The following is a 70,012-nucleotide window of genomic DNA, read 5'->3' as shown; positions in this document are numbered from 1 at the left end:
CGTGGGGAGCCCCTACAAGTCCCACCCCAGCTCCCTTATGAACGCAGCCTGAACCTGCCACCCCACTTCCGCTGCATCCCATTTTTCCGGACTTAATGTGACAAAGGCAGTGGCAGCCAAATCAGCATCATTGCTGCTGCAAGGACCGGGCTATAAAGAGGTACGAAGCCATGGTGGGAGTTCCGGCATCCTTCCTGGTATCCGAACAGAAGAATTCCACGACCCGAAACTCCACCCGCGGGGACGTGCACACAGACACAGAAACACTCAGGAGCTGCCCTCACAGCCACAGCCTTTCAGAAGCACCTCGAGGTGGCCCTGGCTGTCCCTTCTTTAGGCAGTTCTCACTCTGAAACAGGGCAGGGGGCAGGCAGAGAGACCACCAGGCAGAGAAGTAGCCGTTCCATCCTGCTTTTCCTCCTGGGCTTTGGCCTCTTACATCTCCTCTGACATGTTCTTGGTTGCTTTCCTGCTTTCTGTCTCTGTCTCTATTTCTGTATATTCCTGGATCTTAATGAGTCTTTCAGCTAGGTCTTCCTTGGTCGCTCTGGGTCTCTTGTCTGTCTTGGTCTATATGTGTCTATGTCTCCATTTCACTGTCTTTTTCTATCTCTTCCTCTGTTTCGATGACTTTTTTCTGCAGCACCATCACAGACTAGCAGGGTAGAAAGAGCCCATAGATTTCATCAGGCCCAAAATGTACTTACGGAAATGAGGAAACCAGAGCCCGGCAAGGGGAGGGGAGGTGGCCCTGGGCAGACACCTGGGCTTGTACTATTATGGCCAAAGCCTCTCTTGTTGTAACAAAGCTAGAGTCTCCCTCCCCAGTTCACGTTGATGCCAAGCAGGAGGAGGACACACAGGAGAGAGAGGACGATGATGATTCTACAGCAGCAGGAAGTGGGGGCAGGAAGAGCTTTGAGCCAGTGTCCAGAACCCAGCTCTAGTAATAGCTTGTCCGTGAGCACGCCGTTGAACCTTGGGCATGTCACTTACCGTCACTGAGCCTCAGTTTCCTCTGCTGTGAAATGGAGATAATCAGAGCAACCCTGTCTGCTTCACCAGGCTCTGATTAATTTTTTATTAGAGGAAGGATATGGAAGTGCTTCGAAATAAACTGTAAAGCATCAGGCAGGAATGGAGGGCAGGACGAGGACAATGACCGATGACTGATGATAATGATGGCCCTTGATGGGGATGGTGACAGTGGCGATGATGGTGATGGTGGTGATGACGGTAATGCTGGTGAGAGTGGTGATGATGATGGTAATGAGAGTGATGATGGTGAGGGTGCTGATTATTGTGATGACGGTGACCGTAGTGATGGTGTTGATGAGAGTTGATAATGATGATGTTGATAATGGTGATGGTGAGAGTGGTGGTGATAACGGTCAGGAAAGTGATGATGGGGATGGGGATGATGGTGATGGTAGTAATGACGGTGACAATGGCGATGGTGGTGACGAGAGCTGTGATGAGAGTGACTCTGGTGGTCATGGTGGTGATGATGGGGATCATGTTGACAGCAACCAAACGTAATGTCTTGGATTCAGCCTTCTGAGGCTGAGGTGAAAAACAGCGGGTATTCTTTGCAGAGAGCAACCCCCTCCAATCCCACCTTCTCCTTTAAGTCACCCCAAACTGTAGATCCAGGCTCCAGCCTTCTCATCTCCTCCAGTCCCTCCCCCGCCGTTGCCACTCTAGCCCAAGCCTGTGTGTCACCTCTCTCTCTGCAGCCTTGGCTCCCCTTCCCCAGCCACCTCCCCAGCCTGTTCTTTCCCTCGACTCACTCCTACGCCCAGGCAAGGAGAGGGACCACACTCGCCGTAGCTCTTTATACCCGGGAACACCTCACATCTCTCCTGCCTTGGCCTCCTTCCATTCCCCACTGGCCTGCGGTCAGCTTTCTAAGACGGGAGGTAAGATGGACAGGGCCCAGCCTGCTGCCCACCCCCAGCTCTTCCTCAACCCCTGGGACAGGACCATGTGGGGTAGAAGAGGGATGATCATGAGATGGCACCAAGCCCAGCTCCCTGCCTCAGTTTCCCCACAAGGAAGTGACCTCAGTCTCTGGAAGCGATGAGAAGAGTTTCCTGCCCAGCACAGGTGAGGGGCAATGGTTTCTGAACTCAGTTGCCACCCTGCCAGTCCTCAGCAGGCCGGAGCCAGCGGGGTGATGGGAGGCTATAGGATGGGCTGTGTCCTATCTGTGTCCTGGGACGACCATGCCCTCTCCCACGGCCCTCCTCTCAGCACAGGGAGGGGACCAGAAGGGATGGAGAGCAGGAGGGAAACAGAGCTGTCAGCCAGAAATGAAGGCTGAGGTTTGAAGCTCTGGCATCCTCATCCCCATAATGCCTCCCACCGTGTCACCCTCTCTCACCTGGTGCCTCAGTTTCCCCTTTGCAGTAGGCAGAAGCCCACTGGGTGTCCTCCCTGAAGATATAGACAGGGGCTGGCAGCCTCCCACCACCCTGGCCTCCCCAGGGTCACTGGCAGACTCCCCCGCACCTCCTTCCGCGCCTTGGCTGCTCCTTTGACGAGCACCACCGGGAAATCAATCATCCCAGCAGAGCCAGGCCCCAGCCCCTGACATTCCAATTAAGCACTTCACTCTGACCTTGGTTGCATCATCTCGGCTTGGAATAACGTCATCTGTCTTCCCTAGATGGACGGAGCCCACAGGCCAGGCCGGGGGGACAGAAGTGCCCCACCGCCTGGAGAAAGCCTCATCACGACAGGGACACATTTCAATCACGAGGAACTGCGGCACTTTAGGAAGAAAAGCTGTCAGCCTTCCCAGGGACAAGCATTCATCTCCCCAGGAGGAGAAAAACAGCTTGGCCCCTGCCAAGGGGAGCCCCATGTTTATGCCTCTGCCCTTCCCATTTGTCGGGCTGTCACCAGCCAGCCGGCCAGCCGGGAACTCTGGAATCCAGGGAAGTGGCAAGTGGGGGGATGGGAGACCAAGGACAGCGTCTGATGGGACTTAATTTGAGGAGGGTGGGGCCCCTGGGAGGGGTGCACTTGCCTGATGGGGCCGCTTCAGCCCTTCCATAAAGCAGCCCCCAATTTGAGAGGGGAAAGAGGGGTCCTGCCCCGGGGCCTCTCCCGGACTGAGGACAGTCTTGTTGGGGCAAGTCCCAGACTAAGCAGGGAGGCCTGCCCTCGGGAACATCCTTTCTGATGGGAGCGGGGGGACATAGCCCTGCCTCGTGGAAAGCCCAGTCTGAGAGATAAAGTCCCTGCCCAGGGGACCTGCCCTCCACCCCCCGACCCCTGCTCCCAGACTTAAAGGGCAGACACAGCACCTGCCTCGGGAAACTCATTCTAAAGGGCAAATGCAGTTTCTGCCACATGAACATCCCCCCGGGACCTCCACCTTGTGGGCCCTGGGGATGGAGAGCCCCTCAATTCAGGGCTGCCCAAAGGATCTTTGGCCTCAGGCAGACTTGACCTGAGTTCAAATTCTAACTCTATGCTTTCCTTCCTGTGCGTCCTTGAACCAGTGACTCAGCCTCTCTGAGCCTCCTTTCTTTACCTGGAAAACAGGACCTGCCTTGCGGAGAAGTTGGTGAGGCTGTGTATGTAAAGCATCTAGCAGAGTGTCTGGCACACGGGGACCCTCAGTGGAGGGCAGCAGCCTCCAGGGCAGGCTAACTCACAGGACCGGGCAGAGAAGCAGCCCAGCCAGCTCAGGAAGCCTGGCCCTCGAGAGGGGAAAGGAGCCCAGGTCCCACAAGGTAGTAACCGAGCCAGCGGTGGGACCAGGAAGGGGGCCCCAACCTACCGCAGCCCTCCTTGGGCACCAGCAGATTGCGCAAGGCCGGATGCCCAGGAAGTTTACTGAATATGACCTAGAGGCTTAGACTGCGGGGTCGGGGGCCAGGACCCACCACCCAAAGCAACTCCAGATTTAAAATTAGAATCTATTACCCCAGAAGCAACAGAAGAGTTTCCTTGGACGCACCCATCTCCAAGGAACTGCTTCTGTGCTGGCACTGCTTCCTTCGGGGTTATTTTTAGCTTGTTTTCTCAGTAATGATTCTTTTGGGTGGATTTCAGGGTTGTAGCTGTGTGCTCTCTGGGAGACGGGAGCGGTATTCATACAAAAAAAAAAAAAAAGAGGGTTTTTAGTCATAGTAATTCAACTGGATTTGTAAAGTTATTATTAAGCATTTGTCACCACAAAAGTCACTTTGATTTGGCTTTCCTTGGAGCTGTTCTCCCTGCCCAGTTTTGCTTGCTTATCTTACATAGGACGCCTAGGAAGTTTAGGGGGCCCATCAAGAACACACAGAAAAAACCAGAGACCACTCTTCACAGACAGAGAAAGGAGAAGGCAAACCCTTTGGGGTTTGCCTCCCAGGGAGGAACTTGATACTGATAATAATGATACAAAACACGCACGGACTACTCTCCAGTTACTGCTCCCAGGTACTTTGCAACACTGCCAGGTAGGTACTATCACTATCCTCATTTTACAGCTGAGGAACTGGACAGGAGACGTTAAGTAAGTTGCCCAAGGTCACATAGGTAGTAGACAACAGAGCTGGGATTTGAACCCAGGCAGTTTGGCTCCAGGAATTAGACTCCGAACCACCTATAGACAGCCCCTGGTAACTGTCCGTGAGATTCTGAGAGACAGGTGGGGAGGTGGAAACAAAGATGCTTTCACTTAGCCTGAGGATGGGGTGGGGGGCGGAATCTCCAAGCGAGGAAAACACTGCGGTGGCCCCAGACTCTCTTTGAGTGTCCCCTGCTGCTGGATTCCAAGGTGGACTTAAGGAGTCCTGGGGAGATTATCTTGAGAGGGCATTTTTAATTCCATGTGCTCTGAGCAGGTGAAAGGAACACGGGCTTTACGGGCAGACAGAATCAAATCCCAGCTCTCTCACTTTCAAGCTGTGTGACTTTGAGCAAGTTGCTTTGCCTCTCTGAGCCTCAGCTTCCTCATCACTAAATGGAGATAATATTTACATACTGCTCAGGATTATAGTGAAGATTCAAAAAGGTAATGGATAGGGAGACACTGCAGGACACTGCTGTCCAAACTATTGCCTTTTCTGCCCTTCATTCATTCATTCGTTGGTTCGCTCATTTGTTCGTTCATTCAGTAAACATTTATTAAACACTTAAGGCATGTATGGGACTGTGTTCAATGTTGTGGAAGACTGAAAGATGAATAAGACATAATCTTCGTCCTTAAGGATTTTATAAGGAGAAGCTAAGAGAGCGGGTGAATTCCAACTACAAGGCATAGACAGTGATTAATTCCCTCTGGAGTGATGAATAAGGCTTTGCAGAAAAGGCTCCATAAGGAAGTGAGGAAGGAGGAACAGGTATTCCAAGCAGAGACAACCACAGGCAAAAGGCACCAAGGCAGAAAAATGTACAGCCTGTTTGGGGGAGAGTGGCCAAAGGGGGAAAATGTATGTATCAAGCAATAAATGCAAACCTGAAGAATTGGGAATTAATCCTATAGGCAGTGGGGAGCCATAGATGGTTTTATAGCGAGAGTGAGACAGGAAGAAACTGAGAATCAGAGTTGGGAGGTGGGGTGGGAAATTAAAGCAAGGATTCCCATGTTAAGGGAGCAGGAAGGAGAACCTGGGTTTTGATCCCAGCTCTGAAGTGAGTTCCCTCTGTGAAGTCAAGCAAATCACCCACTGCTCTGGTCTCGTTCCCACCTGTAACACTCATGGATTTCCTGGATGGCCTCTGAAGATCATACAAATCTGTGGTGTAAGGGCTTCCTCCCCCTTTCGTGGCTCCCCTCTCATCTTCCCCAGCAGCTTTGGGCAGTCTCCACCCAAAGCAAGAATCCTGGGCACTGCCAACCCCAGGAGCCAAGCGGAGCTGGCTCGAAGACTCTGTGGGCTTGCAGGCGACAGCTGGGGAGGCTCTGGGGAGAAGTCGGGCCCCTGGTTCTTCCTCGTCCACCTGCACCTGGCAGCCAAGTTGGCTAATGAGAGAGAAGTTGAGTAAGTTGTAGGAACGTCACGAGTTGACTGCCATTTAGCTGCTGGGCTGTGGCAAAAAGCGCATGCTTGCTCACTTTGTATTTTTCTCTCTCTCTGGCTCTGGCTCTCTACTTCTCTGCTTCACATTTGATCAGAGCTCTGCCCTGGAATTAAGGGAAGCTCTGTTGGGGGTGGGGAGGAAAGGATGGGAGAGCAGAGCCCAGCCAGCATGGCCTGAGTCCAAATCCTCCCTTGGCTGCGTGCCCAGGGGTGGTCCTAGCTTACTGTCCCTGTGTGCCAGAGGGAGGAGGGATGGGGGACGCCTAGATCAGGGTTTGGCAGAGGGTGAGGGTTGGAGAGAGTGTGCTACCTGCCGAGGAACTCAAGGTGGAGTGCCCTAGGGAAATGAGAGTAGAAAGACCCTAAACAGACAGTTCAGGGGCCAACTCATTTTGCAAAGAGTTTGTGTGTGTGTGTGTGTGTGTGTGTGGGTGTGTGTGTGGGTGTGTGTGTGTCTGTGCACCCGCATAAGCTGATAAGATGCTTTACAAGCATCTCCGAGTCTGTGACCATGTACATGTGAAGTTGTGTGTAACTGAACATAATAACCCTGGGAGTGCGTGTCATCACAGGCATATACCTTTGTGGGCAGAGGCCGTGTGCCCACTTGCCTCTCCAGCATCCCTGCCCAGTGCCCCCCCCTTCCCAGCTCTCCATGCTCCAGCCTGCCGTTTCCTGATCACACTGTATCCCCACCCTGACGCCGGGCCCTTATAAAAGCTGCTCCCCCTTTCTGTAACAGCCTCCTCTCCTCTCTCTTCTCCCCACTCCCCTGGCCCACACCAACTTGTCTTTCCTTCAGCGCAGCTCAAAGCTCACCTCCTCCAGGAAGCCCTCCCTTTTCCTGTCCCTCTTTGCAGCCCCCACAGCCACTGTGCTTCCCTCTATGGCAGCACTCACAGCCACCCAGTGTCATAATCCCGTGCGTCTGCCCAGTGACCTCTTCCACACAATGGTGAGCTCCTTGAGGGCAGAGACCATTTTATTCGGCTAGCATAGCTCCAGACACATAGTAGCTGATTAATAATTCATTTATTCAATAACCATTAACTGAGCACCATTAACTGATGTCCGGTGAGGGGCATACCGTGGGGACAACCTCTCTTGGGTCTCCCCTTTAAAGGAAGAGGTAGACAAATCAACACACTCTGATGTGTGCTTAGATGCAGGAATCAGGGCCTTAGAGGTGCACAGAATAGGGATGGATGGGGTGTGGGCAGTGTCGGGGAAGGCTTCAGTGAAGAAGAAATATCCAAAGTGAGATGGAATGAGTGAATGAGGATGTAAGGGCAATTACTAAAACTGGAGGCCAAGGTCTGGGCTAAACCAGTAGCCACAGTGAATCAGGACTGAACCCCCGAAATAATGACCTGGGGAGCCTCATTCCCTCCATCAAAGGGAAGATTGATTCCCAAGTCCATGGTGGCACTGAGCCGGGTGTTGAGACTTTGGGGATGGGAACACTGTGGGGAGGAAGCTGGGCCCATCCTTACCTGGGGTATACTCCTGTCTGCGTCAGTAACTGGCTGGGTAACCTTGGGCCAGCCACTGGCTCTCTCTGGGCCTCGAGTTTTTTTAATCTATCAGATAGGAAGGGGGTAGATTCTGACCTAATCGAGAACATGACCTCATCTCAGAGGATTTACTGTGTGGTGACGACTGGGTGCTCAAGATGCAGGGAGAAATTGGGCAGAGGGCAATGCGATCTGGACTTGAACCCTTGAACCCTGAATCCATAGCCTCTGTTCGTTCCTTTTTTCCATGAGGTCATATAACCATATCACATCGAGTCTGGGAAGACTCTTGAGCTGAAAAGTTAAGATGGGCAGGATTTTAATTGGTGGAGAAGAGCACTAATGAAACAGGGAGTACAGCACAAGCAAAAGTGTGGAGGGAGGAATGAGCCTGGCATGAAGAGGGACATCCCTGGTGATGCTCTAGCTGGCCTGGCCTGGCTGGGGCAGAGGGTTCAGGCTGGGGAATAGTAGGAGACGCAGATGGCTCTGTCCTCTAGTCTCTTGGGTCCCAACCCCGCCCCCACCAGTTATGGTGAGATTGGCATGGCAGCTGAGGGGACTCCAGCCTCAGCAGGGAATAGGGCACGGTAGGAGTTGGGACGACCAAGAGGCGCATCAGGGGCAAAGGTGGCCTGTGCTGTGGCCTCCCAGGCTCCGGAAGATCAGGGGAGTGAGGTTCCAGGCAGAGCCCTTGAGCGAACTCAGACCCCAAACCTGATTATAAGGACCGGCTAGGATCAACGACCCAGGTACAGAAATAAACGAATATGGATAAATAATCCCAACAGTCTATTTTGTTGAACACATATGCCAGGCACCATTCTGGGCACTGGGGTACACTGGTGAACGGTTCATATAGAAGAATCTTGGCCTCTGGGGAGCTTACATTCTATCAAGGGAGATGGAGTAAATAAACAAATTGTAAAATTAAATGTCATCTGCTATGGATCAAACTATAGCAAAGCATGAGGACAGAGCAACGGGGCAGAGTGAGAGTTGTGTTATTTTAAATCAGGTGGTCAGGGGAGGTATCTCAGAGGAGGTGATAGTCGAGCAGTGACCTGAATGAAGTAAAGGAGCAAAACATGAGGTCTAGGGGAAAGGCGTGCCAGGTGGAGGGAACAGCAAGTACAAAGGCCCTGAGGCCGGGATGGGCTTGACACATTACTGCAGGGAGGCCTTTGTGGCTCCAGTGTAGTAAAATAGAAGGAGAGTGGTAAAAATGAGTTTGGAAAAGCAGCTAGGGGTCATATCATCTAGGGCCTTGTATACCATAGTGAGTAGCGTGGTTTCAATAATAACAACAGTCAACATTACAGAGCACGCATTTTGCCCAGTACTGTTGGGCAATCAGTACGCATTAGCTGTAAGTGGCTGGGGGTTGGTGTGATATCCATGTTTAATCGATGAAGAAACGGAGGCTTGGAGAGGTGAGGCCCTGAGCGCTTGCCCTTAGCTGCTGACATTCTCCTGGCTTGAGGATCAGTATGGGTCCTGAGCTGGGAGGTCAGCCTGCAGGGGGAGGCAAGGTGGTCCAGCTGCAGGGTTGAGGCAGGAGGTTATTGTAATAGCTACACGTATGCAATGCTTGACTGTGTGTTAACTGGGTGTATATCTAACAGCATGTAGGTTTGAGTCTGCGTGTTGAAGAAGGGGAGGCTGCAGGAAGAACACCCTCTCATCACAGGCTCCTGTGACCCCCAAGAACCCCCGTGCTGGCCTCCACAGCATTGTCCCTCCCTGCACGGAACGGCCTGGTTATGCCTGGTGCCCCACTCACCATAAGCGTCTCCAGCCAGGAGCAGTAGCTTTCTCATCTGTGTAATCCTGGGAACTTACACCTCACAGTAAAGTTGTTAAGTGGCTGACATATCTGAGCTGTGGCTCTGCTGCCTTCCACCTGTGAGACCCTAGGCAAGAAACCTACCTTCCTGAAGCTCAGTTTTCTCATCCGGAAAATCGCAATAATAATAATAATAATAATAATAATAATAGTAGTAGTAGTAGTATCTACTTAACAGGGCCCAGATAATGCGTGCAAAATGCCCAGCACAGTGCCTGGCATGTTAAAAAGCACTCAGTAAATATTAGCTATTAATAGGACTAGATGCTCAATATGGGTTTGTGGAACTAAACTCTTGAATTTCCCCATCTGGGTCTTGTCTGCCTATTCAACCTATGTATTCTAGTACCTAGCACAATGCTTCACACACATTTTAGAGCTCAATAAAAAAGTCAAAGTAGGGCTTCCCTGGTGGCGCAGTGGTTGAGAATCTGCCTGCCAATGCAGGGGACGCGGGTTCAAGCCCTGGTCTGGGAAGATCCCACGTGCCACAGAACAACTCGGCCCGTGAGCCACAATTACTGAGCCTGCGCGTCTGGAGCCTGTGCTCGGCCGCGATAGTGAGAGGCCCGCGCGCCGCGATGAGGAGCGGCCCCCACTTGCCGCAACTAGAGAAAGCCCTCGCACAGAAACGAAGACCCAACACAGCCATAAATAAATAAATAAATAAATAAATAAAATTTTAAAAATAATAATAAATAAAAAAATTTTGGTTAAAAAAAAAAAAGTCAAAGTATTTAAGACAATGACTGAATTAACAGGCCTCAGTATTTGCAGCTGTAAAATGAGAGGGCTAGCTTAGGAAATCTCTGAACCCCTCCCCAGCTGAGCCAGACTAGGATTCCGGGGGGATCCCAGGAGCACCCACACACACACACACACACACACACAGTGAGCTCCCCTTAGTGAAGGCCCACATTGACCTGTCCTATCTTCTTCTGTGGGCAGGGGTCCTGAAAAACAGGGGCAGATGTCACGGGTTCCACCGTCGTGGCAGTTCAGGCAGTTTCTGTGTGGGTCCCTGATGGGCCTCCATGCAGGGAACAGGGCCCAACTTCTGCCCGGCCGCCTGGCAGAAGGCTGGGGCTGTTCCAGGGTCCATGAAGGTGGATCCACATTGAAGGTACCGGAAGAATCTGAGGCTGAAATTACATATTCCCTAATGATAGCAGGCTGCCCCCGCCCCCCAACCCTTCCTGACTCTGGGTCTCAGTCTTCTCCATAAGATGAGCAAAAATGCATGCATTTTTATGCCACATACTTATCACAACTTATGACAGCTTGTAATCAATCACAAGTTTAGTGTCTGTCTTCCCCTCTAGAATGGAAGTTCCACGAGGACAGGCTAGGTTGGTTGTGAGCAGTGGCTGTGATATCAGAAATATTCACCATACTGTTGTGAAAGGGAAGGAGGGAGGGAGGAGGGGAAACTGAGTGGGCAAAGGGAGACTGGATTCCTATTACCTAAGGGCTGTGGGTTACGGGGGCAGGGGTAGAGAGAAGAACCGGAACACTGTGCCCAGTCTCCAGAGGAAGCTGGGAGAGTGGACTGAAATCGCTGACCCACATCACTGGAGCAGTGGGTCCTCAGCTCAGAAAAGCAAACTTGTGTCTGTCCTCTGGACTTACTCTTTCCAAGCCCTGTGCCCCTTCCTTGTGGGGAGGTGGGCAGAGGTAGGAGACCTTCCTGCTTCCCTCCTCCTCCTCCTCCTGGACACCACCCCCTCCACCCCGGGCCGGTCTCAGGAGGTGGTTTCTTTCCCCCTTTCTCCCACACAGGGCCTGATGGCTGGCTCGCCTCTCAGTGGGATGGTGAATAAGCCCTTGGGTGACACTAATTGCCATCAGGCATTAGAGGCCTAATGAGAATCATCTTCCTTGACGACTCCAGCACCTTCCATCCCCAGGGCCGCCAAAAGCCCGGCCAGCCCTCCCCACACTGCACCTCCGAGCTCCAGACAGACGTGGTACGGTATGGGGAGGGGCGAGAGCCGCTCTCCGCAGGCCCCCGTGCCAAGCTGAGGCGGCAACAGCCAGCAGCCGGGGAGGAGGGAGGCTTCCGGGAAGGCTCCAAGCCTATTTTCCAAAAAGAAAATGTCACTTTTCTAGATGAAAAGGAAACTCACAGTGTCGAGAGTTCTAGGACCGAGACAGGCAGATGAGGGACACAGACGAAGCGCCCCAGCTGGCCTTGCTCTGACCTACCTCTTCCCACACTCTGTCTGGTTGAGTGAAGAGATATGGGGGGCGGAGGGGTGACCTTCAAGATCCATACACCCACCCCCACCCCCGCCATAAGAGCTACGTCCATAGGATTGAAGACCCTCTTCCTCCAGAGTAGAGTGGGATTGAGAGCCGGTCCTTGGGGGTTGGGGCGTGATACCCAACGATGCTATAAAATCATTTTTATTGATCCAATGCCTGGCTGACAGTTGACGGTTGACTCGTCTGGTCTGATCTGGGTTGCGCTCGAACAGAATGGGCCTGACGGTGGGAAAGAACGCCACCCCACCCCCACACCCCTCCCCCTCGGCAGCAGGTGCCTGGGTGAGTGTGCAAGAGGACAGTTCCCCACCCCCACCCCACGTCCCTTTAAAGGCTGGCAAAACAACTTGTAGGAAGGCATGTCCCCTCCTCTCCGTGTCCCTCCACCCCCAGCAGCGGACAGGTTTTCCAGGAGCTGCGTCCCAGACCCATCCCCAAACGGAGCTGAGCCGGCGAGCCGCGGCCCGAGAGGGGCTGGGAGCGGCAGCTCGGCTGATTCCCACCCAGGGCTCCGAAGAGCCCCACGCAGACTCTGGGGGTGGGGATAGGGTACTCTCTATGCGCGCCTCTATCCGAGAGGCTGTAAAACACCTCTGGCGCCTGGCGATGAGAGAGCATCCTTTGAAAAGGGACAGCAGTGGCTGCGGTGGCGTCTACCCGGGGGGAAATGCGGCCGCCGCAGCCGGCCGGCCCCACTGGGGCCCCAGCGCTAGCCTGCTCTGGGGAGGAAAAATAAAACATGAAACAGGGGTTAGCGGAATCGTGAGGTCGGCCCTTGCCCAAGTCTCGTTAAGGAGACGCGCGCACTCCCAGGCTGGGAATGCGGAATGGACACGTGGACAGAGGAGGGGGAGCTGGGGCGCGAGGCAGGGCCGGGCGGGGGGGGGCGTCTCCGTGGCGCGCGAGTTGTGGGCCGCGCGCTCCGGGGCCACGTGACCACGGGGACTCGGGGAGGGGAGGGGAAGGGAGCGAGCGCGCCAGGCTCGGCGCCCGCTACTGCCGGGGTGGGCGCTGAATCCCGGACGAGGGAGGAGGGCGGGCGAGCGCGAGTGTGTGTGTTTCTCTCGAGTCATTTACGGCGGAGCAGCCGGCGCGATCGCCGAGGAGGCGGCGGCGGCAGCGGCTGCTTCGTGCAACTGTGGCTCCCCCCACCTCCTCTTCCTTTTTGCTCCTTGATTCTTCTTCTCCCCTCACACTGGTCCATGGGGAGCCGGCCCCCCTGCTGGCACCTCCTCTCCACTCGGCTCCGTAGGAACCAGCTGCCGCCTCCCTGGCCGCGGGCTGCGCGGGCGCCCGGTGCCCCGGCCCCTGGCGTGGCGCCCGGGTCTCGCTGCCCGCAGCCCAGGCAGGCGCGGCGCTCCGCTCACCCAGACTGACTCCGAGAGAGAGAGCGAGCGAGCAGATGCCCGGCTGCACCGAGACATCGGGCATCCGGGGGCAGGGCGGGGGCGGCGGGGAGGAGGAGACATCGAAGACTCTGAACCCCGGAAAAGTTCAAGGTTTGTGCAGGTTCCCCCGGGGAAGGCGAGGAGCGAGGCGGAGCAGCGTGGCCCACTGCTGAGACAGCGAGACCTGGGAGGAGAGGGGGGCGACCCGGGGCTGCCGCGGGCTGGCCGAGCCCCTCTCCACCCTACGACGCTCACGGCCAGGAGGCTGGAGTCGGCGCACGGGGCAGGAAGGGCTGGGGTCAGGCGCAATAGCCGGGTTTCCCGCTCACTCGCTTCTCCACACCCCATCTCCATGGGGCAGCCCGTTCCGGCCGCGCCACCCTCGCGCCAGCCGCGGTGCCGCTGCCCAGGCAGGCGGCGCTGAGCCTGCCTTCGTGGAGCCCGGGCCCCGATCGAGACTGGAGATAGCGCGCTGGAGCCAAGCAGGGAGCTCGGCGAGGGGACAAGCCGCGGGCTGCCCATCTCGGGCATTCGGTCCGGGCGTTGCCTCGGGTCGTGGCGACCCGCGTCGCCGGTCTCATCACTGCACGGAAACTTTTCCTTCTCCAGATGGATTAAAGTTGCCTGGATTTTCTCTTTCTCTGCGAAAGAAATCATTCATTTGCACCTAACCTGGGATTTTTATGCTGGAGCTGCTGCTGCAGGGCGCTCAGAGGAAGGAAGCCGCGCTATCCATGTGGGGTTACTACCGAAACCGAAGAAACTGGGGTTTGCATCGGAAATCTGCACCCTCGAACGAGTTCGGATTCGAGCCGGACCGCGGGGCTGTGGAAACCGACACTTGGCCCTAGGCAACCCGCGAGACGCCAGTGGCCACCCGGCCCCAGGACCGCACGTGCGGCTCCCCCCTAGCCGCACAGATCCTGCAGGGGGCACCAGCCGGGAGGTGGAGCTCCTCCCGCCTGGTGCAGGGACCCCACCAGTTCCGAGGGTGTAGCCGGCGGCGCCCGGGACGCCCCCTCCCCTCAAAGTGTCCCCGAATTGCACTCCCTGGCCCCCAGAACCTCAGCAGAGACAGCCGGGCGCCACGGCCACCCTAAGTTGGATGTGACCAAGCCCAGCCTGGGCCCAAGTCGTCGTCGACCGTTGCCCCCTCGGCCCCCTCCCGCTCCCTCCTCGGCCATGGCCCCAGGGATGCCGGGCCGCGGCGGCGCCGCCCTGCTCTGCCTCTCGGCGCTGCTTGCCCACGGTGAGTATCGCGGCGCGGACTCGGGAGTGAAGATGCGGCGGGAGCCGCTGGAGGGGGCAGAGAGGAGCCTGGAGAAGGAGAACCTCCACCCCCAGACTCGCAGCCGCCGCTCGCAGCTTAGCATCTCGGGCGGCAGCTCGAGTTACCTCCAGCCCCCAAACCCTTCGGCGGGAGCGGAGGCTGCGAGGCCCGCCCTGCGGACCGAATCCGGCCCCGGAAAAGAGCGAGAGGGGGTACCGCTCCAACCTCCTTCTGGTTAGAGAGCAGGGTCCAAACCCGGGAGTCTGGGGGCGTGTCCGCCCACGGAAATCTAAAGGGACCCGAGGGATCCGCTGGATCGCGTCCGGGCCGCCCCTCCTGCCACTCCCAGCCCGGCAGCCGGCGGGGCTGAGGGCTGCTGGGGACCGCGGGGATCGTGTCTACCCCCGCCCCTGGCGCGCAGGCCGGTGCGGGGCCGCGCCGCCCGCTGCCTCGCTTCCTGCGGCGGTCCTGGAGAAGGGAAGTGGACAGGGGCCCGGGGATCGCCTGCCCGCCGTCCTGTGAGCTGCATCTAAATGGCCGGCTTAGCCGAGCCAGAGGGCGGGGGTCTGGGCAGCGGGCGCAGGCCCGGGCGGCGGGCCGCGGGCGGAGGGAGCGGGCTCCGCGCTCTTGCGTTCTGCAATCTGTTGCGTCTGCTCCCCAGGCGCGCCCCGGGCTCCGCGGTAAAGGGGGTGGGAGAGGGAGGAGCCGGGGTTGGCGCGCTTTGGCAGTGGGACAGCAGCGATATGGGTGGGGGACCTAGTGTCGCGGAACAGCCCCCCAGAGTGGGAACTCAGATCCGACGGGAGGAGGCTGCAGCGGGCCTTCCGCAAGCTGGAGGCGCTCCAGGAGGCGAGGGGCTCTGACCGAGGAGGGAGGGAGAGAGCTGGGGGGGGAGGGGAGAATGGAGAAAGAGAGGCTCTCTGCCCCCTCCCAACGGGAAACGAACGGAGCGGGCACATAGTTCCCCAACCAGCAAGGGATGGGGGACTTGGCTGCCCCACGCCGAGGGATGAGCCTGGACAGCCTGGAGCGGGGCTAGCCTAGCATGGAGGGGGCAGTGGGCTCTCCGCGTTGGCGGAGGACCTTCCATGTGCCCTGCTCAGCTTTTGCCCACGTCTGCCCGGTCCCTAGGAGCCTGCCTGGCGGGCCGTGAAAGCGCCCAAGGTCTCTAACCAGCGGCCTCTCTCACCCAGACCAAGGCGCCTTCTCAAGGTTGAAAGAATAAGGAGAAGGATGGGTTCAGGGAAGCTAGGGTCCTGAGGCTAGGATGGGGTGGGGAACAGGCTGACCTCCCTCTACGAGTAGACTGGTTCTCCCCGGCTTCAGGGAGGGGGTGGCTCGGGGTTGGGGGGCTGTTTTGCATTCATTTCACCAGGCACAGCCAACCTCAGTTCTTTATCAGAGGACTGGGCAGGGGGAGTGCTGCTGGGAACCAGAAATCTCGGGCTCCGTGTGCAAGACTGAGGGCGGGGAGGAGGTGGGGAGAGGGGACTCTGGATGTCTGTGCACTGGAACTGCAGGGGCTAGGCTTGTGACCCGGACCCAGTGAGCAGGGAGTTTGGGGGCGCAGCAGGAGGAAACCCAGCTCAGGCCTGGGTCTAGGCGTGGCTCTGCCCCCATCCCCTGCGTCTTGCTCCCAGAGCTCCCTTCCAAAAGCCCAGCCATGGCCTCACCTCCAGGCAGCTCAGACACTCTTATTGGGTTCCGACGGCCCACCTTTCTGATCCCTCAGCCTCCAATTAAGGATCCTTTCCCCTCCCTCACCTGCCAGAATCTTGTCGGCATCCTAAAACCCAGCCCCAGTAGGGCCTTGCTGTCCTGACATTGCTTCTCTTGGAATGAATCTGCCTCCTCTTCTCCTTAGATGTCGGTGTCTTCTCTGTACCCAGTTAGTCCTGGAGTGGTGGAGGCAGCTGGTGGGCTTATTCTGCTCTGTCCCCCACACAGCCAGCGCTTAGCACAGTGCTCGGGACACCCAGGGCCCAGGATTGGCTGGTGATTAGAAGGAAGCTATTTGAGGAGGTGGAGCATGGGTCCCCCACTGGGCAGGCATTTCCCCCTCCTGATTATCTGTCTCCCTTTCCAAGTTTCTTCCCTGAATCCCCAGCCCATGCCTCAGACTCCCCTTCCTTAGGGAAGGGTACCAGCAGATGCTCAAAGCCTGGGGACCCCCCTCCCAGATGGATAAGGCCACAGAAGTTCCTCCCGCAAAAATACCATCTCGCCTGGGTTTCCCCTTCAGGAATACCTAACACCCACCCACCCAAACCATGCCTTTATCAGGAAAAGGGTACGTGGATTTAGTCTCATTTCAAGCTAACTCTTGGTAGGGTTTTCTGGGCTCTTCAAAGATGCTGGAGCGGGGGTACAGTTGCACTTTTTCGTGCCTGGCAGGCTACCGAGGCCACAGGGCTCTGACCACACAGCCAGACCGGGAGCCAAATAGCCTGGGTTTCTGACTCTGGCGCCATCGGGCAGGGTGACCTCGGGCTGCCTCCCTCATGTTCCCCATCTTCCCCAAGCAGTGTGGCCCCTGGCCCATCCCTCCCCTTCTCACTCTCTGCCAGGACTGCTGGGCAGATACCATGTGTGAACGGAGCCCCACTACCTTTCAGGGCCCAGCTCAGCCTCTGGGGTGGCAGGCCCTACACTGCTGTCAGTCTCAAGGCTTCTGCCAGAAACCATCTGAGAAGGCCACTTTCCTTCATCTGGTCTCTGGGAGGTGTTCTGCTCCATTTCTAGTTTGGATAGGAGTTTAGCAAGGCATGGTGGTTGTTTAACCTGTTAGAGGGCTGATTATGTCAGCTTCCTACTCAGTAACCTTCACTGGCTCCCCACTGCCTGTAGGATCAAGAATACACTCTTTGCCCCCTCAACATACAAGGCCCTCTGTGATCTTGTCTCAATCTACATCTTCACTTTTGCGGTACTGTCCCCTCTCCATCCTCCGTGCATCTTATGAGATATTGCTCCTTTCACCTTCCTGCCTTTCTGCTTTTGCACCCACCAGCCCCTTCATCTGGAATACCTTGCCTCCAGAAATCCTTACCTTGCCTTCAAAGCCCAACTGAAACATCACCTCCTCCAGGGAGTCTGCCTAGATTACCCCCTTGGCTGCTCAGCAGCAGCTCCTAACCCCCAACAGAAGTAATTGGTCTCTTTCCTGTGCTGCCTTGGCCCTTCATGCTGCCTTCCCAGCACTCCTCAGGAACGGCAGTGTGTGTGTGGGCATATTTATGGGCATATCTATACATGTACCCCTCCTGATCCCCACACACTTGCATTTAGGGCAAGAGCCATGGCTTCTTCGGTTTTGCCCCACTCTCCAGTGCTTGACACATAGTAGGCACTCAAAAGAAATGAATGGGGTGTGAACATAACTCTGTTGGGGGCCCTCGCAGTGTCAGTTGAAAAGGGAGCTCTGGGGTGTGAGGCAGAAGAGGGGAGGGGAAGGAGACAGACAGAGACACCAGGAAGAGAGCAAGGGGATGGGAAAGAGCCGTGCCATACCCCTCGAGTGGCCCGTACAGGATATACGTGTCTGGGGTGACGTGTTGTAACACGGATGTGAATGTAGTGTCCCATCATGCTCCGTATACATGATCTCAAATGCATGTGTCCTCACCTTTGTGGTCACCAGCCTGGCTTCTCTTCCAGGTTGTGTCCGTGCTCTCCCCAGCCCACCGATTACCCAAGTTCTGGGCTCCTTTGGAGATGGAGGGAGGACACAGCAGGAGGACAGGGTCAGTGCTGGCCTTGGGAGGCTCCCTCACCACTGGGAGTGAGGAATGATGCTTCCCCCTTCCCCCTCTACACACACCCATCTTCCTGGCCACATGGAGCCCTATGCCACAACACAGCCTTGTTAATGTTTAAGACCAGTAGGTGGGGATGTGTTATAAACTTGGTGGCAGAAAATGAGCTGTATTGGAATCCATTCTGAGGATAGTGCTTGGCTGAAGGAGGTAAGGCCACTTTGGAACACCAGGACGGGACCCGGGCATCTCCTAAGCCCTCCCTGGGGGCTTGTCTGAAAGTGATAGACCCCAGGCCTGAGGTCGGTAGTGAGTGCTTGTGATGCTGCAGAATCTGAGAACTGGAGAGGCACCAACTCCAACCTGGGGCAGAGGGGATGGGGGGCGCGGTGGTCTCTCTTCGTTGCCCTACCCACAATGATGGCCGTTCACAACACCGAAACTAAAAGAGATCACAGAACCTGCAAATCCTACCTTTGTGCGGATGTGGAAATGGACACTCGGAGAAGGAAAGGGACCGGCCAAGGTCATCCTGTCAGTTCATTCTGGAACCAGGACTAGCACCAGAGCCCAAAGGGGTTTCCTAGATTGGAAGTCTGCTCCAGGCCCCTCGGCAGAGATTCCACCACCTCTGTCGTCCCCTCTGTCTGAGGCTTCGGCTTCATACAAAGATCTCTGGCCTCAAGCTAGCCTCGGGTCCCAAGCAGTCGAGGTAATCAATCACCAGTAGTGTTAATAGACCTTGCCAAGCACTACAGAGGGCACATGGAGGGGCTCAAAACCTGATCTTCGACTCCTTTTCATGAGCTTGAAGTCCAGTTGGGGAGATGAGAAAAAGGCCCCCATTCTGAAATTCAAGGCGTTCTGGATCCCTGGGATCCACCATTTAGAGGTTCAAATCCTGACTTTGTCATCAACTTGCTGCGTAACCGCAGGACAGTCACCTCCCTCTCCAAGTCTTGTTTTCCTCCTCTGCAGAGTGAGAGGAGGCGATGCCCGCCAAGCCCCCTTCCAGCTCACTTGTTCTGCCACAGAGAAGCCTCTTGTCACCTCCCTTGTCTCTCCGCCCCACACCCATGCTCCTTCCACAGAGGCCAGCCACAGACGCTAGCAAATGGATAGGATTCTTCCTCCCCGTTTCCTCCCCAGGGTCTTCCTTACTTCTTCCTTGCCGGTGCTCAGCACAGAATTTTAATACGAGATTAATGAACCGGTTGTGGGGTGACTTTTTTTTTTTTTTTTTGAAAATAAATTAATTTTTCTATTTTCCTGCTCTGTCGTTTTAAATGAAAAGTGGGCCTCCTTATCATCAATTCAGCTGGCGGTGCCATACTCCAGCAGTCCCCAAGGATGGGGCAGTGTATCGGGGAGCACCGACTCTCTGCCAGCTACGGCATCAGTCTCTGGAGGACCAACGGGCTGCCAGGGAGGGGGCGGGGCACGCACTAAGACAGGTGAGGCCGGTGTGGTAACAGAGGGGACAAGCCACTCTTGGGAGATAGGCTGAGGGTCCAGAAGTCATTATCTCCTTTCCTCTGCCAAGTTTGCCCCTCTCCGCTCCTCCTCCACCGCCTCCTCCCCAGGTCCCCCCCTCCACTCCACCACCCCAGGCCCTGCTGGCTGCCAGACAACCAAGCAGGATGAAGTGGAAAATGGAAGCAATTACCTGGATTATTCAATGCTTGTTGCACAAATGAATGAACGCAAGAATGAATAATTCAGTGCAGAAGAAAAAAAGGGTAGAAAAGGTAATTGAAGAAAACCCTTTTAGGTCCAAATTATCTAGATAATTATCTGCCTTTGGAAAGTTCTGCTTTTTATCAGACTTGAATCCTTCCTGCTGCATTCTCACCCACACCTTTTTTGGCCCATGAGAGTGGGCAACTGGTTACTCTCTTCTCTTGAGTGACTTCCTGTTCAATTCAAACTGAAGGGCGGTGGGCAGGAGGAATTTCTCAGCTTCTCTCTGTTTCCTGAGCCCACCTCTCAGGATCCTCAGAGCTGGGAGAGTGATGTGCCCAGGATCACCTGGATAAATGGATGACACTCAAAATGGTCCAGGTTCTCAGAGGCACCCCATCCAAGGATCCAGGTCTGGACAGCATCAGACCTTACAGGGCGAGCCCTTAACCCTGGGAGAGAACAGGCAACCAGGACACCCTCAAGCCCAAACCCCTCCCCAGGAACACAGCCCCAGAGGTGGTCAGCCCTTAAACAGAATCAGCCAGAGTCACATTGAGTGACAATCTCTCTGCTTTTCTGCGGGAGAGAAGGGGTGGAGGGGAAATGGTTCCTGTCCTTGGGGATCGCTATGACAAGGGAGTCATTCCCATCTTCAGAGAGGCCCTAATCTGATGAGGGAGGCGCAGCCCCAGCCCTCCGAGGTGGCCTTTGTCCTCTTGCACACTGAGGGTCCGATGGTGAGAGACAAGATGACCGCCTTTGCCCAGAGGTTGTAGGACCGCACCTTGCAGGCCTCCACCCACCCTCCCTCAGCCCCCAAGACTGGTGGGGAGCCTGGCTCAGGGCCAGGAGCAAATGTATTTTTGGTGGCTTGGTACAGATGATGCAGCAGACTTGTCACGGCAGGAGAAAGGTGTCGGTGGGAGCTGGCAGTGCAGCGCACTCAAATGCACACCCACACGGTCACGGGCACTCACCCGTACACTTGAGGGTCCCAGCAGTTCTTTGGAGTTTAGATCCATGATCTCATTTGGTCACTGGGAGACCAGTGACCGCCAGGTAAAGGCAGCAACTAGGATCCCATTTTACAGAGGGTAAAGCTGAGGCTCAATGGAGACCTGGCCACACAAGCTCTTGAGGTCAGGTTTTCTGACCATGAATACAGAGGTCTCCTTGCCGTACCCCTCTGTCTCATGCACACAGGGAATAAGCACAGATGGGGACTGACAGCCACGCGCCCGCATGCCTGAGCGAGGCCCACCCATCTGGCTGCACTCATCTCTCCAGTCCTTTACATGGGTCACGTGCTTTTCCATGTCAGAGCCTCTGTATGTACTGTTCCCTCTGACCAGAACACTCTTCTGCCCCATCTCCTACTCAGCCTTTAGGCCCAAGTGGATCCACACTTCCTCCTGGAAGCCTTCCCTGATTCTGAGTTAAACAAAGACCCACCAACCCCTGCCACTCATTTCCAATTTGCTCTCTTTGTAAACTGCACTGCCTGGCCCCCTCGCTGGCATTAAACTTGAATGGACCTGGAAGTTGTGTGCCCTCTTCCCGGTGCTGTATCCCCCGGGGTCTATTGGGATCTCTGGAATAAAGTAGGCATTTAACAATTTGTCAGACGAGTCGCTGAATGTACACTTGTGCACATACGCGTACGCATAGACCGCTTCCCTGTCTCTCAGCAAGTATTCAGTTACTGCCTACTGTGGGCCAGGCACTGTTCCAGGCACTTGATCTTAATCCACGAATACAGCAAAAAGCCCTGCACTCATGGAGCCTTTATTCTTGCGGGGGGCAGAGAGGAGGCCACAGTAAATAATAAAAACATACAATAAGTAAATTATATGTCAGAAGGCGACAAGAGCTGAGGAAAATAAAAGAAAAGTAGGGTATGGGAATTGGGAATTCCAGCGTGTGTGTGTGTGTGTGTGTGTGTGTGTGTGTGTGTGTGTTGGGAGGGGTTATGCAGTATTAAAATGAATGTTCACTTGATTAAATGTCATTAAGCAGACTTGAAGGAGGCAAGGGTGCATACTAAGCAAATAACTGAATATCACATTGGGACCAGTCCTAGGGCAGGGGTGAGCTTGACCATTCAAGACAGCAAGGAGGCCAGAGGGGCTGGAACACAGTGCAGGCTGGGAAGGGTGCAGGGAGATTAAGTAGGGAAGGGAGGCCCTAGAAGATTAACTGGTAAACTGAGTGAAATGGGGAGCCATAGCAGGGTTTGGAGTGAGAGTGACCTGAGCTGCTGGCAGCTGCAGGCTTGCAGAGCTCCAGACCTGTGGGGATAGGGACCCCACCCCCTGTGCCACAGAGGAGACCTCTGTCTGCTCTCTTTAGCTCCTTGCCCTGAACAATCTTGGCTGTGGCTGTCTTTCCTGCCACCGCACGGCCACCCCATCGGAGGCAGGACCAGGGTGTGCAGGGGGCAGACTGCTGCAGAGACCATCCAAGGATTTGCAAGGCTGGCTTCCAGACCCGCCCAGCCAAATTAGCTATGTGGCCATCCAGGCCTCTTCCATGGACTCAAGCTTCCTGTATGTAAAATGGGGCTGCAGCAAAATCCAGTCTGCCTGGATCTCTGAGAAGTCCTACAGCGACTCCGGATTACCTGTTGCTTTGACCTCTCTGCCTGTCCCTGTTTTATGTCCGCAAGTGCTCAGCTGGTGGCCCCTTCCTCCCACGACTGGCCCCCTGCCACCACAAGACCACTGCAGCCCATGCCTCTTAGCCAACGAGATGACCTGCCCTGAGCTGACCCACTGCCCTGTCCTGAGTCTCCCCGAGTCACCCCAGTCTCCCCTGCCCTGTCCCTTCTGGGGAGAGACAGGCATGTGGGGCCTTTGTCCAATAGGAAGGAACTCTTGGATTGGAAATAGGAAAAATTGCCATTTTCTCAGCTGCCAACACAGCAGAGAAATGATCTCAGTTTTCCGTGGCTGTTCCCGACAGGAGAAAAACTGCCAACCGCCAGCCCCGTGCATTAGAGGTCTGAGATGCTGAGGAAAGAGAGCTGGAGCTGGGGGAGGTGGCGGGGTGAGAAGCCGGGGTGGGAGTGGGGCTGGCTTGGTGCAGAGGGCTGAGCTCCCCACTTGGCTGCAGCGCTCCTGCCTGGGAAGCCCTTCCCCACCCAGAGCCCGCCGACCACCCACCTGGGTCTGAGCAGCTATTGAACTATCTAGTTATCTTAATAGTCACTTCTACTAACTGAGCACCTTATATGTGCCATGCCCTGTGCTGGGCACCTTTGGAGCCAGCAGACTGTTCGGTCTCTCCTTACATTCATAGTTCTCCTCGACCCTCACCTTTTCCCTGCACTCGGCTCTAACACCAACCTGCCTGGCTTTGTCCATCCCCTTGTGATTTCTGGGCAAGTTACTTAACCACTGTGCATGTTTCCTCATCTGCAAATGATTATAAAAATACCCAACTTAGAGGGTTGTTGTGATGAGTCATTATTCCAAGTCAGATATTGAGAATAGTGCCTGGCACAGAGTGTCTGAAAATGATAGCTCTCAGTATTATTGTTATTAATATTATCAGCACATGCCAGGCACTGTGTTAAGTGTGAAAATGAAGAAAATACAGGGCCTGTCCCACGAGGAGCTTCTAAGGCGTTGTCCTGGGGAGATGAGCTGTTTCTCCACAGATTGTGATAAAATTCTGCCATAGACACATTGGAAGGGATACAGAGTTGTGAAGGGAGAAATCTCGTATCTGCTAGAGAAATCAAGGAAGACTTCATGGAAGAGGTGCCACTGCAGAAGGCCTTAACCCAGGTTCAAGAATTCTGCCTCTTAAGACTAATCAGTCAGCATCCACTCTGTGTCTGAGACCCTCAGGAAGACAGAAACATAGGGCAAAAATGGTCCCTAGCCTACCAGCTCTGAGTCCAGCATGGGAAGAGCCACAGCTGCCTGTGAGGGAATAGCAGGCAAGGGGGCTAAATGCAGGGTTACCTGGATGATCTCTTAAGACCTCTCAGAACTTTGACCCTGTGCTCCCTGGAGCATTGGGGAGCTCTGGAGTATTGTGGAGTGAGGGAGTGGCTTGATCAAAGCAGGGATCTAGCAACAATGACTTGGCTGAGGGCAATTTGCAGATTGGAGCAATATTGAAGGAAGCTGTTCCAGCAGCTGATCTGGGAGTGAGGGCTCTTGGGATGGGGAATGACCATTAGAAGTCATCAGGGGTACCACCACATGGCAGACAACCAGGGAGACGAATCTGAACGCCAGCTCTGCCACTTAGCAGCAGCCGGACCGCTCATTTCTACTCCTCGGTTTCTGCCTCTGTAAGATAGGATGGCGAATGGGGAGCCTGTAGCGTACGGCTCAGTATTTGGAGCTTTTTTATTATTTTAGCAGCTAAAGCCCAGAGAGCAGAAGGGACTTGCCTGTGGCTCACAGCCAGTTCTGACCCCCTTGGGTGGGGACGGGAATGTCTTTATTGTCTGGTCAGGAGTACTGGGGAAGGTGGCCCAGTGAGAGCGCTGAGACAGACAGGATCTCTCTCACAATTTTTAATAGAGGCCCAGCCTCCCTCCTCTTCCCTCACCCTGGCAGCCAGAAACTCAGGGGTCCCATCCATCCAGGGTCACTGTCAGTGACTGAGACTCCAGGAAAGCCTCAGAAGAAGCCAGTCGCGTCAGACTGTGGTTCTCGAGTCGCCCAAAACCAAACATAGGTTGGAATCGTAGCCCTGCTGCTGTGTCACTAGGTTACCCGGGAGCACTTGCCTGCCTTGTCTCCCTGAGCCTCAGCTTCCCCAACTGCAGAATGGGCATAATAGCATCACCTCTCTCTGCTGTGCTGCCACAAGGATAAGAAACCAGTGTGCATGGACGTGCCCAGAACAGAAGCTATGTGCCCGCCCGAGGGGCTCAGGAAACAATCAGCAGGTTTGTTTCCTTCCTTTCTTGCCCGGTGCCAGGCCTCGCTGCCAGGAAGCATGTTTAAGACAGTGCCAAAGAGTTCCCGGAGAGCTGTTTTCTGGTGGTTGGGTTTTTTGGTTTGGTTTTGTTTGGGGTCTTTTTTTTTTTTTTTTTTACCCTTGATGCCTCCTAGCAACATGTTGCTTGTTTTAAAAACAGCAGTGGCCAGCTGCCGGCCCCTCTCCCTCCCCCCCTGCCTCCCTCCTTCCCTTCCCAGGAAAACAGCTTCAAGCATCGCCCCCACTTTCCAGGGTCTCTCCATCCCAGGGTGGAGGAGGCCTTCCTGGGAATGCAGCTGGACCCAGAGCACACAGTGCCAGGGTGGGTACCTGGCCCTTGAGGCCACGGCTTCCCAATATTTGCATCTCCTCTACGGCAGCCCCCAAGGTGGGCATAAAGGCTACCTGTACACCATCAGGGCAGGCAGCCTGTGCCATTGCCAGAAATCAGGTGTAAGGATACAGGGAGATTCTGACAGAGCCCAGGCATCTCTGAAGCACTTCTGCTGCTGCATCCTGCAGCCTGAAAGCTCGTGGACACCCTGGTCCCAGAGCTGACCCCTCCCGCTGCCCATCCTGTAGGGGTGTGGGGGGCTGGGTAAGGAGAACAGGCGGAACTCAGTGCGTGGTCTCTGTAACCATTTATAGTTCATCGTGAGCCCTTAGGGGTCGCTCAAATGTCCCAGTCCACCCAGAGGACCCTCGTCTCCCCAGCCTCCCACCGGGTTCCTCTGTCCCGGGTGTTCTTTCAGCCAACTGCTTGCCTTCAGACAAATCTTTTCCTCCGGCTGCAGTTTAGTTTCCCTGCCCGCGAGAGCAGGGTTGCCGTGCTGCATCAGTGCTGTCCAACAGAAACGTACCACGAGCCACGTGTGTAATTCCAATTTTTCTAGTTACCACGTGAGGAAAGTAAAACGAAACAGGTGAAATGAATTTTAGTAGTATGTTTCAACCAAAATATTCAAAAGATGATCATTTCAACATGTAATCAGTGTAAAAATAGTTAATGAGATTTTTGCATTCTTTTTCCTCCCTTTTGTGTTACATCTTCGAAACACCCCATGCAGTTTACACTGTCAGCAACACATCGCAACTCCGTCACAACTGGATGAATGAATAGAAACGTTGCTCCTTCCCCTCCTCTCACCCTCTGCACCTGGGGCACCACCCAGAAGAAACATCTGGGCGCTAAATGAGTGACAGGGACCAGAGGGGGGGATGTTTATTCCTTCCCGCCTGCCTGCCTTCAGTCACACAATCAGCTGCCATATCCTTGCTTTGCGGTCTTGGAAAAATTACGTCACTGCCCTGTGGCTCAGTTTCCACATCTATAAAATGGGATAATAAGAGTACCCTCCTCACAGGATTGGGGTAGTGAATGAATAATAAATGCATGGTATGTGCTTGGAGCAGAGCCTGGCTTGTAGTAAGTGCTCAGTAAAAAGTAGCTACAGGTTGATTCAGCTCTTGTTTTTGAACACCTGCTCCACGCCAAGCACTGTGACAAACACTGATCATGCAGCAGGAAGACACGGTTACCAGCCAATGTGGGTCGAGGATGCAAACAATTTCAGTGCAGGGGGCAGAGGGGAAGGCAGACAGAGACTGGCTCACCTGGATTTCGGAAAGGGGCAACCACTGCCAAAATCTCTGTGACCTGGTGCATTGAGCTCCACGTGGGGTGACCTTTGTGGAGCAGTCACATGGGGTCACCTTTGTCCACCTGCTACAGCAGTGGAAAGACTACAGCACTCACTGCAGCCAGGGAACCTCTACTCTGTCACCGACCTGGAGGGAGTCACTTCTGTTCCCTAAGCCTCAGGCTTCTTATCTGTAAAGTGGGATAATAACAAACAGCATCTGCATCTCAGATCATGGGGATTCAATGAGCTGATGTGTAAAGTACCCAGCACTGCCCAGAGGCTGGATAGACAGGAGATGCTATCAGTACCCTCCCTGCTAAAGAACTGGCCAAAGGGAAGGGAGAGGGTGTGAACCTCCTTGAGTGGTGCCCTGCGTGCAGCTAGCCCTCCATCAGCGCCTGTTGGTTTGCACTCTGAAATTCTCCCTGGACTTTGGCGCAGAGGGGCCACTCGGTGTGGGGAGATACTTAAAGTTAGGGGAGGTAGATGGGAGCTTCAGGCCCCTCTCATCCTGGAACCATCCTTATCTGAAAGATGGGGAGATTAAAGTCCAGACAGGGGAACGATCTTAGCCCAGCACACAGCAGTCAGGCGTGGCAGAGCCGGACCTGAGACTCAGGTCCCTGCTCCCAGGCCAGTGGGCTTGCTGTTGTGTCTTCAGAGGTTTTGCATGAGGGTGTTGGAGGTTGGGGGCAGCGTGGCCAACTATTGCTGGAGGAAGCTGGTTGGTCACAGATTGGGTCTCCCCCCAACACCTCGTTAGCTTCCCCAGGGGCGTATCCAGGGGAAGAGCCCAGCAGGCATGATGTTTACATGGAGTAACCAGATTCCATCTCCAATAATCGCATCACAAACAGCACGAAATGTGAACTGTGGGGAAGACTTTGCTAAACGTATGACTGGTTTTCTCATTTTCCCTACATTCCCCTCCCTAGGACCCCCGCCTCTCCTCTTCCACATCATGCACACATGTACACACACACACACACACCTGCATTCCCCATGCCATCCCGTTTGGGCCTCTGACACCAGCCCAGTGAAGGCCACTTTTGTCCTTGTCCAGCCCTAGAAACATGACTTCTCTGTCTGGGTGGTAGGCAGGAGATGTGAGTATTTGAAGGTCAGGTTCTCAACCTCGAAGTGTCCCACTGTTCCCCACCATGACCGAGGCATCTGGAGCCATTGGCAGTTGAAAAATGGCTACACTTTATGACTTTATTACAGGTAATCCTCACTGCAAAGTTGATTATCATGATGCCCATCATGTGGATGAGGAAACTGAGGCTTAGAGAGGAGAAGTGATTGGCTCAGGTCACAGAAGAAGAAGAGGCAGAGAGACTGTGTCTTCCACTCCCCTGGGCCCTAATCTCCTGACTCTGGAGCTCTGGGTCCCAAAGCCCCTCCTCCAGGCCCCAATATCATAGAAGAAGTGGCACGCTCATTCAGCTTGATCCCAGTATGGTCAACTCACCCATGCAGGTGCCCCGATCACAGAAGGGGAAACCAAGGCAGGGCGGCTGGCTCACCCACCCGTGCCCCCTTCCCTCTTCCTCATGTGTCTCAGCCGTCTCTGCCCAAGATACACCACCCCGCACAGCCATCCCTTTTCCTCGGTCCCTGGCTGCTGCCTGGGGGGGATCCCAGGCAGATATGTCAGACCAGAACCCTCCCCCAACCCACAACCTTCAGAATCCAGAGTCTCCTTCCTTCTCCATATCCCTGCAAAGCCGATCTGCATAAAACCATCCCCGGGCCCTGCCTTTAAAACTCTTCATCTTTTCTCTTCTCCCTAAATGGCCCCTAAATGATTTCTGTAAATTGCTCTGAGTAGCTCAAAAAAAAAGAAATAATAATAACTCAGCGACTGGCTGCCTGACCGGAATGTCGATGGCTCTCCTCCTGCCTGGCCGCAGCTCCCAGGTCCTTGCTGCTGGGCACCCAGACGCATGCCCCTCTGCAACACACCCAGGAAGGGGTGCATTGCCTCTGAGACCCAGCCTTGCCGCCTCTCTCAAGCAAGAGGCTGCCCAAGTCAAGTGCATCCCCCATGAGACAGGGAGCTCCCCCGGGTAGCAACATCCTTCCCTTCCTTTCCCTAGCCCCAAGACTGCAGACTCTCCCAGAAGCTGGGCCTCCCTCGTCACGCTAGGGCTCCTCCAGAGAAGACTGTGCCTCTCTCATCAGACTATGGGCTTCCCCAGGAGAGACTGTGCCTGCCCCATCAGTCAGGGGACTCTCTCTGGGCAGGGCTGCGGGGGACACTCGGCAGCCCCCTCTGATTCTAACTTCCCTTGCTCCGCAACCAGTTCCCTTACAGGCCCTCATTTCCTTCACCCCGGATTAGAAATCTTGGTCCTGATTCCTAAACTGAGATCTGTTTTATTGATTGATTGATTCATTCATTCATTCTACACAGCTTTCCTCAATACCTACTGTGTTCCAGACGCTGACCGGACATGTGTGTCCTTCTATAGATTTGGCCCCTTTGAGGCACTCACCCCTGTGACCAGAGCCCCCAGACATGGCCTGGTTCTCCATGGGATAGGGCATCCAGCCAAAGGGCCCTGTGGACATGAACCCAGCCTCAGCCCCTGGTCACCATCATGATTTCCTGGGCTCTTTTCAGTGTGGACCAGAGAAGGGTCCCTCTTGGGGAGCAGAGGCCAGAGGTGGGAGGGAGGTGCTTCCTACGAGACCCCAGCCTGGCTCACCCTTCCATCCAGCCCTCTCCTCACTTCCTTCCCATGGAGCTCCACCATCTCCTGGCCACTGGGGGCTGAGATCAGGGCCAGGAGACCTTGATCCAAGCAACCTAGCCCCCAAAATGGTGGTGTGGCCTTGAGCAAGTCCCTTCCCCCTTCTGGGTCTCAGTTTCCCTTTCTGAGATGTGATAAGATTGGACTCAATCATTGATTTTCTGGTTTTTTTTCTTTTTTGGCCAGAGAAATGCATAATATATATGTAATATATAATATATGATAGCATACAAAATATGTTATATAGAATCCAGATGATATATAATGCAGATCAAAGCAGAGCTGCTGGTTGAATGGAGAGCAGCGGTGTCTCACTGAGTTATCTGCCCCACCCTCTCACCCCATGGCAGCCCTGGAGACCCCCAGAGAGCCTAGCTGGCAAGGTCTGGGTTCACTTAGCCCACCCCTGAGGCCCTGCCACTCTGCCATTGGGGGAATCTGGGTGGTGCTGTCGATGGGGGGTGGTCCCTTCACTTCTGCCACCAATTCCCTGGGACCCCACTCTGTCTCCCAGTTGCGGGGGAAGCCCGTGAAAAGAACTGGCTCTTGCCAGCACCCCCTAGGACCTTTGAATGAGTCCAGCCCCCAAGTAGAAAGGCAGGCACGAGAGCCGCTCAGCAGCCGGCATGTGAGGCCCAGCCCAGGACAGAAGGCGGGATTTTTCCAGATCCACACAGCCCTTTGTCATCCTCCCTGCACTCTCTTTGATGTGCAGAAGGAGGAAGGAGGGGAACAAACACAGACACGGCCCTCCACTTCCTCTCCGATTTAATTGGAACCCAGTTAAGTGAATAATTGTTACAAATGTGAAATCACCTTCCACCAACTTGGGGGTGGGAGCCTGCGCTCAGCGTGAGCCTGTGAGACCCAGGGTGGGCCCTGGCCCTAGCCCAGCAGTTTAGGGTTTCCATGGGGTGGGGAAGTGGTGACCTGCAGAGCTCCTAACCCCACAGTGGGAAGAGCTGCAGGGCGGTCCAATCCAGCCCCTTTTGCAGGAGCACAGCCTCGGGCCCCCAGCCTCTGATATTCACGTTCAGCCAAACTGTATTGACCCAAGATGTGGACTCGCCATCCCAGGTCCCACAGACCCTTGCCTGGTCCGAGTCCAGGCAGATGGAAATAGTGTCACCGTGGAGGCACGAGTGTGGGTCCCAAGGAGAAACAGAGAGAGGGAGGGGAGTGGGGAGAGAGGGCAGGTATGAGTTTTGGTCGTCTGTGGGGGCAGGGGCAGGGAAGGAAAAATTTTGTGAGAAATAGAACAACCCAGGCAGTGGTTCTCAATCTTGGCTACGCATTCAGGATTTTTTTTTTTGAATGAATGCTGATGCCTTGGGTCCCAGGCTCAGAGATTCTGGATTCACTAGCCTGGGCTGTGGTCTGGGCTCCCAGGTGATTCTAAATGGAAACCATGATTGAGGCTCACTGCTAGAGCACAACTCCCTAAAAATGGTAGAGGGGGTGGGAAAAGAGTAAGATTCACCTCTCAGGACCCATCCAGAACTTCCGGATTAGTCTGGCTGGGGAGGGGCCTGGGAACCTGCATTCTATAAAGCTTCCTGGAATTAGGATGATCCTAGAGGGGTCGCCTCAATGCTGGGAGTCCCGGTGGGGAGGGGAGACTTGGAAGCCCCAGAGGAGAGGGGCCCTGGGAAGGAGGAGGAGTGTGGAAAAGGTTTTGATGATTGGACTTATCCTATTTTTAAATGATTTGCACAGAGACTTCTTTTCACTTTCTCTCTCATTCCCTTTCTCTCCCTCACTTAGTCCTCTGTCCCAGGACCCAGAACTCAAGGTAACACACTTAGAAACACTATTCAGTCTCACTATACACATAGTAGGTGCTCCATAAATATTTATGGAATTAATTATAGGTAACGTCTCTTTGGTGGGCTGGCCTGGAATGTAACTGCTATTGATATTATTGTCTCTATAGAGAAAGGTGTGGAAATGTGTTTCCCAGTTCTAACAGCCAATTTTCAATGAACTTTTGATAAGTGGCCCACTTATAAGTTGGAGCGAGAGAGAGAGAATGTTCTGCTCTCAATGAACCTAGCACGGACTCCACCCTTGGGGGTCTGTACTGTGTAATATCAGCACCCAGATTGAAGCCAGTGGAGCATTTATGGAGACAAAGAGAGGGACGTGGTCAGAGGGAGGGGGGCCTGAGTGGCGGATGAGAAGAGAAGCAGGAGGGAAGAGCCCAGAGAAGGGCTGATGCACAAGGGCAAGCAGAGCCATGGGTGGGAGGGGCAGGGGCTAGATTGTGGCCCGGGCCAGGACGGATCAATGAAGTACACAGAGCGCGAGGGTACTTTTCGAATGGCCTCAGGTCTTGGTCGGGGATGCAAAGACAGGTCTGGCAGATCAAAGATTCCAAGCAGGAAAAATAGAGATGCAACTGGAGAGGTGTTGAGGTCACAGGAGGCCCTGAGGTCACAGGACCGCTGACCTGGAGCTCCTGGGCCCAGGCCCAGCTGCCAGTGGGTGTTGTGGGAAGGGAAGAGGGTTGGTCCCCACCAAGGAGCAGGCAGACACCAGGAGGGGATTGGGGGGTGGGGGAAAGAGTGTCCTTCCCGCCTTCTCACGGCACAGGATTTTGGCAGTAACAGCCAAGAGTAATCTTGGTAACGGTGTCACCAGAGACCAAGGAAGGCTCTGGCTCTAAACCTTCTAAGGGTTTGCAGGAGACCCCGATTTGATCACCACCCTAGCAACACCCCAGTCATCACGGTGGAAAGCGGAAAGAGAGGAGAGAAGCCGGTCCAGAGCCTGGGGCGCCTTCCCTTCCGTGAGCCTCTGTAAAGCGCAGGGATTGGGCAGCATTTCTGAGAAGGCTTGCTGGTCATTTGGCCCCAGTGGATCCCTCCCTCTCCAAGGGGTGGCCATTGAGCTCAGAATGAGGGGCTTGGGAAGAACCCCCAGCTCCCGGGGCCGCCCCCCTCCCAGATCAGGCTGTCTCTCCTGAAGCCAGGCTGAGCTCCGCAGGGTGCTCTGACCTCTGGCCTAAGGCTGTCTTTGTCCCCAAAGTCCCAGCCTGACTTCCTGCTGATGGAGGACTCCAGAGAGGCGGCATTCACAGGGGAGATGACCCTAGCAGCCTTGGGGGAGGGCGGCTGTCCCTGATCACACAGGGGTGACAGTGATTAAATGTACCAGCAGCTGGGCCACTGGGGCCCTCCCTGCTGCTAATTTGGGTCAATTAAGCCAATTTGTCTTTGTTGACTTGAAGTCCCTTCTCTGTAATAGCTCTGGCCCCTCTGGGACTTCCGAGGAAGGAAGGAAGGAAGGAAGGAAGGAAGGAAGGAAGGAAGGAAGGAAGGAAGGAAGGAAGGAAGGAAGGAAGGAAGGAAGGAAGGAAGGAAGGAAGGAAGGAGGGGGCAGTGCCCTGGCTACACGGCTGCCTCTCTCCCACCCCGTCCCAAAGCCCTGGGTTCAGGGACATTCCTGAACCTGTGGCCCCCGCCGTGGCACTGCCCGAGGGCCTCCACAGCTGTCCTCCCTGCAGCCGCCCTGTAAGGCAGATCTGGCAGGGTTAAGACTCCTTCCGCAGATGAGCGGTTGAGGGTCCTCCAGGGAGGAGGAAGCGCCAGGTTAGCGGAAGAGAAGTGATCTGAGCCCAGCACTTGGTGCCCTGGGCCAGTGCTCCTCTTGCTGCATCTTTTGGACTCTACAATCTCCTCCAGGTGCTCAGTCTGTGCTCTGGCCCCAGGGGAGCCCTGCTGCCACGGCCCCCAAGGGGTTCCAAGGAACACAGTTTGGAAAGCACTCCCTTACCCCATCAGGCTCCACTTTCCACAAGAAAAGGGAGGCAGGACCAAATTGGCGTCTCCAGAAAAAAGCCAGCTGCCTCTGCTGGGCCTCCCAGCCAAGCAGAGGTCAGTCTTCTAGCAGGGGTAGGAGTGCTGCCTGGAAGCTGGGCCCTGTGAGTCAAGGGCCTGTCTGTCTCTGGAGCAGAGGTAGTGAGGCTGGGCCCCGGCCCGGCCTCACCCAGAAAAGGGGCGGAAGCAGCAGCGTTTTAGGTGAGAACTGAATCAGAGGCCCGATCCCCAGACTGACACGCAGCTCTGTTCACCCTGAGTTGTGTGAGCTGGGACAGGCCCCTTCACTCCTGTGGGCCTCAATTTCCCATCTCTCGTATTGCAGGGCCTGAAGAAGTTAGGCTAGGACCCTACATCTCGCCTTTGCCGAGTCCTCCTGGAGGTGATGGGGGAGGAAGGGGAAGGGGCTGGCAAACGGAGTGCTCCCTCTCTATCTCCATTCCCAACGGGTGACACTTGTCACATTGGGAGACTGGCAGGGAAGAGGGAGATCCAGCGCTCCCTAGTGTCCCCTGCAGCTCAGGTTTCATCCCCATGGAGCCAATCTGGGCCTAACACTCAGGGCAGAGGGAGGGCACGGCCCGGGCGGTGGTTTCTGGAGAGGTCTGTGGGGAAAGAGAGTCTGGGAGCCGTGCACCAGCAGGGCCAGCACCCACCATGGAATTAGCAGAGCTTCCCTTTCAGACCCTACCAGTTGGCTCCCTTAACCTGTCTTGTGACTGGAATCATGTACGCCAAGGGCAGAAGATGGGGAAGCAGGTCGAAGTGGGAGGGAAGTAAGTGCACTATCTGCAGAGAAATGAGAGTCACCTCTCAGGAGATCTTTCTGGAAGTGCTGGTGCAAAACAGCGGAAGCAGCTGCAGGGGGCTGGATGGTGGTGCTGTCTCTGCACACCCTCCGCATCTGAGTCAGCTGCCTGCGGATCCGTCCCCCTCAGAGACTACCTGTGACCTCTCTGTGCCCCGCCTGGCACATGGAAAGCCTTTGAAGGACCGAGTAAAGGAATGAATGCATCTTGAGGAAGATAAAGTCCTGAGTCTAATGAGAATGAGTTATTATTAATAGCCCTGCTCACTTGTATCACCAAGCACTTCTCTGCCAGGCACCGCGCACAGGACTTGCATTCATCCTCATGGCAACCCCGTGGAGTGTCTACTACTGTTGTGGGCCCTTTAGAGGAGAGGTGGCAGAGGTTCAGTCAGGGTGAGCAACTTGCTCAAGGTCACACAGCTGGAAAGAAGCAGGCCTGGGATTCAAAGCCAGGTTTATCTGAGTCTGGAAGCTAAGCCGCAGACTTCTAATGCCCACAGCCCAGCTACCCAGAATCCCAGGGCGAGCCTGGAGGGCCAGCAGATGCCGAGGCAGCACTGAGAGGGACGTGCTTATCCCCCACTGCCTAAAGAGCTGCTTGTATTTCCTTATGTAATCAGCCGTGAAGTCCTAAGTGAGCAGACTCAGGTCCCTCGTCCCTGACTCTCACACGGGCAGTTGGAGCCCTCAGAACATGAACCGTAGGATGCGTGAGGCTCAGCACAGCTCCAGAATCGCGTGGCTCTTCAAAGCTCAGCCCAGCAAAGGTGTCTCCTTTTGGAATAAGAAGGCCGGGTGTACTCAGCACCCTGACCTCGGTGGTGGGGTCAGCGGCGCCGATGGAAGCCCTTCCCTCGTTATCTAGAGCAGGCCCCATTGAGCCAGCCTCCCCGAAAGACACCCCCAACCTCAAAGCAGCCAGACTCCATCCTGCTGTCCCCCTTGGGCTGCAGAGAACCGCCCCATGCCTCCAATAAGCTATGGCCTTATCTCCAGGCAGAAGAAGGGCTGAGACAACCCCTCAAAGCACAGGATTCCATGCATCCAGGAAAGATTTATTAGTCAGCTACTACCATGATAATGCCGCATAACATACTGCCCCAAAATTCAGTGGCGTAAAACACGGCGCATTTATTTCTTGCAAGTCTGCGGGTGTCTGGGGTTTGGCTGTTCAGGACTGGGCTTGGCTGGCAAGACTCCAAGCTGCTGGTTGATTCCTTCTGTCCATGTTTCTTGCATCTTCTTTGGACCGGGCACTACTTGAGGCTTATTCTTCTCCTGGCGAAAAGGTCCAATTCTGCAAGTACCTTTCAAGCATCTATGTGTGTTTCATTTGCTAATATCTCATTGGCTCAACAAATTCCCCATGACCAAGCCCCGAATCAGGAAGTGGGGAAGTAGACCCCACCCACCACAGGCCAGGGCAGGGGTGTGGCTGCATCATACTACTGCAGGGCCCAGAAGAATGGAGATGCTAATTCCGTCTACCATGCAGGAAGAGAGTGGTCCACAGTAAGAAGTGGAAAGGGCCAGAGCGGTCACAAGCATAGAAGCTGAGGCCCAAGGAGGAGACAGGACATGCCCAAGTCACACAGCAGAGGCCGGGCAGAGCTGGATACTCAGGGCTCTAGATCGGTTCTGCCTCTCGGCCCTGCTTCTCCATGCTCAGGAACTTCTGTGAGGCCCGGTCCCTGGGAGGGTGTGCCCGGGGAGCCATGGGACCCAGCCTCATACCCTTAGTATGTGCTTGTGTCCCCTGGCAAGAGGGGGGGACTGGGCCACCCCAATCCCATGACCTCTCCAAATAAGCAGAGATGTGGCTATTTTTCTCTAGCTGTAGTCCCATCTGCCATCCCTGGCTACACCTGCCCTGCCCGAAGGACAGCACAGGGGCCCTCTTCTCCCCAGCTCGGCATCTCCCACTCACCCCTCCCTCTCTCCTCCTTTTCTTGCCTCCTTCTTTCTTCCCGTGCCTTCCACACAGCAGACGGTAATTCCTAAGGACGGCAGCCTCACAGAATCTCACAGTTGAAAGGTCATCCAGGCCAACCCTCTGCTTGTACAGAAGCCCCTGTGCAGCATCCTCGATGGAGATCGTCAGTCTCAGGTGGCTGGAATCCTCTCGGGGACGGGGATACCTCACAAGGCAGCCCCTTCTATTGCTGGGCAGCTCTGATCCCAAGAAATTACCAGCTCATTCTTAGTTCCAAGTCTGTCTCCACCGTAATTCTGTTCACTGATCTTCATTCAATCAATATTTAGGGAAACCTTACTGTGTGTCAGCTGGGGACTAGAGATACAGAGATGAGGGTCACTGACCACATGCTTAGGGGGCCGCAGACCACTAGGGAAGGCAGACAAGGGTGCAAGGTGACAAGTAGGGGATCCATGGTTGTCCTGGGAAGAACACCTAACCTTTCAGGGGCAATAGACAGAGCTCTTCCCCAGGATGCCTTGGTGCTAGTCAGACGTGGGTTTGAATTCCAGATTTGTCATCTGTTATCTGTGACCTTGGACATGGCTAGGCTGTAGCATCCTTCTGCATAAGATTGGGATAATGGATACATGCTCTCACGGAAGAATGGAAGGTAAAGGACAGAAAGCACTTGGCACATGGAAGAGCTCCATGAATGGTATTGTAGTTGTTATTGTTGTTAATTGCACACCCCAAGATGGAATGAGCATTTGGCATGTCTGCACTCATGAAGTTAAAACTCTGACCTTCAAAGTGGGACTTTACACTGCCCCCAAGCTGGAGTGAGCAAAGAACTGTTGGGAAGGCGACTCTGTTATCTGTCTTCTCGTTGCTTCCTCCCAGAAATGAGGACCAGCAGCGAGACCCCAGCTATGGGTGGTCAGACCACAGAAGAGTTAATGCAGATCTTTTTAGCAGAGATGGGGGAGGAGGTGGCCTCAGCATTGAAGAGGATATCCTCTGTTTTTGTGCAGCCTCTTCCAGAATCTGAGGGCTGTAGCGACCTCAGAAATGTCTAGTTGGATACCCCCATCTGAGGCTGGGAATCAAGAGGGTAAAGACGATAAAGATGTGACACAGAAGCCACAGTTCCTATCTGGCACTCACAGCAGACATCATTCATCGATTATGGATCTCTTCTTACCCTGAGTGAGGATTCAGAATCATTCTCAGCTCAGATTTTTTGATAGCAGCCCAGATAGACTTCCTGGAAGAGGTGGAATTTCAGGATCTTTTTAAATGGTGTGCGAATCACAGTGAGAAGTGGGGAAAGCGTGATCTAGGTGTGGAGTTTGGGGGATGTCTGGGGAGAATCCTGTGTTCAGTTTTGCACGTGGGCTGGAGGAGAAGCCTTACAGCTGCTCTGCTGTCTGCACAGGTGCTGGGCAAGGCCAGAGGAAGGGGTGAATTAAAGTGGAGTGGGATGGGGACGGGAGAAGGAGGAAGAGGAAGGCCACTGTGAGCAGAATGGGCTATCAGGTGGGGGGCGGGGGTTAGCTGGGGGAGGTGCCCGACAGGGGTTTCTGCCCCTTCACCTCAGGATGCCAGGAGCTGAGCCCGGGACAGAGAGCCCAGGCCGACCTGCCAGGTTGTTGAGGTAACATAAGCTCAGGGAAATTAATTACAGCACTTGCTTCTCACGCTATATATCAGCCCCTCAGAGCGGCAGCTCCATCCATCTCCCCTGCTTTTGCCCCACTGTCTTGAGTGTATGTAGTGTGTGTGTATTGGGGCGGGGCAGGGAGGCAAGGCCAGGTACCACATCCTGGCGTCACTCCCCTGCTCAAGAACCCTAGTGGCTCCCCATCGCCCATGGCATGATGGGCAGACTTTTAAAGGCATAGGAGCTATTATTCGTGTAAAAGCCTAGGTGACTACAAAAGCTGATCAGGATGGCTGTGAACCCTCCTCCTGCTGGGCCTGAGACACTTCCATGGAGCCCCAGGGCTCCACAGAAAACAGTTTGAAAACCCCTGGGGTAAAATCCACAGATGCCTTCGCCTGGCATTCGAAGCCCTTTGCCCCCTGATGCCCATTCAGTCTCAGCTCTCCCTGTGACATGCCACGCAGTGCAAAGCTGCCTTTAACCCCTGGCCCCTTTGCCACCCTGTTCTCTCTACCTGAAAGGTCCCCGACCCCCACCTAGGCCCCATCACACCCAGGCAGCCGTTGAATTTCCACCCATTCTTCAACACTCTACACTCAAATCACTCCACCTTCTTCAAGCAGTTCTTGTGTAGGTATCTGGCTTTTCTTCAAACACCCAGGGAGCTCTGCTCTTCTCCAAAGCCTTACAGCACTTCCTACCTTTTATTTATGTGGTTATTTATGTACTTGTCTGGTCTCCCTGTTAGCCAGCAAATTCCTTAAGGGCAGAAACCATCTTCTCTATCTCTGTCTCCCTGGCAGTTCCCAGCAGGGTCTTGAGCAGAGAAAGGGCTGAATAAATATTTATTTGTTGAATATCTTTATTGAGTGTTAGTTACAAGCCCTACTATTGTACTAGGCAGTCAGGCTGCATAGTGAAAGGCCCGCTCCCTGCCCTCAGCAAGGCTTCTGTCTAAGAGAAAGCAAAATCTGTAAACCAACAGTGGCAGCACAGAGAAAAAAAGTACAGAATGATTCATGTGAGCAGCTCAGAAGTCAGGGCCTAAGCCAGCATTGGGGGAGGGTCAAGGAAGGCTTCATGGAGGAGGTGACACCTGGGAGAAGTCAAAGGACAAGTGACACCTACCGGGTGGAGTGTGAGGGGAACAGCACAGCAGGCAGAGGGAACAGCATGTGTAAAGGCACGGAAGGCAGGGAGAGCATGTCTGGAGTTGCCCAGACCCAGGCGTGTGGGTTGGGGAGTGGGAAGAGGTAGAGCAGATAACAGAGTACTGTGGGAAGAAGGAAACATTCATGGGAACGCTGGACGGGGGAGCAGGAAGGGAAGCATCTCACAGGGAAGAGGCTGCAATGGGGCAGGAGGGAGATGTGAGACCTTGGGCGGGGCTTTTCTCCTCTCTGAACCTCAGTCTTCTCATCTGTAAAGTGGGTAGTTTGAACCAGAGTCTCGAAGACCTCTGTCCAGCAGTGTGTTAGAAATACCAACGGAGCAGCAGCTAGACAATCAATGGGATGCCAAGAAAAACCAGGTACAACAGGGCCTAGGCTTTGAGGGGTGGTCAGGGCAGGACAGAGCTGATCAGGGAGGGCTCCATGGGGGACATGGGGGGCACCTGTGAGCCAGGGTCTGTGTGAAGCACTCTGCATGGATTCCCACGTTTACCCTTCACGACGCCTGTGTTCATTAGCCCCATTTTGTGGATGAGGAAGTCGAGGCTCAAAGATTAAGCAACTTGAATCCAGGGCTGTGATTTTGATCCTCTGAGTCTCTCCCCAATGGGCAGGCAGAGCTCATCTTCCAGGGGCTCCCATCCCCCACCCCCTGCCTGGTAAACTGGCCCAGGCCTCAGAGTCACCCCTGCACACATTCAGTTCTTCCTTTCAGGCCCCATCAGCACCCTGTGGTCAGAGAGAGGGATGGTTGGCCTCCTTCTTAGGGTGAACAACTGTGCCAGTTTGCCCAGGACTGAGGGACCGCCCCCACCCCACCCCACCCCAAGGATCAGGAGTCACTTCCAAACCTCAAACTGCCACTACACCTCCAAGACCTCAAACAAATATCTGCCCGTCTCTAAGCCTCAGTTAAAATGGGCATCGGAAGAAGGCTCCTGTCTCTGGACTGTTGTCAAAACATCAGAGATGGTTCACATAAAACGCACTGTGGCCCAGCAAGAAAATCTTACCTTCATAATCACGCCCACCTCCAGGGCCGAGCTGGGAGCATACTTTACTTGATTGCCTAGTCAGTTCCCAGCTTCCAGGCTCCTTATAAATGAGCTCAGGGAACTCAGGAGGGCTGATGGGGCCTAACCCCAGCTCTGTGTCCTTGGGCAAGCCCCTTAACCTCTCTGAGCTTTGGTTCCTTCATTGGCAAAAACAGGGATGCTAGTTCCGGGGGTTACTGTGAGGAAGGTGGGAAGGTGGGATCCAGCCCAGTGCCTGCACTCCATAAGCGGCCTCTAAATATGAGCTGGCCCGCCCTACACCTCTGGGGCCCTGCTGTTTGCTGCAACCCTGACCCCTGACCTGGTGGAATGAGCTGGAAGAGTGATGTGGTTCCCCAGCTCCCCCCTCCTTAAGGCCCAGCTCCAAACCCACCCCCACCCCGTCGCTCTCTCTCTCTCTCTCTCTCTCACACACACACACTTTCTTCTTCTGTTGTTTGCGGCTAATTGTTTATTAGGAGATGCAGGCGGCTGTGCCAGTGGGAAGGCTCAGCTTGCTCCGCTATAATTAGGATAATGCACATTAGTCATTTAGTGTAACTCAGAGAGCAGCCCCCTCCCCCGCGCTCCCCTCCCCCGCACTCCCCTCCCCCGCTGCTCCCGCTGCAGCTTGCTCAGCTCCCAGGCTGGGCTGTACAGGTTTACAGGGGTTCCTGGGGGGCCTGGGCCACCCCCCCAGCCTCCCTCTGCTCACCTCCTCCACGGGGGCAGTGACTCTTCATCCCACTGGCCACCCACCAGGCCGGGGTTACCTCCTCTCTCTCCCTCTCTCCCCACCCCGACTCTCCCCTCCTGTTTCCTTTCCCTCTGTACCTCTCAGTCCCCGCCCCCATCCTTGCCTATTTCTGCTCTTTTTCTCTCCCTCCCCAAGCCCTCCCTGGCAGCCTGACCTGCGGTCTGGTTAGGTAGGTCAGCCGAGTAGGTCAAGCCCGGGTTTCCAGGTCCTTGGGGGCGGGGCCAGTTCTCCTACACAGGGTGACCTCCCTCAGACCGGCCCCCTTGGAGGGTGCCCGCCCCCCGCTGCTGTCCACCCCTCTTCCCTGCCCCAGGTCCCTGGACCTTGTTTGCCTGAGGACTGGACTGGCAAAGGCAGGCCTTTGTCTCAAAGAGGCCCTTCCCGAAAAGACCACATCAGGTGGCTTTGCGCCAGGCCCCATGGGAGGCCAGTGTGTTTGGGGGGTGAAGGTGGGGCCAAGAGGGCTGTGGGAGCAGGGCCCTCTGTCCACCAGGGACAAGGGGCTGTTCCCACAGCTGCCCTCTGCCCCTGGTCCCATAGCCACCGGCAGACCTGGCAGCAGATGAACCAGACCCTCTCCCTCCCCCGCTGAGCCCCACCGAGCCTTCTGCATAACAGAAGGGACCTCACATCTGGCCCATTAAGCTGGGCAGACTGAGGTCTGGGGCCAAGGGTGTGCCCTGGCCTTGCCCGCTGTTGCTGGGGGCAGGGGTGAGGATGAGGCCCCTCCAGATTTTCAGAAATAAATTATAAAAGAGGTGTTCCCGGGGTGAGGGCTGCTTGCCTGGAAATACAAGGCCTCCTTGTCTTCAGGAGCCTGTTTGAGCCTCTGGTCCTGATTCTGAGATCACAAATGCAGACAGACTAACAGACAGACACATGCTCACAACTTACAAGGGCAGGGTCGCTGTGCACTTGGAAGGGGCAGAGCTTCCGTCCCCGGAGCTGATGCCCCTCCTCTCCTGCCCCCGCCCCGTCCCCGCTCCCGCCCCCGCCAGGAGCCCTCCCTCTGAGCTCAGGCTCCTCCAGCCCAGGGACACCATCTGAGTTGTCCATCTCAAGGTCCTCGCCCCCAGGAGGTCTATATCACCGCCTCCTGGGCTATCCTTCCTCACCGTCTCTCTCTGTGCCATGGGCCCCGAGGCTCTGCACCCCAGTGTCTCATGTAGCTTACAGGATCCCACGAGAGCAGAAGCTGGAGGAGGAGGGCGTGATCCCCGGCCCAAACAGCCTCTCAGGACCAGGAGACCTTTCCTCGGTCTCCCCTTGGGATTCCTTCCGTCTGGCAGCGAGGCTCCGGAACGGTAAGAAGGTGCCCCTGGGACGACCAGGGAGCTGAGAGCCCTGTTCCCGTGGGTTGTGACCTACCTCGCTGGGTACCCAGCAGGCCTTTCCCCAACCCCCCAGGGCCTCAGGTGCCCTCCAGGTGCTCTCCAGGATGCTCATTTCCAGCACATAGGGGCTGCCCCAGCAGTAACTTCTTGGGGACCCGTGGCAGCCTGATCTTCCAGTGCCCTGGTCCTCCTTTGAACCCCGGGAAGCATCCCTAGCTCCCAAGTCAGCTGAGCTTGGTTCCTTCTTTCATCCGCCAGTATCTGCTCCTTCCCTCCTCTCTTCCTCCACCTACATCTCTCTGATTTCCTCCTTTGTTCTCCAAGACGAGACGAGACAAGGGGGCATAGCTGAGCGGTAGCATCTGGTCCGGTGGAGGGAAGGATTTTAGGCTGAGGAAGCAAAAGGAATGGCCGGGAGAGCCCTGACTCAGGAGGTTGTGTGGGGATCTGTTTCATGATGGTGGTAATCACACCCAAACAACAGCTAACCTTTAAAGAGGGCTAACTGGGTGTCAGGCATGGTTGAAGTGCCTTGCAGGTAATCTTATAACATGAGCATTTCATTCTTAAAGCAACCTTCTCAAAGAGGGGCCACTATCACCTCATTTTACAGTCTAGGAAACCCAGTAGAAAGATGCTAAGCCACGTGCCTAAGGTCACACAGCTAATAACTGGCAGAGCCAGTCTGACGGGAGCCTTCCAGACCCTCAGTTTCTTTATCGGTAAAATGTGGGAGTAGGGACCCTGCCATCCCTTTAGCTAAGACATGGGGAGTTCCCAGGCAGATAGGAGGAAATGACCTGGCCAATCACCAGTGCTGCTGGCAGTGAGCAGGCAGGAGGGAATTTAGGGCCAAGTGGGGGAAGGGGACCCCTCCGCTGGCCCCTCCCCCAGCTTACTCATTCCAATGTTGTGCTCCAGCCGGGTGGGGCATGGGGACAGTATTGGAGAGCTCCCTCCGCAGGATTTACAGCCTCTGAGGAGACAGCAGGAGCCACTGGGGGCTGTGGGTGGCGGGAGCCTTCAGTGGCCCGCCCTGACCCCGCCCCCGCGCTGCAGGGGGTTCTTAAGTATTCCCTGGCTGGATGTCCTCCCCTGCAGCTCCTGCTGCTGGAAGCCCAGCCCAGGCTGCAGGCACATAGCGGCCCTCAGTGTTGGGGACACAGGGGCCAGAGGACCGGGTTGATGGGGGACATGCAGCCCTGCCCGGAGCTGCTTTGGGAAGGGGCAGAGCCAGGTGGAGGAGGGAGATGCAGTGGCGCTCAGGGAGGGGGTGGATGTCAGGGAGGCACCCACTCCTCGGCTGGACTCCTCCTCCAAGGGGTGGATTACCGCAGTCCCGCCTTGGGTGGGAACACGCCGGTATGGACCAGCCTATACGGCATCTCTGTCAGCTTGAAAAAAGACAAAAGCAGCCCCACACTAGGTGCAGGGCTTGGTGAGCAGATCTGGGGCTGGGTTTTAGCATCTTTGTGCAAGATCCAAACTGCTCAACGGTACGTAGAGGCCCTGTCCTAGCGGGGGGCGGGGGGGGGGAGGGCCATGTTTGGGACCACTGGGCCCAGCTGTCACCTCCCCTTTATCCAGCCGCCCCTGCCTGCTTCAGAACCCACCAGGCTTCCCTGCAGACATGACCCCTGCCCAGCCCTAAGTCACATATGGCAGGCTGAGCAGGGACTAGCCTCTTCTCCTAGATGAGGAAACCGAGGCCCAGAGGGAGGAGGAAACTGCTCAAGGTCACATAGAGCTTCCTGGTCTGGGTTCTTCACAGCCCCCAACAACTAGCCCTCCTTCCAGCCTCAGCGCTGCTTTCGAGGTCCTTGGGACATTCTGCTTCATGTGCCTGTCACCTCTGTACTAGTCCTATTTAACTTAACAGACTTTGACAGGGGACCTACCATGAGCTAAACAATGCACCAAGTGCTGGAGAAAAGCAGGTCAGTGCTTCCCTCCTCTCAGAACTAAATAACCAATAAGTGATGAATGAATGAATGAATGAATGAATGAACACTGATCACTGACTCTGTTCCAGGAACTACACCAAGCAATTTGCTCATTTAGTCATGACAACTCTATTAAATAGATTCTATTATTCTCATTTTACAAGTGTGGACGTAGAGGCTCAGATGAGGTTATGTAACTGGCCCAAGGTCACACAGCTAAGAAGTGTCAGATCTGAGATTTGTATATGAATTTGTGTGGCTCCCAAACCACACAGGTTCTTTCTTCCTTTCTTTCTATTATTTTAATTCCCTTTTTTAAAAAAAAATTCTTGGAATAGCTTCAAACACTTTCCTTCATTTTTAATGACATTTATTGTTTTCTTTCTAATTTTACAAGCAATACATGTTCTTTGCAGACAACTAGAAATACATAAAAGCATAAAGTAAAAAATAACAATCACGCATAATCCTCACCCCCCCCCCCAGAGATAACCACCAATAGCATTTTGATGTATTTCTTCCCAGTGTCTACATAAAAACTGATATCATGCCATATAACCAGTTTCTCACCATCCTTTGTTTAGTTCAAACTATTTTGGGAGCATTTTCCAACCTGAGTAAAAAATTTTTGGAAACCTCCATGCTTAGCCATTTGCTTTTATTTAACCATACCCAGCCTTTGGACATTTAGGTTGTTTCTAATTTTTTACTAATAAACAGAACATTCTGGTGAATATCCTTCCATATAAATCTTTGAGCTGATTTCTGCTTATTAGATTCCCAAAGGCAGAGTTACTGGGGCAAGGAGCATGAACGGTTTCAACGCCTTTGAAACATATTTTGAAATTGCTTTCTAGAAAGCTTGCCCAGTTTACCCTCCGACAGTAGGTCAGGTGATCGCCCCATATCTTAAAACCCTTACTAACACTGGGTATCACTCATTTAAAAAATAAAACCTTTCTCAAGACATAGGTTTTTTCCACTTCAGCACCCCGCTCTGGAGTAACTGGTATATTGGTTGCTAATTCCCCATTTTGCTGTTGGAGAAATAGGGCCTTGGGGTGCAGAAATAACATGCTTGCCCTGGGTCAGATCCACCCATCAGCCAAGGAAGAGCAGGGCTGGAACACAGCATCCCTCCTACCAATGAGAGTCCTATTCTACCTCTTCAGGGTCCTCAGTGCAGAGTTTCCTCCACTGCCACTGTCCTGGGCCAAGGGAGTGTACCCCCTAGGTCACACCCCTCCTGTGGGCCTGGAGGTCTGGGTTGGGAGGGGTCACTGTGCATAGCCCATCCCTGGCCTCTTGATCCTGGACCTCACGGCCCCTAGTGCTGTCAAACCCAAGTCCACGTGCCCGACGCCCAGTGAGGCCAAACAAACTGAAACGTTGGAGTTTGTGGAGCAGAGAAAGGTTTACTGCAAGGGCCAAGCAAAGAGAACGGGCAGCTTGTACTCAAAAGACCTGAACTCCCCAATGGCTTTCAGGCGAGGGTTTTTTAAGACGGTGCTAGGGGAGAGGGTCAGAGGATGCGTGATCAGCTTGTGGACCTTCTTCTGATTGGTTGGTGGTGAGGTAACAGCGTGATGTTTCCAGAATCTCAACCTTCTGGTTCCAGCCATTCTGAGGTCTACATGCTTGTGGTCAGCATGTAGTCACCTGGGTGGGGGTCTTAGTTTCAGTAGAACAACTCAAAGATATGCATCAGATTGTTATTTACATCCCTGCAGGAGGAGTTAGGAGCCCTGTGACTCTATTGTCCAAATCATTAACTGCTTGTGCCTGCTCTGTGGAACTCTGGTAAGGCCTAGGAGACCGAAGCCTTTTTCCTACAGACAAGAAATGGGGGAACAGGGAAAGGCTTTTGTACCCGGGAGGGCCCTCCAGGGTCCTGTTCGATTTCACTAGGATCCTCACCACCTGCATCAACCCTGGCTCTCGCCTCCTCTCACCCGTTCATTCATCCCTTTGTAGAATTGGCACCAGTGTGTGCCCAGCACTGTTCTGGGCTCTGGGTGCTTCATCTTGCACCGTCAGCATCACCACGTTATGCCATGCAGGTCATGACCCCTTCAGCATCTCCCAACCCTTCCTGCTTAGCGCTGTGTGGTCCAAACTCCTATGATAATATCAACGCCTGGGATCCTTAATAAACACAGATTACCAGGTCTCTCCCCTGGACATTGTGATTGTGTCTGCCTGGATCCAGCCCGAGAATCTGTTTGCTATTGCTGTTTTGTTTTCTCTGGCTGATTCTTAGATTCAGGCAAGTTCAGGAGTAAGAGCAGAAGGATCGCCAAGCACTGGACATCAAGTGTGGCTCTTCACACACACACACACACACACACACACACACACACACATACACACACATACACACACACACATACACACACGCGCACACACACACACACACACGTGAGCAGGCCAAGCCCTCTCCCAGCACAGCCCCGTGCCCTCTGGCCCTGCTGGCATGCCCTGCTGTGCCCCTCAGCCTCAAACTCACCAAAGCTGATGACAATTTTTATTTTTTCTGATTTACAAGCGATTAGTTTTAATTTGGGGACAATTAGAGATAGAAGCAGGAGGCATCTGATCTTGATTAGAAGCAGGGAGATGGCCAGAGGCGCCCCCTCCCCCAGCCTGCCTGACCCTAGCCTCCACGCAGATTCATTCATTCTATTCTATAGGTTGGAGAGAGGGGCTGGCCTCTGTGCCTGGGGAGAAGGTGTGAAGCTTATCTGGGGCTGGGCAAAGGCCCCTGCTGCACTCCCAGGCACCTAGGACCAGCCTGAGACGAAAAGGGAGGGCCTCTATCCAGCCAATGGCCCTGAGCAGGTGCCCCCAGCCTTATAAGAGGGTAGAATTGACATTTGTTAAGCACCTACAGTGTGCCACGCCGGGCACTATGCAAAGCTGGTCCAGACCCAGTGTCTGCCCAGATCCCAAGCCAGCTGGAAAAGCAAAAGCATAAACAAGTACCTGCCTTCTGGTGTTGGATTGGAGGTGGCTTGAGAGACGAAGGGGCCCATGGACCAGCATCCTGCCTCCCAGGAAAAATTCACAGAAGTGGCTGAGACAGATCATTGATTATTTGCATCTCACACTGATACCAGGGCCAAGCTCCTGATCAGCCCGAGCCAGAACTGGACAGAACAAAGCAATGGTGGCAGTGGAGGTATCCGGGAAGGCTTCAGGGAGGAGGTGATGCCTAAGCTAGGCATGGAAGGATGAGGGGACCCCCACACCCCACCTCCTGGGCAAATCTTCTCTTGGGTGCTGGTGGGTCCAGTGCCCTTCTTTAGCTCCAGTGAAGCCTCTCTTCCTGCCTTAGTCTCGTTCTGGAACAAGAAGGGAAGGATGAAGGTTGCTGGCTCTCAGCTGAGCATAGTCTTGAAGTGGCCCCAGGATGGTGCTCCCAAGGGTACCCGAGGTGGGCAGGTTCAGGGCCCAGGGGAGCTGGTGGCAGAGGGGATGGGTGGAGGTGGGGGAAATGGGAGTTCAGACCTCTTACATCCACAGACACCTCACCCTTAGTTACCAAGCTGTTAAGAGCTGGATGTGCCCTCCAGGGCGGAGGGAGGAAGGGGCTGGCTCAGCTCAGCTAGGAAGGGTCACATGCCAGGCACAGTCATGGGAGGGGCTGGGAACGCCTCAGCCTCCATCATTATCCCCGCCTACAAAAGCTGCATGATCCCAGCCTGTCTTCCTCCTCCACCCCCATACGGTATCTCCACATCTTACTGGGGAAACTGAGGCTGTGAGGTGCAGAAATAGCTCATCCCCATCTATTATTAACCCGCTCGGGCTGCCATAACCAAGTCCCAGAGACTTTTACAAAAACAACAGAAATGTATTTTCTCACAGTTCTGGAGGCTGGGAGTCTGAGATCAAGGTGACAGCAGGGTGGGTTCCTTCTGAGGCCTCTCTCCTTGGCTTGTAGACGGCCGCCTTCTCCCTGTGTCTTCACATGGTCTTCCCTCTTGCGTGTGTCTGTGTCCCAGTCTCCTCATTTAAGGGCACCAGTCATATTGGATTAGGACCCACCCGTATGACCTCATTTTAACTTAATTACCTCTTTAAAGACCCCCATCTCCGAACACAGTCACATTAGGAGGTGCTGGGGGTTAGGATTTCGACGTATGAATTTGGAAGGGAGGCATGTAATGCTGACCATGAGACATGATGAGACAGGGAGAGCCCCTTCCCTAGGGAGACAGAAGCAGGGAAGCCAGACCCAAATGATTGCTTAGGCCCAAGGCCACCTAGATGGAGGGAGAATCCGACTGCTGTTCCCAGGAGAGGGGAGGTTGCTGACAGGAGGGCAGTGCTAAGTCTGGTCCACAGGGCGAGCTGGGCTGAAACAGAAGTCAGCAGGTGGAGCCTGGGCTCCGGGGGAGCCAAGTGGAGCAGGTGAGAGGCCCGGGGACGGCCGGGGTTCAGAACTACCTGTCACGGGCTTCCTGGTGGGGGGCCTGACGAGCAGGTGTGTGCCGGGCTGTGTATGAGCCTGAGTGTGTGAGAGTGTGTGTGTGTGTGTGTGTGTGTGTGTGTGCGCTCCCCCCTCAGACTGGAGGGAGTTGTGTTGGGTGTTTCCAAGGCAGGGCGGGTCCAGGCCCGCAAGTCCACCCCAGCGGCACCCCCGCAGCACTCCTCCTCCACCTCTGGAACCAGCCGAGCTCGGCTCTGGCTTGACCCTCCCTTACCCCATCCGTCTTCCTGCAGGGAACCTTCTAGCAGCTTTTCCTTCCCAAGCCCATTCCACACTCCATGATGCCCAGAGCTTAGAGCCCCTTGTGAGATGCCGGCCAGCGTGCACCTCAGCACACGCACGTGTGCACACACATTCACACATCGTGTCTCCAAGAACTTGATCTGCTGGCAACTCCCCCAGTCTCCCCTTCCTCCCGGCAGCCCCACCACACCAGACGGCTTCCAGGGCCTCCCCTACCTCCCCGGGAAAACTTGGGCCCAGAGACATCAAGCAACTTCTTTCAGGCTCCAGAGAAATTGAGCCATAGAGCTGAGATTAGTGCTGGGGTCTCAGGAACACCCCCACACCTGCTCAGCCCACAGAGGGGTCTCAGGGCCCCAGAGGATAGAATGATTCCTCGGTGGTGATGGGGGGTGGTGCTGTGTGTCACGATGACATCAGTACAAAAGTGGTAGTACCCTAATACCATCTTTTCTGGCTCCCTTTTCTAAATGCTAGTTGCCTTCTTAATATAAGTTGCTTCCTGTTTCAGAAACTCAGTCTCCTTATCTGCAAGGTTGCTGAGAGGGATCAAGAACCCCCAGCCCAGGAACCCTGCCCTGACTGGCCATCCGGTCTCCTCTGGGTTGCCCCATGGAGGGTGCTTTCATTAGCCCATGGCACCCAAGTCAGTGCTGGGCAGCTCATTCAGAGAATTGCATTCATACCACAAAAATCTGAGGGCGGAGGGGTGCACGCAAGCACGTTTCTCCAATCCCTTTCTCCGTGCCCCTCTGAGTCTGCTGCCTATCTGGTGGCCCCGTCCCACTGTGCCTCCAAGGGGTCCAGATGGCCGGCCCTGCCTGAGGTTGGGACAGTGAGAGGGCCAAAGGGGACTAAGTGCCACTTAGCAGCCTCTGGGGTCTCCTGGGGATGGTAAACGAGACAGGGCCGCTGGTTCTGACATCCACATCCCTACCCTGTCCACCCGGCCTGAGCACTTACAGCTCAGTGACAGCCGGTACCCTTCTCCAACCCCAGCAGGACAAGCACGGTGGCCTCTCCCCATCTCGGCTCAGTACCTGCAGGTCCTAGACATCCCACCACCTGTAGCAGTGCCCCCTCCTCCCCTTGGCCTATCAGCTACTCTCAACATCCCTGTGAGGGGGCTGATGTCACCTCCTCAATTTTAGAGATGGAAACCGAGGCTCAAAATGGGAAGCAAGTTGCCTCGTGAGCGTGGCAGGGAGAAGCCTTGAACTTGAGTCCTGAAGCCTCCGTTTGCCTGCTTCCTGCTGCTTAGAAAGCAGTTGGTTGGCTGCTGTGCCCTGGCCCAGGTCGTTACCCCAGATCCCACATGTGTGCCTGGGCCAGCTTCGCCCCAGGCAGCAGGGACACCTTCTCAGAAACTCCAGTGGTAACTGTGGGGCAGGGATTCCATGCAGCAGCAGGGAAGGCTCCCGTCTCTCCAAACGCCCTCCTATTCTCATCTGGGACCAGGCTGCCCATCTCTGCCCCATCATCGGCAGCTGGCTTACCTTGCAGGGCTGCAGGACGTCTAGTGGAGGAGGGTGGCCTGAGAACAGAGTTCTCCTGGGAGCAAAGGGAGCAGTCTGATGGTTAAAGCGTGGGCTGCCTAGAGGACCAGGGACCAGCTGGTCCTAAGGACTGCTCAAGCGGGGCCCTAAGGAGTCACACAGACCAGGTGCCACTCCTCTTAGGACACTTGACCCAGGGCCTTTGTTGTGCCCCAAGCCAATTGCCTCATTTGTTAAATGAGAAAATTAAACCACAAATTTAAAAACATCAGACATAGACACCAGAGCCTCAAGGGCAGGGAATTTTTAGTTCATCGCATTTATGAGGAATTGGGTGTGAACGTTTGTGGAACCATCAAGTTTTCACTGATGGTGGTAACATGATAATATGCATAAGCGGCAAGTAACCACCATAGCACTGATTAGGAGTCTCCTTGGGATGGAGGTCTCTGCGAATCACTCAGTGTAGATCAACCGTGATTTGTTAAAGACTTGTGGAGTGCAAGGCCTCGTAGATAACTCTCACGCAAGGCAGGATGAGAGGTTCCCTCAGAGAAGGGCAAAGCTCTGAGGAAATTCCCAGGAGTAGAGGTCATATCTTGGAGGGCTTCGTGGAGGAGGTGGCATTTGAGCAGGGCCTTAGAGGAAGATTTGGATTTGGATGTGTGCAGATAGGATAGGAGAGAATCCAATGCAGAGGGCACAGCATGAGCATAGGAGGGGCGATAAGGCAGCATCGGCGAGCACTAAAGCCAGAAGTTGTCCAGTTATGCTGGCAGCAGGAGCCTGGGAAGAGGAATACTGGGGAAAGGGGAGCCTGGAGCTCATTGTAGAGGGCCCTGAATGCCACGCTCAGGTGCAAGGTGAGTTCTGTAAGCAGAAGGGAGAGTCTTTAATAATACACGTTTGCATTGTGTTACACAAATCATAGAGCGATTTCTTGATTCTCGAAAACAAATGACAACACAACATCAAAGGTGAGAAACATGGCTCAGGGGTCCACTGGAGTCTCTGAGAACATGTCCCTGCCACCTGCAGGGAGGCTGGCTGCAGGCACACATGTGGGATCTGGGGTAATGACCTGGGCCAGGGCACAGCAGCCAACCCAACTGCTTTCTAAGCAGCAGATCCAGAACTGGTTCTCAAACCTCAGACCTCCCCATCTGGGTCCTTCCTGTTCCTTAACAATGTCCAACAGGTGTTGAGCTGGGAGTGAGGAGCCAACAAGGTCCAATCTGTGTCTGGGAGAAACAAATCCCTCTGGCTGCTCTAGGGGGGAAGGGTATGCCAGGGAAGGGAAGAGCTGGGGAGAGGTGAGACCCACTTAGACAATGTCATGTTGTCATAGCAACAGGAATGAAGCCAAAGCTGGAGCAGGGGCCTGGGGATGGAGGTCAGGGGCAGCCGGGGACAGACCAGAGAGCCAAGAGGTAGAATTGCTACAGCTTGGCGGGATCCTGCGAGGACGCGGTGAGTGGCCGCGAGAAGCGAGAAGTCAAGCCCGAGACCCCAAGGCCCACGTTTGGGTTTGGGGGACGAGGATCAACTTCCCGGTGTGTATTTGTGGGGTGGTACATATAGGGAGTAGGGAGCGATGTGGGATCCCTGGGGACCCTGCACCGTCTGAGGCAGCTGGAGCAGTAAAGGAGTAGAGGCTTGGGTTTGAAAGCCAGGTGGCCCCAGGTTCAACTTCAGCTGCTGGCCCCTTTCACTCACGTGACTTGGGTAAGTTATTTAAGCATCCGGCACCTTCATTTGTAAGAGGTAAGAATAGGCTCTCCAAAAAGAGAAGTTACTGATAGAAAACTGGGCGAATCAATGGAGATCACAATAATACCTGGTTCAAAGGCTTGATGAGGATCAAATAAGCCACTGCCTGTCATAATAATGCATGAATAATAGTTTAATTTTAATAAACAATGTTAAATCGTTAAATACATACTGTACTGTACCATTAATAATGGTAAGAGTGAAAACTTATCGCCTCAGCATCACCCTTGCTCTTAGCCCTCTACGCACATGACTTTGGTAAGTCCCCACAATAGCTCTTTGAGGCAGAAACAATTTTTATACTCATTTTACAAATGAAGATGCCAGAGGATAAAACCTCTTTAAAGCTTCACAACTCTTTGTACGGGCATTAGCTTTACCCCTGCATCGCAGATAAAGAAATGAATCAGCAGCAAGAGGGCAATGAACACACCAGCAAAGGTGGAGCCCGGCTTGGAGCCTTGAGGATGGAGAGCCGGGCTGAGCTCGGCTCGGCTGGGAGTGGACGGCCCTCTGTAAGGGTGGGAGGCTGGGGTGCCCTGGAGTCCGAGCACAGCCTCCCCTGACCACTCTGGGGTCTTTCTTCTGTCTGTCCCCAGCCTCTGGCCGCTCCCACCCGGCCAGCCCCAGTCCTCCGGGGCCGCAGGCCAGCCCCGTGCTGCCGATCAGCTACCGCCTGTCACACACGCGGCTGGCCTTCTTCCTGCGGGAGGCGCGGCGCACGCCCCCCACGGTCACCAACGGCTCCCTGCAGCGCTCCGAGCCCTTCGTGGTGTTGCAGACCAAGGAGCTGCCCGTCCTCAATGTCTCCCTGGGACCCTTCAGCACCAGCCAGGTGGTGGCCCGGGAGCTCCTGCAGCCGTCCAGCACCCTGGACATCCCCGAGCGCCTGACGGTCAGCTGGAAGGTGCGGGCCTTCATCGTCCGCCCCCGCGTGCCTGCCTCGCAGCCCGTGGCCCAGGTGCTGTTCTACGTGGCCGGCCGGGACTGGGATGACTTCGGCGTCACCGAGCGGCTGCCCTGCGTCCGCCTGCACGCCTTCCGGGATGCCCGGGAGGTCAAGAGCTCCTGCCGCCTCAGCGGGGGTCTGGCCACCTGTCTCGTGCGGGCCGAGCTGCCCCTGGCTTGGTTCGGGCCCCCGGCCCCGGCCGCACCACCCACTGCCCGCCGCAAGTCTCCAGATGGGCTGGAGCCCGAGGCGACAGGGGAGAGTCAGCAAGCCGAGCTGTACTACACTCTCCACGCCCCGGATGCATCGGGAGGCTGTGGAGGAGGAACACGGCGGGGTGCCGGGCCCGGGGGCGGGGCCCGGGCCGAGAGCCCCACCCAGCACCCCCTGCTGCGCATCGGGAGCATCAGCCTGTTCCGAGCGCCCCCCAGAAGGACCCTGCAGGAGCACAGGCTGGACGGCAACCTGGTGATCCGCCTGCCTGACCGGCCCCTCAAGCCCGGGGAAGTGCTCAGCATCCTCCTCTACCTGGCCCCCAACTCCTCCTCTCCCTCCAGCCCCAGCGTGGAGCACTTCACTCTCAGGTAGGGGGGCATGGGCGGGGGTCCGGCTTCCCTTCCAAGGTCAGATGCACACCTGACCCCTTGTAGGCGGCTCGCCCAGACCTGCCCATCCAGCCTCCTAATCCCCGTTCTTCCAGTTATCACTTGAGCAACTTCAGGAAGACAGCTCACTTACCTGAGCCTCGGTGTTCTCATCTGCCTAATGGCCACAAAAATGTCTGCCCTGTCCTCCCTATCTCACAGAAGGGGTGTCATGGTGAAGAGGAAACATCCATTTTCACAAGCATGGATATCCAGAATGATAGAATCGGGGCTGGAAGGGCCCTTAGACATTAGCGGGTGCAACTCTCCAATTTTACAGATGAGGAGACTGAGGCCTAAGAGGAGAAATGGAGGTCAGAGAGCAGCCCCTTGCCTGGGAGCCAGAAGATGAACAGGAGAGTGTCCGTGTGTCAGGACATTTGTCTAATCCTGGAGTGGGGAGAAATATTTTCAGGAGTCCTAGCTCTTTCTTTGTGAAGGATACAGTTCACAAATTCAGAAATGCCTTCAGTCATAGCACATCCCCACAAACTATAATGATGTCTCACAGTAGGAATCCATGGTTTGAGCCATGTTGGGTGATTCTGAGGATATAAGAAAGGCCCCACCAAAATGCTCCCCACCAACCCAAGCACTATACATGGGACCTGAAACAGCACCATTAACCTCCAACTTCTTTAAGTATTGCCTTCTGTCCTGAATGTACTACCTTAAAGTTCAAGTATTCCTGGAGAGAGTCATACCTAATTCAGTGATTAATACCTGAATGTGAATATGAGTTAAATCAGTCATCAGAGATCTTGGGCTGCATTAATAGGAGTAAAGTATGCAGAATTAAGGAGGTGATAATCATTCTGCTTTAGTTAGTGTTAATTAGAGCTGAAGTGTTGTATTGAGTATAAGACACTACACCTTATGTATTCAGAATGTCCAGAAGAGGGTGACTAGGATATGGGCGACTTGAAACTATGGCAAAAGAGCAACAATTGGAGGAACTGAAGATTTTAGGCCTGGAGAAAAGAAGACTCAGAGGACACCTGCTCACCTCCCCAGGTGTCTATTCAGGTGGAAGAGAGTTGTCCTTCCTTCCCCCAACAGAACCCACAGCTGTTCTATTTCAGCTACATACAGGGAAGAAGTTTCTCCTTTTAGGGACTTTCTAAAGATGTAATGGGATGTGTGCAGAAGTAGTGAGTCCCCTGTCACTAAGGTATGCAAGTAGAGGTTAGGTAAAGATCTGGCAGAGATATAACAGAAGGGGCTACAGCTTCCACTAGGGCCAGGGGTTGAAGCTACATGAGACCAGATCTCCCAAATTAGTTTCAGGCTTTGACTCTAGAACTCAGGGTAACTTACTCACCTGCTCCCCCTTCTCCCAGCCCCAGCCTAAGGATGGTAGGCAGGTGGGCAGCCCTTGGACCCCAAGCTGACCCTCTCCCTCTTCTTCTTCCTGCTTTGTCCCAGGGTGAAGGCCAAGAAGGGCGTGACCCTTCTAGGAACCAAGTCACGGAGTGGCCAGTGGCACGTGACCTCGGAGCTGCTGACTGGGGCAAAGCATTCAACAGCCACTGTGGATGTGTCCTGGGCCCAGGGCACACCGCTGCCCCTCTGGTGAGCCAAGGTGGCTCCTCTGCCCGCCTCTTTGCAGGACAGCACCAGGGAGGGGTGGGGGAATTCTTGACGGAGGAGGCCAAGCCGGCGGAAGGGCTGGGGCGTACTTTCTGGGGACCCTGGAGGCCAGGCTGGGGAAGGCTCAGAGGGCCCCGGGGAAAGGCCACTGAGGAGGGCTAGGGTCCTCAGCGAGGGTTTCAGAGCTCCTGAGCTGCTCCCAGCCCTTCCTCCTGGGCTCTCCTCCCTTCCCCCACCACGCAGGGAGGACCAGGGGCCCCTGGAGATCCTGCAGCTGGACTTTGAGATGGAGAACTTCACCAGCCAGTCAGTCAAGCGGAGGATCATGTGGCACATCGACTACCGTGGCCACGGTGCCCTGCCTGACCTGGAGCGGGCTGTCACCGAGCTGACGGTCATCCAGCGGGATGTGCAGGCCATCCTGCCCCTGGCCATGGTGAGTGCACTCACAGGAGGCAGGTGAGCTCTGCGCCTGGTGCTGGAGTGGGACAGCGGCTGCTGAGGGGCACGGAGGTGGGAGAAGTCACCATGGAGGGGCCCCTTGGGGGTGATGGGGGTGCTTCCTGGATGAGGTGACCACGCAGTGGAGCCTTGAAGGTCCCATGGAGGAGGGGATCATACAGTCAGAGAGGATGAGGAAGGTGCTTTAGGCAGGGGATCTCCTGGGCAAAGGTGTGGTGATGGGAATGGGAATAGTTTGTTCAAAGGAGCAATGGGTTTAGGAAGAGTGCCGTGGAATGATTGTCTGGGACCAGCCCAGGGGCACATGGAATAGCCAGGCAAATGTGCTGGACGTTACTCTGGGTCTGGAGGAGCATGGAAGATGCTGAGAGGAGACGGTGGAGGATTGGGGAAGCATTGTTTTCTGGCAGCAGAGTGGGGTAGACCCTGAAGGCTACCACCGGAGTCCAAGTGAGCAGAGCGTCTGAGAAGGCACGCGAGACTGGGTAGATGCATCTGTCTGCCCACGTCCCCACGGGAAGGATACGCATCTGAGGAGTGGGCACAGCTGGGAGCTGCCGGGGCTTGGCTGATGGTCCTGGGAGAGCAGGAGACCTCAAGCAGCTCAGCAGAGCTCCGCCCTCCTCTCTTCCCTGCAGGACACAGAGATCATCAACACAGCCATCCTGACTGGCCGGACGGTGGCCATCCCTGTCAAGGTCATTGCCATCGAGGTGACCGGCCTTGTCCTAGATGTCTCTGCCCTGGTGGAATGCGAATCTGACAATGAGGACATCATCAAGGTGAGCTTCCTGGAGGTGGGGGAGCCTGGGAAGAAGGCCTCAGGCCTTCAGGGGGAGTGGGAGCCCAAACCAGAGGGGAATTCACATCCCAGGCAGGTCTCCTTGGTAGGCAAGAGGAGGGGGGAAGTGGCAGGGGGTGAGGGGAAGATCATCCCATGTCCAGCCTGAGCAAGGGGAGGTCCTGGAGGGCTTCCTGCAGGAATGTGGAAGGGACCTTTTGGCAGGCTGAAGGGAGAAAGCAGCACTGACAACTTGAATTCAATCCCCAGGTCATTACTGAGCCCTTGCTGTGTGGCAGACACCGGGCAAAGCAATAGGGGAGCGGGGTCCTGGGGGGTCTCAGAGACATGCCCTGAACCTGGGTGCTGGTGACCAGGTGGAGGAGATCCAGCCCAGGGAGGGAGACTCCAGAAGCTCATGAGTTAGGCCAGGAGTGAAGGTTGTGTAAAAGGACCCACTCCAGGAACACCCACCCCAGCCCTCCACCTCCCAAAGGCCTTGCCCTGAGCTCCTCCCCAGAGGCCCCCTCTGGGCAGTGGGTCCTCCACAGCCCAGCAAACAGGACGTTGATCTGACTTGATTGGCCCAGTTTGCTACCTCCCCAGGAGGGCCTCCAGATTTCCTCTGGCTTCGAACAGTGGTCAGAGGTGAGATGCGGGGAGGAGGCAGTGGGGCGGGCAGTGATGCAGGAGGGCATCCAGCCCTGGTCCCTGTGGGATGGGTGAGCTGTCTGCTGTGCCAGCCTCCAGCTGGTGCCAAAATCAAATGATTGGGCAACAGAATCTGTTTCCTGTTCCTGTAAATCCTTCAGCAGGGGGAGTGGGGATGTGGGTGTCCTCCTCCCTCCCTGGGAGTGTGTGCTCTCTCGCTCTCTCTCTCTCTCTCTCTCTCTCTCTCTCTGCTCTGCCCTGGATCCCTCCTGGTCTCTGGAGCCCGAGGCTCACCTCCTCCATCCCCCCATCCAGGAAGAATGTCCCCCGAGTGAGCCAGAGCAGACGGCTTGGTACCACACACCCACGGCCTCCTGAGGACTAGAAGCCTTGCCAGGCCCCTGGGGCTTGCCACTGCTGGCAGGCTGGGACTGGGAGAAACGGGCCTGCTCCCGAGAGCCCTCACCCAGCACCTTCCTCTACCACCCAGACCCCCACACCCCCGCCCCAGAGCAGACCAGAACAGTCACCGTGGCTTGGATACCAAAGGGAATTAGCAAAGATTCGAAATGGAATTTGTTTCCGTTCTCAGTGAAATACTCTCAGGTTCTTCCGGGAGTTTGCCAACATTCTAAATGGGATTTGCCAGCCTTCAGCTGGAATTCTCTGCCTTCCAAAGTGGGAAATGAGCATTTCTAGCAGAGCCACTGTCCCACTCCTCTCCACCCACCCCCTGAGATGATTAAGAGAGCTCGAAGGAGTTTGGGACCGTCAGGGGCTCATCTGCACGGATGAACCACAGTCCCAGCCCCTCCCCACCCCCACCAGAGCCTTCAGGTCGTCATCAGCCCATAGGCTGCCTGATAGACCCTCCTCCAGACTCAAGGATGTGCACCCGGGGGCGTGTCCCAGTAGGAGCACCTAAATGCATTGCACACAGGATTCACTCCAGGTATGCCAGGTGTGTACGTGGGCACTTACACGGACACCCGTTGCATCTGCCCTGAAGTACTAGCAGGGACACCACTGTGCGTGGGCACAGCTACCCACCAAGATGTGTTCAGTGAGCATATGCTCATCCGGGGAGCTGTGAAGAATGCAAGGTGGTGTCCAGGTGGGCATGCATCTGCAAAAGCTGCCCCCGTGGGTGGCAGTTGTCCACCTGTCTGTGCTTGGGGTTCTCTGGTCCTGAAGTTTCCTCTCCCTTTCCCTCAGTTCCACCCCTGGCTGGAGCAGCCCCCTCCCGGAAATTAACCAGCTGCCCATCTGCCTGGGACCACTGGGCCAGCGGCACCTTGGAGGAGCTGTGGGCCTGCCCCTTCTCCCCACCCCCTCCACCTCGACCTCCTCCCCGCCCAGTCGCACCCCAGTGTCCTGCTCAGGACAGGCTACTCCTGTGTACTGTGGAGGACTCTACCATCAGACACCTGCTCCAGAGCCCAGGCGGTCATGCTGGGGAGGGGAGCCAGCGCTGGGGACCCTCAGCCTGAAGACTCCCCCACGGTGTGGCCTGGCACATCAAAAGCAGCCCCTTACAAAAATATTGGCACACTGGCTTCTTGCCAGGGAGCAAAATCCTCCCAAGGTAGCCACTAAGAGGTGATCTCTGGAGCAACGGAGTGGAAGCTGACACCTCCCAGAGGAATTAAATTAGGGGCCTTCTCCCACCCAGCCCCTCCCCTTCAGCCTCCTGTGACTGGCACTTTCTCTGTCCAATGGCCTTCTGGCCTTCCTTGTCAGAATGAAGTCCTCTGCACTGCCCCACAGGATGACCTGTAGGGCAAGACAGGCCAACCAACCTCTCTCCCCCTCCCCAGGTATCCAGCAGCTGTGACTACGTGTTTGTTAGCGGAAAGGAGTCTCGCGGTTCCATGAACGCCAGGGTCACCTTCCGCTATGACGTCCTCAATGCCCCCCTGGAAATGACAGTCTGGGTGCCCAAGCTGCCCCTGCACATTGAGCTCTCGGATGCCCGCCTCAGCCAAGTGAAGGGCTGGAGGGTACCTATCCTTCCTGACCGGAGGTATGGCCCCTCCAAACACGGCGGATGCTGGGGACACTCATGGGTGACACAGCCCTGGCACAACGTCTGATCTGCACGTGTGTGTAAGGCCCTAGGTGTACACAGTCTGCAGGTCGGTTATGCAATCAACAAACTTATTGAGCAGCTACTGTGTGCCAGGCACGGATGGGGGCAGGGAGGGGAGCAGGTAAGTGTGGCCAGAGCCTGACCCAGCTGAGCTCTGGGTCCAGCAGGAAGCCGTCTTATATATACCATGGAGCGTGGTGGATGAAGGAAGCCCTGAGTACAGGGAAGCAAGTGGCACAAAGGAAAGAACCACCTCTTCCTCCAGAAGAAGTCAAAGCAGGCTTCCTGGAAGAGGTGACTCCAGAGCTAAGTCTTAAAGGATGAGTGGAAAGGAGTTGGCTAGGGAGATAGGGTGAGAGCAGTCAAGCAGCAGACAAAATGGAGCAGAAACACCAACACAGGTGCTCACACACCTGTACATGCGTGCCCCAGCCTGGGCACACCAGGGGCACACTTGTGAGTACATCAGCCAGGCACACAGTGACCCCCACTGGGCTCCCTCACTGGGATACAGGCTCACACACCCAGGTGCCCATCTGTGGGGCAGGTCCATGTGTACTCAGTACACTCCACTCACCCACTCATCGCTGCTGGAGAGAGAAGCCAGCAGGGAAGAGAAGAGAGGCAGAGTGACAGGCAGCTAAGAGCGGGAGGGGCGGAGCTGGAGAGAGAAGCAGGCGGCCTAGTGAGAGTTGGGATCAGTTCAGTTCTGCGGAGATTTGGAAAAGCAAGGCAGCATAGACCAGAGCCTCCTGAACTTGTGCGCGACTTGCCCAAGGATGCTGTTAAAATGCAGATTCTGATTCTGTGAAACTGGGATGGGGCCTGTGAGTCTGCATTTCAGGCCAGCTCCCCGTGAGGTTGATGCTGCTTTGAGTAGTGAAGGACATAGTGAACTCTGAAGCCAGATGGCTTGGGGTGAAATCCTGACTGCTATTTGCTAGCTGGGTAACCTTAGGCTACTGTGCCTCAGTTTCCTCATCTCTAAAATGGGCACGTTAACACTTAGCTCAGCAGATTGCTGTGAGGATTAAATTAGTTATTAACACAGGTAAAAGAGCCCTCTATGTGAATGAATATTCTGGTGGTTAATCCTTCTGAAGCACTAGCCAAGCGCTGGCCACACCCTTCTCTCGCTCCACAGCCCGTTTTCCTGGGTGAATCTCCTGATTTTTGCATTTTTGGCAATCTGGGTAGGCTGAGAATTCCCCAAATTGTCAAGTCCTGGTTCCCTTTTGCCTGCCAGTTCCTCCCTCCATTTATCTGTCTCCTCTTGCATTTTACTCTGAGCAGCCAGAGGAAGCCAGGACACACCTCCCACACTCTGCTTGGCAATCTCATCAGCTAAATATCCAAGTTCTGTCTGCCACACAGCTGTAGGACACGACGTAGCTAAGCCTCCTGGCACTTGAGCAAGGATCACCTTTGATCCAAGTTAGAGCTGAGCCCAGGGCCCAGCAACTGCTTAGTGCTGAGAAAGAGCCAGTATTTGCTAAGATTTGATGCCAGCTATTCACAGGTGTGGGCGCAGCCAAGCAGGGGACACGGGGTGGGTCGGGGAGTCAAGAGGGTACCTTTCTAGGAGAGGACAGCCTGGGACTTCGGGCTCCAGGCTTGTCAGAGACAGAACGGATGGGCCAGGGAAAGCCTTCCGCCCACGGGAGCCGGGGAGGGGCTGGCAGGGCAAGAGGGAGGGAGGGACTCGTGCGGGTCAGAGCCGGGGAGGGGAGCCCTGACTCCAGGCCTCCCCCACCCAGATCAGCCCGGGAGAGCGAGGACGAGGACGAGGAGGAGGAGGAGCGCCGGCAGAGCGTGAGCCGCGGCTGCACCCTGCAGTACCAGCACGCCACTCTGCAGGTTTTCACCCAGTTCCACACGACGTCGTCGGAGGGCACCGACCAGGTGGTCACCATGCTGGGCCCAGACTGGCTGGTGGAGGTCACCGACCTGGTCAGCGACTTCATGCGGGTGGGTGACCCCCGAGTGGCACGCATGGTAGACAGCAGCACGCTGGCGGGGCTGGAGCCAGGCACCACGCCCTTCAAGGTAAGCACAGGGGGGCGTGCCGGGAGCCTCGACACAGACGTTCCTAAGACAGCATTTCCAGCGCCTCAGCCTCGGGGAGCAAACCCAGACGGGACCCCAAACACACTTTCTTCCCCCACCTGCCCTTCTGCTTGAAATTCTACCATCGAAGGTCAAGAACCTTGGCGAAGCTTCTCCCTCCGGGCCTCATCAGCCTCTGTCAACCTTGCATGGCTCAGTGTGGCCCCTGAGAGAGACGTGGCTGAGGGGGGAGGAGGGGGGAGGGCCCAGCCAGCGTAGAGGCCAGAAAAGGGAATTCTGGAGATCTGGGGACTCAACTTTGACCTTCCTCCTTGATAGCTGGGTGCCTGGGTAGATATCATCCATCTAAGAGACTATAAATAGTGACCCAGGGGCTGAAATCTGCCTGCAGACATATTTTGTTTGTAAAATGATTGACCCAACTGTTTAAAACTTGGGAGGTCTCTCATTTTTTAAAAAATGTAAATTTCTGGTGTTAGAAAATATGACTCTGGCAGCACAGGGTCTGCGTTCCTGCCTGGCAATCATCAGCTGGAGTCAGTACTGCTGCCTTTTTTTACATGAGCACGGGTTCTCCCATTTGCCCCAGTGCCCACCACTCCCTTTTGTCTCCCTGACACTGAGGCTGACCATCAATTGTGACTTATCACCCTACGGGAGGGCTGTTGTTTTCTTTAAAATCAACCCACCTCACTCATCCTGTGTTCCTGCCTGGCTCCTGTGAGCCCTTGACCCTTGCTTGGCCTCTGGACCCTGGTTCCCGGTTGCAGACCTAAAGCAGAGCCCAGGAGTCCTGCCTCCCAATCTGCCCCGCCCCCTGGGCTTCTCTTCCAGCAGCGCTCAGATTCCTCCCTGTTTGGGGATTTGGGGGAGGGGGGCGGGGTGTCCTTCTCTCCTGGCTCTCACCCATCCCCGCCCCACCCTGCCTCAGGTGGTTTCCCCCCTGACGGAGTCCGTGCTTGGGGAGACACTGCTGACAGTGACAGAGGAGAAGGTCAGCATCACACAGCTGCAGGCCCAGGTGGTGGCCAGCCTCGCCCTGTCCCTGCGGCCCAGCCCCGGGAGCAGCCACACCATCGTGGCCACCACGGCCGCCCAGCAGACCCTCAGCTCCCTCAAGCAGGTAACTGGATGCCCAGCGGGCCAGCCTGGGGGCTTGGGGTGTGGAAGGAGGACTTGCAGTTTCTGGCCACGAGCCCCCCAGATTAGGGCTTTGATAATGGAAGATCGATCTACCTACCCTTTGTGCCCTGCACGCCTGCCCTACGCCATGCCCCACCATCTGCCCGGGAGTCTGGCCAAGGTCTCACTTCCTGCACCTGCCATGGTGGGATGCTCCTGCTGAAGGTTCCCACTCCTGCATTCTCAGAGGGCCCGTCACCTCCGCCCCCGCCCCCCGGAATTACCCTCACCCATGTCTGGACCCCGAGCTACAGCCCCCCACAGATACACCAGGGCACTGGCTATGGGACAAAGGTGGAAATGTTACAGGTGGAGGCACAGGGAGGGAGAAGGTGGGCACCGAGCACCGAGCCAGAGGTCAGGACACAGGATTCCTCTGCCCCAACGTGCTTCGCGACCCCAGGCCAGTTGCTTGTCTCTGAGCCCTGCTTCCTCATCTGCAAGGAGGTCAGCTCTCAGAAGGTTTAACAAACAGACGACAGGGCTGGGGTTGAGTATGTGTGCGTTCTCAGTCTCCACGTGCCTGCTGGGGGTGATCAGGCATGGAGATAACGGTGTGACTCCTGCAGCAGAAGGGATCTGAGTTAGACCCAAGGCAGAATTTACCATCAACTCATCCGGGGGAGAAGGGCGAAGTGGGCAAGGACGTTCTCGGGGCTGTACGGGGCCATAACTGCCTGTACTGAGTTGAGTGGGAGAACTCCCCCTCAGATAACCGTTCCTGAGCACCCACCGCCTGCCAGGCACTGTTCCAGCATTGGGAATACAGCAGGGAGCCAGAGCGCCTTGGCCTTGGCCCTCACGGAGCTCAGGACCCAGCAGGGAGGCCAGCAGGAGTAGATCTCTGATTCCTGTCCTCTCCTCCTCTTCCTCCAGGAAGCCCTCCTGAGCCTCTGGCTCTCCTACAGCGACGGTACCACGGCCCCACTCTCCCTCTACAGCCCCCGGGACTACGGGCTGCTGGTGAGCAGTCTGGACGAGCGCGTGGCCACAGTGACCCAGGACCGGGCCTTCCCACTGGTGGTGGCTGAGGCCGAGGGGGCCGGGGAGCTGCTCCTTGCGGAGCTCACCATCGCCGAGAGCTGCCAGAAAACCAAGCGCAAGAGTGTGCTGGCCACGACCCCTGTAGGCCTGCGGGTGCACTTTGGGCGGGAAGAGGGGGACCCCACCTACGACTACCCCGGCCCCAGCCAGCCAGGGCCCGGTGGGGGCGAGGACGAGGCCCAGGGAGCTGGCCCGCCGGGCACTGCCGGATCCCCGGCCGAGGCCGTGGGCCCGGGCACCGCCAGCCCGGCGGTGCCACCCACAGAAGATTTCCTGCCACTGCCCACCGGCTTCCTGCAGATGCCAAGGGGGCTGACGGACCTGGAGATCGGCATGTACGCGCTGCTGGGCGTCTTCTGCCTCGCCATCCTGGTCTTCCTCATCAACTGCATCGTCTTCGTGCTGCGCTACCGGCACAAGCGCATCCCGCCCGAGGGCCAGACCAGCATGGACCACTCTCACCATTGGGTGTTCCTGGGCAATGGGCAGCCGCTGCGGGGGCAGGGGGAGCTGTCGCCACCCGCCAGCAACCCGATGGAGACCGTGCCCGCCTGCTGCCACGGCGACCACCACAGCAGCGGCAGCTCGCAGACCAGCGTCCAGAGCCAGGTGCACGGGCGGGGCGACGGCTCCTCGGGCGGCTCGGCCCCGGACCAGGCCGAAGACCCCGCCAGCTCACCCACCTCCAAGCGCAAGCGGGTCAAGTTTACCACCTTCACGACGCTGCCCTCGGAGGAGCTGGCCTATGACTCGGTGCCCGCCGGCGAAGAGGACGAGGAGGACGAAGAGGACCTGGGATGGGGCTGCCCAGATGTGGCGGGCGCCGCGCGGCCCACTCCGCCCCCTGACCTGCACAATTACATGCGCAGAATCAAAGAGATTGCGTAGGGGCGCCGTCCCCTGCCCGCCACGGCGTGGGCGCTGCGTGGGACCCAGCCGGGACCCAGCTCACACTTGACGTGGGCCGGCTGAAGTGGATCTTATACTTCGGCCCCTACAGCTTTGCTCCTCCCGGACGGCCACCTCCTTGCCTCACACCTTACCCTCCTCCACCCCCAGAGGTGGAGGTGCCTTCCTCCTGGAGCTTGCTAAGAGGAGAGCAATCCCAGCCTTCCTTCTACCCTTTCCAACCCTCCTCCCATCTTAGACAACCCCCCTGCCCCAAGACGGGGGCAAGGAGGCCAAGCTTGGGCCGAGGGGCCACACAATGCCCTGCCCCATCCCCCCACGTCCCCTGCTTCCCCCTGTGTGGGGGGCTCTGGGGGGTCTTGTGTCACAAGCTGCACAAAGACTTCTCAAACCACTATTCAGGGATTTCTGTCCTGCAGGGTGGGGAGGCGGCAGCTGCCTGCCCTGCCAAGGATCTTGCTGTGGACAAAACATTTGGGGGGCAGGGGATATTTGTAGCATCTGCTGGCTTCCGGGTGCCCCCCAGTTCCTTCCCAGGACCTGGGAGCTGACTCTCCAGAGGGGTCTGGGGCCAAGCCAGGCACCTCTCTGAGATCTCAGGACTCCATCCTGTGCCCCCAAGGGCTGTGGGCAGGCCCTCAAGGGGGAGGAGTCCTTGGTCCACCCCAGAGCACTGTGGTCTGGGTGCCCGGGAGCCCTGGGTGCCTCCCGCCCACCCCTCAGCAAGATCAACACTACGCCTTAGCCGCCCCTCCCGCTCCGCCGAGCACGCCTTCCTCTCTGCAGGGGCAGACACCCACCCCCCTGCCAGGCGGAATCCGGTGGGAGGGGGAGAGGGCACCAGGCAGTGCTGGGAAGGACCCTGGGAGGAGCAAGGCAGAAGGGAGCCCGCGGCTCCCCTACCCCATCCCCCAGCCACCCCTCTCTCGGGTTCTACCCACCACTGTGTTGGATTTCTCTTAAGTAAATGGAGGCGACCAGACTGGGCGGGGGGGGGGGGGGGCATCAGCTCCCGGAGAACAGGCAGTACGTGGTGGTTGGCTCTGTGTCTCTTCCTTGCGTGCAGGCGCGTGCATGCAGACACACACACACACACACACACACGCACACACACACACGGAGGTCACGCTAAATGACGTGAGATGGAAACACGGCTGAGCCACCTGCGGTCCTGCTCCTCCTCCTCCGACATCCAGGCCCCTTTAAACCCTATGGTGCTGGGGGGATGCTCACCTCTGGGGATAGAGGACTCGCTGACCCAGAAATGTGCCCTTATAAAGAGATGCCTCCTCTAGGAGAAGGGTAGGAGGGTACAGAAAAAGGAGAGAGGTGAGAGGGTTGTGTGCACACCTGAGCTCACTCCAGTTGCCTCCTCTGCCTCAGTCCACCTCTCAGAGGGCATCCCTCCTCGTCACCATCACCACCTCCCAGGGAGGCCTCTCTTCTCCAGGGATTGATGGAGACAGTCTGGGGGTCTCCAAGTCAGAAAGCCAGGCAGGAAAGAGCAATGGCTGTTGGGGGGCTCCTCCCTGCTCGGTGGGCCATGGGGTGGCCCCTCGCCCCTCATGGCTTCCCATGACCCTGCGAGACCTCTCCCCAGCACAGGCAGCAGCCCCAGGGACCACAGGAGACCTGGGGGGAGGAAGAGCCCGGCCAAGGCTGCCTGGCCAGCCTCCAGTGCCCTGGACAGGTGGCTACAGCAACCAGCATCTGCCCCAGAAGGGACCAGGGGCAGGACTAGTGCTGCGTTGGCACCTGCCCCAAATAGCTGTTGCCCCCGCAGAGAAGGAAGCCTGCCTGTCACGATCCTCTGCTCAACCGATCGGGGCAGCCCCGGGGCTGCCGTGAGGATTAGATGAGATCGTGTCTGTAAAGTGCTGTGCGCGGTGCCCAGAAGCAGACAAAGTTCCCGGCACAGACCCTGGCACACAGAGGCGCTCAATAAACAGAGTTTGTTGCATCCAGGCCTTAATGTTCAGGTAAGATGTGGGCCTGAAGGAAAGACTTGAGATGGGCCAGCTCTGCCCAGGATGTGTTGGCAACAGAGAATAAGTGTAGCTCAGCGGCAAGGAAGCCGGGAGCTGCTGGAAAGCCGTGCAGGGCAGAGCGTGAGGGCTCTCCTGGAGTGTCCAGGACATCAGGTACCTGCTGTTCAAATGTGCCCTGACGGTGCCCTCCTAGAGGGTCCTAAGGGGGCGGGCAGGGGGGCCCTCGGTCACTTTTCATCACCCGTGGTGCCCAGACTTGGCAAGTGCTCAACGAATATTTGCTAGCTCAAGTTCAGACGGAAACTATCAATGGCTTCCCTGTTATCCTTCACTTGGTGATTTTCCATACTCTGCCACCTCACCACTTATCTGCTCAGTGTTCCAGAGAGAGATGAGGAGAACATAGGTGTGTGTCAGGGAAGGATGAACATCCCAGCTTGGGTGTGTGTGCACAGGAGGGGTGCTGGTATGAAAGCTGGAAAGTGGATCCAATTCATTTATTCAATGCATTAAGCTCCTACTATGTGCCGGCTCCTGCCAGGAAAAGAGGAGGCAAAACCGTGGGCTTGTCGCCAAGGAGCCCCAACCCCGCGGGGAAGATGGACATAGCTGCTGGCCACGGTCGCCTGGGATGATCGATGATAGAGCTTTGCCCTGGGTTGGTGGGGCGCAAAGAAGGGAGGGGGAGACATACTCAAACTGAGTTTGCTGAGGACAAGGCCAAGGACATTCCCGGAAGGGAGAATAGTGGGTGCGGAGGCCCAGAGGCTGCATACTTGACACCATGGGGCTTTCTTTTGCTGCCTTGTCTCTGCACATGCTTTCCCCGTGTCTGGGCTTTGGGTCCCTGATGATGGAGAAACACACAAAACGTATACGCCGAAGAGTGGAGGCCAGAGGGAATATGGTGGGTTCAAAATGGATTGGGGAATCAGGCTTGACGTGAGGTTCAGATCATTTCCCTCTTGCTGGGTGAAGGAGAGAAGGGTTCGAGGGGCAAGGGGACCAGTCAGGAGGATGCTGCAGCAGAAGGACATGGCAACAGGGAGCTGGTGGACACAGTGGCATTCACTGCAGGATTTGCCAACTGCGTTATCCCACGTGGCAGTGAGGGGAGGACATCAGACGCTGCTGACACCGAGATCTCCTTCCCAAACGAACCTCAGAGAACACGCTGCTCCAGGGAAGACCGCCGAAGTGATCCTAGTGGTGGTTGCCAGCGTCCATGCTTTCACAAACGGGGAAACGAGGACCCCGAGAGGGGAAGCGGTCGGTTGATAGTCACACAGCGAACCTAGCAGCAGGGCCAGAGCCCCGCCTGCCACCCGGGCTTGCAATTTGTGTCCCTTTCTCTTCATTCCTCACCCCCTGTCCGAAGGCAAGAACTCAGAAGCAATTGCTAGAAATGGCGAGACCTGACCCTCACGCAGTTCAAGAGGCAGGAAGCTTGGAGGCAAAGAGGCAGGACGTTAAGTTAACAGCCCCTGGAATGGCCCTGGCGCTGAACTCCTTGTTAAAAATTTGTCTTCAACCCCAAAAACGAATCAAGGGACCTTGTAAAGAATAGTTATTGACAGAGAGCTGCTCAGGGAGCGCCAGGGAACCAGGCCCATGAATCAGCTTGCTGGCAAAATGAGATTTCTCCGACAGCGGGGGCAGGCGAAGGCAGAGCCGGGGTGTGGAGAAGCCGCCTTGAGCCTGTCCCCTGCCCGAAGTCAGTGCTCTGCTCGGCTCCCCGCCTCACCCCCACGCCACCCAGGACGTGCCTCCAAACCTGTCTTCAACAAATATTGACAAGCACCTACTATGCGCCAGGCACTGTGCCCCCCTTAAGAGAAAGCTTCAGGGAGAAAGGGAGAGACTTGGAGCCAAGCTGAGAACATGGCAAATACAGTATGTGGGCCAGGAAAGGAAACTCTCATCCAAAGGGATAAAACTTCCTAAGACAGGTTGGCAGGGACTCCTGGGGTCTGACGGTGCATTTGCTGTGTGACCTTCAGCCAACACATAACCAGCTCTGGGCCCTCATTTCTTCACTTGCATAAACGTGGAAGTCACCGCTACTAGACAGTATTCACTGACCTCTCTGAAGGGGCTGTGCTGTTTTAGCACCTGTACTGCACAAAAGTCCAGGGAGATAGGAACTACTAACTCCTGTTTTATAGATGAGGAGACAGGCACACAGAGAGTGACGGTAATTTGCCCAGGGTCTCCAGCTTAGAAGTAAACTCCGGGCAGCTACAAACCTACCCTCTTTCTGCTGCATCCTGAAGCAACTGATGATGTCAGCAACTGAAGGGAAATGATGTTAGAAAGATCGGAAGGTGCGAGGGGCATACAGAGGGGCCTCTAAGGATTTGATGTGCTCAAGTGATGGGGGCAAGGCTGTGGGACCCCCATTTAAGGTATAGACCATGGATAGTGTTGGGGGGGCAGATGGAACACAGTGAACGCTATGGCCTCTCTCCCATTTTTAGAGGGAAAACACTCCCTCCCCTACTAGAAGCTCCACCCCCAGCTGACTGTCACAACAGACAACCATCCAACCCTCTCTTGGTCACCTTTGGAGCAGAGAACCAGCAGGGCTCTCCTGAGCAAGGTGTTGAGCTGGGCTTGTTAGGAGAGCGAGCAGCACAGACAGGGAAGTGGGTGTGAGTTGCACCTGCCCTTTCCCTTGGGATACCGGCTGTCCCTTCAGCCTCTGGAGTATAAGCAAGAGAAACTGGGAAGCTGAGGCCATGCCTTAGGCCCCCACCCCGGCCACGGTAGCACAGTGAGTGTTTATTAAACACTTATCATAGATCAGTCGGAGTGCCAAGCACAGGGGAAGCAGGAGGATTAAATAGCCATCACTAACATTTCCTGAGAGCTCACTCCACGCTAACCATTTTATGTCCATCATTCCGTTGAGTCTTCACAATAACCAAGTAAGGTAGGTGCTATCACTATATCCATTTTATAGATGACAAAACTGAGGCTCAGAAGTTATGTAGCTTGTCTCATGTCACACAGCAAACAAATAGCAACGCCAGGATTCATACCCAGGTTACATTGGCTCAAGTCTCCTGTCTTCCCTCTGCCCCACACTGCCCTCCTCTGTGGGGACCGGGAGTTCAGAGAATGATTCTGACAGTGTCAAGGGCACTGGGCTGGGAGTCCAGGGCCTTGGTGGGGGTTCTCTCTCTACCAGTGACTAGTTGTGTGGCCACGAGCCTGGCACTGCCCATGTCTAGAACAAGCCGGGACCCTCAACTAGAATCCAGGGCCAGATGGCCCCCTCAGTGCCTTCAGTCTTAATGGTTTTCTGGGCTGCAGGTGTGAAGCCCAAGGCACCGCCCAGCCCTGCTAGTTTCCACCTTCCACCCTCCACCTTCTTAGAGATGCTGTGGGCAGGAGGGGGTAACAGTTTCAACCGTCCTCAGTGGTTCTCCAAGCTTTGCCAGCTCTGCCATCCTCTACTGGATGCTGCCACTGGCAGCTGCTCCTGTGAGTTTGGACTTTGCCAGATTGTGGGGCGGGGGTGTCCATAGGGAAGGAGCATGGGGGGATGGGAATGGTAACCATCCCTGTGTCTGCCAGAGAAGCAGCGAGTCGCAGGGCTAAGACAGAGCTTGAAAGTTCAGCTTGTGGATCCTCTGCCAACAGGGAGCCCCCAGTCTGATGGAAGAGACCCAGATTCTGTTCCATGGGAGCTCCCAGTCTGATGGAAGAGACCCAGATTCCGTTCCATGGGGGCTCCCAGTCTGATGCAAGAGACCCAGATTCCGTTCCATGGGGGCTCCCAGTCTGATGGAAGAGACCCAGATTCCGTTCCATGGGAGCTCCCACTCTGATGGAAGAGACCCAGATTCTGTTCCATGGGAGCACCCAGTCTGATGGGAGAGACCCAGATTCTGTTCCATGGGAGCTCCCAGTCTGATGGGAGAGACCCAGATTCTGTTCCATGGGAGCTCCCAGTCTGATGGAAGAGGACTGGGCCCTGTCCTATAGCAGCTCCCAGTCTGAGGGGGGAGACTGACACACCCAAAGAAATGCCACCATGCATTCAGTGAAACATACGAACAGGTGCTAATAAGTGCAAAGTAACCTAGGTATGCACTTAGCCCACAGAGCAGAAGAAG

At 55.6% G+C, this 70,012-nt stretch overlaps 1 protein-coding gene across 1 annotated transcript; it reads left to right on the top strand.

The window, feature by feature from the left end:
• Positions 1-12,994: 12,994 nt before the first annotated feature.
• TMEM132E (transmembrane protein 132E) lies at positions 12,995-64,876 on the top strand. Its single transcript, XM_068531545.1, has 9 exons — positions 12,995-14,285; positions 52,135-53,068; positions 54,554-54,700; positions 54,962-55,154; positions 55,819-55,962; positions 58,430-58,635; positions 60,459-60,747; positions 61,700-61,891; positions 62,827-64,876. Exons 1-9 carry the CDS (start codon positions 14,219-14,221, stop codon positions 63,880-63,882), a joined length of 3,228 nt encoding a protein of 1,075 aa, XP_068387646.1. The 5' UTR covers positions 12,995-14,218; the 3' UTR covers positions 63,883-64,876.
• Positions 64,877-70,012: the final 5,136 nt, after the last annotated feature.

Source organism: Eschrichtius robustus, chromosome 20 (genome assembly GCF_028021215.1).
Source record: "Eschrichtius robustus isolate mEscRob2 chromosome 20, mEscRob2.pri, whole genome shotgun sequence".
Classification (NCBI taxonomy): domain Eukaryota; kingdom Metazoa; phylum Chordata; class Mammalia; order Artiodactyla; family Eschrichtiidae; genus Eschrichtius; species Eschrichtius robustus.
The sequence above is the reverse complement of the archived record's forward strand: the minus strand, read 5'-3'. Positions and strand labels throughout refer to the sequence as shown.

Excerpts from the sequence above, each read along its gene's own strand:
- TMEM132E (XM_068531545.1), top strand. The coding sequence starts at position 14,219 with ATGGCCCCAGGGATGCCGGGCCGCGGCGGCGCCGCCCTGCTCTGCCTC. Across the intron at positions 14,286-52,134 it reads CTCGGCGCTGCTTGCCCACG|CCTCTGGCCGCTCCCACCCG; the intron begins GTGAGTATCGCG and ends GTCTGTCCCCAG. Across the intron at positions 61,892-62,826 it reads CCCTCAGCTCCCTCAAGCAG|GAAGCCCTCCTGAGCCTCTG; the intron begins GTAACTGGATGC and ends CTCTTCCTCCAG.